The sequence below is a fragment of the Phragmites australis genome, chromosome 2 (assembly GCF_958298935.1).
Source record: "Phragmites australis chromosome 2, lpPhrAust1.1, whole genome shotgun sequence".
NCBI classification, from domain to species: domain Eukaryota; kingdom Viridiplantae; phylum Streptophyta; class Magnoliopsida; order Poales; family Poaceae; genus Phragmites; species Phragmites australis.
Genome location: NC_084922.1, coordinates 44,484,371 through 44,555,160, shown reverse-complemented (window position 1 = coordinate 44,555,160; position 70,790 = coordinate 44,484,371). Strand labels below are relative to the sequence as shown.

At 46.5% G+C, this 70,790-nt stretch overlaps 5 protein-coding genes and 1 pseudogene across 7 annotated transcripts in view; 4 read left to right on the top strand and 2 right to left on the bottom strand.

Annotated features, from left to right (window-relative positions):
• The window catches only part of LOC133910161 (uncharacterized), a 554-nt gene extending 338 nt beyond the window's left edge, over positions 1-216 (bottom strand). Inside the window, exon 1 of the mRNA XM_062352675.1 lies at positions 1-216. This exon is cut by the window's left edge and continues 338 nt beyond it. Coding sequence (XP_062208659.1) covers positions 1-76 — 76 coding nt within the window. The 5' untranslated portion in view covers positions 77-216.
• Positions 217-5,875: 5,659 nt separating this feature from the next.
• Positions 5,876-9,637, top strand: LOC133909154 (rop guanine nucleotide exchange factor 7-like). The gene is made up of 7 exons (XM_062351457.1): positions 5,876-6,352; positions 6,441-6,560; positions 6,675-6,829; positions 7,695-7,769; positions 7,851-8,141; positions 8,245-8,604; positions 8,686-9,637. The coding sequence occupies exons 1-7, from the start codon at positions 6,145-6,147 to the stop codon at positions 9,106-9,108; spliced, it is 1,632 nt and encodes a 543-aa protein (XP_062207441.1). The 5' UTR covers positions 5,876-6,144; the 3' UTR covers positions 9,109-9,637.
• A 479-nt stretch (positions 9,638-10,116) lies between these two features.
• Positions 10,117-10,817, top strand: LOC133909153 (uncharacterized). The gene is made up of 2 exons (XM_062351456.1): positions 10,117-10,529; positions 10,621-10,817. Exons 1-2 carry the CDS (start codon positions 10,190-10,192, stop codon positions 10,635-10,637), a joined length of 357 nt encoding a protein of 118 aa, XP_062207440.1. The 5' UTR covers positions 10,117-10,189; the 3' UTR covers positions 10,638-10,817.
• Positions 10,818-10,835: 18 nt separating this feature from the next.
• LOC133909152 (uncharacterized) lies at positions 10,836-14,228 on the bottom strand. Of its 3 annotated transcripts, none has more exons than XM_062351453.1 (6): positions 13,944-14,223; positions 13,475-13,553; positions 12,926-13,104; positions 12,751-12,805; positions 12,614-12,662; positions 10,836-11,252 (listed from the first exon to the last, which is right to left on the bottom strand). In XM_062351453.1, exons 1-5 carry the CDS (start codon positions 14,214-14,216, stop codon positions 12,646-12,648), a joined length of 603 nt encoding a protein of 200 aa, XP_062207437.1. In that variant the 5' UTR covers positions 14,217-14,223; the 3' UTR covers positions 10,836-11,252; positions 12,614-12,645. The 3 variants fall into 3 exon arrangements, with proteins under 3 accessions (XP_062207437.1, XP_062207438.1, XP_062207439.1); XM_062351454.1 differs by having other exon boundaries at positions 13,478-13,553; XM_062351455.1 differs by lacking the exon at positions 12,926-13,104 and having other exon boundaries at positions 13,478-13,553; positions 13,944-14,228.
• Positions 14,229-39,263: 25,035 nt separating this feature from the next.
• Positions 39,264-42,224, top strand: LOC133909151 (ras-related protein Rab11C-like; annotated as a pseudogene).
• A 20,827-nt stretch (positions 42,225-63,051) lies between these two features.
• Positions 63,052-68,857, top strand: LOC133909150 (BEL1-like homeodomain protein 9). Its single transcript, XM_062351452.1, has 4 exons — positions 63,052-64,325; positions 65,177-65,556; positions 67,709-67,769; positions 67,940-68,857. Exons 1-4 carry the CDS (start codon positions 63,606-63,608, stop codon positions 68,543-68,545), a joined length of 1,767 nt encoding a protein of 588 aa, XP_062207436.1. The 5' UTR covers positions 63,052-63,605; the 3' UTR covers positions 68,546-68,857.
• Positions 68,858-70,790: the final 1,933 nt, after the last annotated feature.

The window sequence follows — 70,790 nt, the reverse complement described above, 5'->3', positions numbered from 1 at the left end:
GCATCTGCAGGACGCCGCCCGGGCACAGGAGAGCGAACAGAGCCGACGCGATGATCGCCGGCGCCCAATCCTTCATCGCCACTACTGTGCTACTCTCTTCAACTGGCAGGAGAGCAAGAGAGGGGGAAGAGCCAATGGAAGGCAGTTCATGCAGTACACATGCTTACGATTCTTAAGATGGCACGGCGCAGAGGGTGACACGGGAAATATGCGCTGGGGATAAGAGGATGGGAGGGAAAGCAGGGCATCGGACACCGAACACACTACCGCTGCCGGCCGAGGGAATCAGTGGACTGATTGATTGAGGAGGCGTCGTCATAGCATAGCAGCGAATCAAATCTTTTGAGCATGGTAACGGGGCTTTTGCAGTGGGATTAGGTGTGGGCTGGCTTGGCTATCGTGTCGTGGCAAGCATAGCGCGGCGGAAAAGTGTTCTGTATACTTACATACTACTAGTGATAGTATTCAGGAAGAGATTGATTGGTGGCATCGATGTGACATGACTTCTGCTATTCAGGCAGGGCAGTTTGTGGACTGCAGAATCAGAATTGAGGTTACGAGTATGAAGTTACGTGCATCAAAGATCTCTATTAGAGCACACTAGCTAAATTTCATTCTTATGTTTTTATTTAGCTATCCACTTAAAAATTAACTTTTCATATTTCTACTCACTTCAATAGATTAATCAAATTTCATTCTATATATTCTATTTAACTATATTTTATTTTTAATGTCTAGTTTTTTGAACGGCTATTTTTTTACAATGGGTATTTCTTACGACGGCTATATTTTAGAAAGTAGTACATTAATTTGGATAAATATTTATGAATTTTTTCTGATTTTTGATAATTAAATTTGTGCCTAAAAATTCAAATGAAGTAAAAAATAATCAAATTGGAGAATTTTCATTTAAAATTTGTAAGAGATTTTTTAGTAGGAATCAATTAAAATGGGTTCTTTGTTATTTATTCTATGATTATAAAAATCGATGTGATTTTAGAAGCTCTGTAAAATTATTTTTTGAATTTATGAAAGAGGAGAGAAGAATTGGAGTTTTGAAACAAAAGCCAACTTGCTAGCTTCTCTACAGGAGTCACTACATAAATTTGGCCAACTTGGCCAACGCCAAGTTTAATTAGTGAGTGGAGCTGGATGACGATACAATATGAATGGCCAACCGTTTGGTTCTTCTGCTAAACCATGTTTCTCGGTCTTTTAACCAATTTTAGCAATGACGAGCAGGTTAGTTTTTCTACTGGCGATGCTCTTAGATACTATTGTCAACTGAAATTTCCTCACTGGTAGTTCAAGTTTTCTGCAGCAGTTCACATGTACGCACGAGAAAATTACAAGCTCAAACTCTGTCCTGTGAACTTTACAACATACAAGTATGCCAGTGCATTTACGAGTATCACACACAATGACGGAAACTGGTGTTTCAAAAAGAATATCACGCAGAAACCTCTAGTCTGATCATTTTGCTTTCAGCGAAGCTGTTCACTTCCGGGTTATGCGCAGCATGTGAGGTGTCGCCTCCTGATCGCCGTCCTTGCATGAGGGGCGTCTCGGTGAAGAGATTCAGGCATGCGTGTGCCGTGCCGTTCCGGAGCTTCACATCTGGCGTGTGACCTCGATACGGTGTTGTTATAGACCCGATTTGAACGAGAGCATGCTTCTCCTCATCCCCTCATGAACTCACATGCTTTCAATCAGACGTAAATTTGGAAATTCTGTTCTATAGGATTAAGAACGGCGATAAAAGAAGTGAATAGATGTTTTACCAAATTTTTAGATAATATTTTTCTATTTTCTTATTTAACATAAAAAAAAAATAGAAGCAAGGAACCTAATATAAACCAGAGAAAATCATAATGATCATGAAAAGATCATAGCTTCACTGGATGGATCTGAACACTAGATTTCATGAGAAGCCAATTCAAATATCATCCCTCGTAAACTCTTACAACTTAAATGAAAACACTTAGATCCAAAGAAATGTGAATTAGATGAAGAAATTCTCTAAATTAATGAATCTAAAGGACAGGATGATTCAAGATCAACTCATATGTAATTTTTATACCTCTTCTAATAAGAAGAACAACTTCAATAAGATGAAAAAAATTCAGCTTTTAAATAAAAATAAAAATTACAACGAAAAATTGAGAAACTTGCAACCAAGCAAGGGAGCCAATTAAGAAAAACTAGAAATAAATGAACCCAATCACAAGAGGAAACATAAACTTCATTTCTTGCAGAGGAATATCTTATTTTTAACAAATTACAAAGTATTTTTGCATACCAAAACTCTCACCTAATACACAGTCTAAGCACTGCTCTCTCCCTTTCCTAAAATCCTAGCACATAACCCTCAAATAAATAGCTCAAAGGGCTTAACCAGTCATCCCCTTTGTTTATAGCCTAGGTTCGTTGATATCTAAATTTTCTAGATTGTTCCTAAAATACCTCTCTCTTCTAATACACTGCTATATACTATTGAGTGTATTTTCGCCCATCATTTTTCTCGTCTATCAAACGGTCGTGGTGTCTTCATAACTTAGTTTTGTCTTGACGCAAGCTTCGCGATGATATCACATGCACTTCACACTTTTCCACGATTTTGAGACCAAACCGCGAAACTCTCTCGTACGCTTCTCAAAGCGTGACTCACCGCCACTTGCTTACATCTTAAGCAAGCCACCCGATATCGACGCGTGTACTACATCTTACGATCTCGACTGCCGGTAAGTTTCTCCCGCTCCTGATACCTCAGGCCGCTTTGTCACTTACACTAGCATCCCTTTCGCTTACTTTATCAACATATCGTCTTCATCCACCTTCTCACGCTTTGCTTGTATACCATGTGTACAATTAGGATCATCCTTGACTCCACCGTTGATCGTCTGATATGAAGCAACTCGCTTAGCCCTGACCATTCCACCGTTTACCATCAAGTTGCATTCATTACCTGTAAGACAAATACAAACATATCTCCAATTCCATTTCTAATTAGACAAAATCAAAATTCTATATTAAAGAACTTATCGTAGAAAAATGATGAACACCGGATGATCCGGCGTGTATTGCACTCTTATTATTGGACCATCCAGCGCTTGTAATTCTGACTCAACTAAAAATCTACTAGAAAATCCTACAACAAAACATCCTATGTACACTCCTACATCGTCAGACCATCCGGTGAATGCAACCCGCCAGACAAGTCATTTTACAATCTCTCTAGAACAAATGCTCTAATGAGGCATCCGACGTTCACACCCTCTATCGCTGGACCATCCGGTGCATAAAACTCTTGAACTCCGCTTCGTGGTATGCTCCGACGTGCATAGTGTCTCATCGATGGACCACCTGATATGTATACATTTTTCAGCTCTAGATCATCCGGCGAGTGTAAATTTTCTAGCTAAGAGACAAACACTTCAATTTCAATATTTTTGGTTAGTCTCAACCATAGACAATCACAAACATGCTTATGTAATACTAAAGATAATCAAATCAACATAATAAATTCGTCAATCACTCATTATAAATAAACTAAAACAGATATCAATTTGGTTTCTTATGTTATGTGTTCATGAATACTCCTAGTACGTAGTCCCTGGGTCTTGATTTTGCAATTTGGAGCTCCATCAAGTGGAGATCGGGTCGGTCACCGGCCATGGGGACACGTCGGGTACATGCTTCCACAGCCGGCTACCGAACTGGGCACGTCGCCAAATACTGACAAGGACCTGATGCTAAACTAAACACGCGCATCAGTAGCACTTCCCCAAGACTTCAAGTCAAGACTGCATTTTCTATAGCCCTGCTTATCTGGTCCTCAGTTCATGAGTGCCTAGCTATTGGGTTAATTTTTATAATAAATTTTGAGTTTTTCAGCATACTTAAAAAAACTCATCTTTATTTGATTCTCGACTTTTAATTCATTGTAATACAACCACTTTCTTAGTTAGCTAAAAGAAAAAAACGAGATAAAGACAGCTGCTTAAATAGTTTCTAGCTTTTTTAGAAAAAAATCGCTTTTAAAAATATGCAAACGGAGGGCAAGTTAACAAGAGAACTCACCATACCAACACGCTGGAAGAAGTCTGCTCGAACACACCGAGCAAGCCAAAATTTTGTCCAGAGCGTGCGTGCCCTTGCAAGAATTCAGAAATCTGCCCGTGCGCGTACGCCGAGCGAGAAGCGCCACGCGCGTCGCGCGGCGACCCAGGCCGAGGAAACCCCCTTTTCGTTTCTTGCGCCACGTCTTGCTGCGTTTGCAGACGAGTTGATGAGCCCGTACCTGTACCTGGGTACAGGTATGCCGCGACACGTAGCTCCCTTTGGAGTTTGGCCCTCCAGCTACCGGCGGAGCTTTTCTTTTTGCAGGCTGCTGCAGTCGCACGCGTCACGGTAACGGCTGCCTGTTGGGACTTGGGGACTGCCCGACTGGGACCTTGCCACCTTGGAACGTTCTCTGTTGCGCATGCCTGTATCGGAAAATACATTGCCCGGACCCTTTGACATTTTGGGGTCTTGAACGTTGGAGCTCTCACATGGAGTGACAGACTGACTGACTGACTGACACTCCTCACAGGCGCTGTCCCTGCCCAAGCTGCTTGTTTATGACCTTTATTCTGAGAAGCTCTTACATTTTGTCCCGTCGAGGGAAGCGTTTTGATGTTTTACGGAGCACAGCCTGTGACTGACAATGGACGATGGTGAGTGGGGCTGAGCGCCATGGCGGAAGAAAGGACAAATACCGTGCAAAACACCTATAAAATGGAATGATTTATGACTGACAGCTTTAGAAGCATTTGTTGCGACGAATGGAACAGAGCTAAGCATTTGTACCAATTGAACCATGACTGCTCTAGGGTACGATCCAGACTCCAGAATGCCCTCCATCAGATCTGGTCCTACTGACGTGTTTCTTCGCTTCCGGTGAAAGTGAAGTTAGCGATTAATATCCATAACTAAAAAATTAAGATGGTCAAGGACGGATTAATTGTAATGAGGGTACTCACTCTTTTCTCGATCCATCATTACCTTTGTTGCGTGCCTGCCCCACCTGTGATAGCAGCGACTCGAGTAGAACCCTTTTCATGTGTAGCAGTGGAAGAAGTAAAGCTTGCTACCCATGATTAGTGACTGCGTTTTTTTAGATAAAGGAAAATGCAGAGTTAAAACAGAACTGCAGGACCTCCAGACATTTTCCACTTCACTCATCCTATCTCTGCATCTTAACCGTAGATCACTAGGCCATCCATAACAAGCTTCACATGCAGAAGCAAGCAGGCCACTGATTCGTACTAGTAGCTTGCAACAGAGGAATTTCATTGGGTTTTTGGGGGGATTTCTTTGAGTAAAAGCCGGCGATCAGCAGTGGAAGCGTACAGCGTGCCCCTCACCTCACGCCTATCCAGCCGCTTCATTATTCCCACTCTCCAACCAACCGATATAACATCTTCAACTATATTTCCTTCATTTCATTTTTTTTCTGATTCTTTTCATCGTTCTCATTCTGCTGTTTTAAAGAGAATAACTTTAAAAATAACTCCGTGACAAAAACTGTGAAAAGAAACAGTTAAACGCTAAAAAAACGAAAATACCTTCGCAACGAGATTTTTTTCCCAGGAGAAGTCCTTGAAGATGGCCTTATTGGCTTACTGTTGCTATCTGCCGTTGTTGCTCAGAAAATTTCACTACCTATACGGATGCGAAACTTATTATGCTTTTTTATTTATATTAAAATTTATGTTAAAAATGTAGTTTAAAAAAACATAAGGCATGTGAACCCAGCCAACGGTCACTCTTCCCATCGACCAACAAACGCAGCCAAACTATTTTAAAATTTTAAGTCCCCGCCTCTCGTCCTGCCCTCCCCTCCCCTGCGCCGCGCCACGCCCGAGACCGAAACCACTCCACTCCCCGCTCGAATCACCGCGCGCCAACCCACGCTCTCGCCTCGTCGCACGCGAAGCTAGCTGCTGAGGCCGCGCGCGCTCGGGGCCGGCCGAGGAACGGAGCAGCGCTGCAGCAGCGGGTACGGTACACGACACCCCGCGCGCGCGCGCGTACGGGCACGTGTTGGTAGTTGGTACTTGCTGCCGCGACGACGCTTTTGAGTTTGATAGACCAGGCGGGATGGGGAGCGCGGAGGAGGAGAGGAAGGCCGGGAGCGAGGCGGCGTTCACGGACTCCGCCGACGGGAGCAGCTCCAGCTCCGACGCCGCCTCCACTGACGAGGGGCCGCCCGTGGCGCCGGCGCCGGCGACAAGGAAGGCGGGCTGCTGCGCCTCCGACACCGAGGTGGCCAAGCAGCAGCACAAGCACAAGCGCAGAGCAGCATCAGGTGATCGATTGCCGCCTCTTGTACCTGAGCATGCCAGCATCTCGGTGGCGAAGTAGTCTAATGCGTGCGCGCCTTGCGTTTCGCTTAGCAGATATGGAGATGATGAAGGAGAGGTTCGCGAAACTGCTGCTCGGCGAGGACATGTCCGGGAGCGGCAAGGGCGTCTGCACGGCGCTCGCCATCTCCAACGCCATTACCAACCTCTGCGGTGAGAACCGAGAACTTGTCGCCATCTCCAGCGCCAGCCAGATCATCAATTCTAGAGCTTGGAGAGGAGTTATTAATCGCTCCACTAACTAGTGCTCGCCTCTTCCGTTTGCAGCCACGATCTTCGGGCAGCTGTGGAGGTTGGAGCCGCTCCCGCCGGAGAAGAAGGACATGTGGCGGCGGGAGATGGACTGGCTGCTCTGCGTTAGCGACCGCATCGTCGAACTGGTCCCCACGTGGCAGTCATTCCCCGACGGAACCAAGCTCGAGGTACCTCCACATGGCGCATTGTCCATTCACACCCTCCATTTCCTCCCTTCACATTCCAGCCGTAGCGCGCTGACCTGCAATTTTCAGCGGCTATCACGCGCTTTCCCCCCTAAGCATACAGATCCCATACAGAGTGTGGCATGCTCAGTGTCGGAGCTGGAAATTCAAATGGCTGATGAAATGCCTTGTTTCCCCGGTGAATGCACATTTTCTCACGGAGTAGTTGATAATTGAGCACGGCCACACTGAAGACATGGCGGTTGGTTCTGAAACTGGAATTCATATTTTTCTGAAGAAAAAGAAGGGTATTAATGTCCCAGTTGTTCAAGAGCAAGTGCAACAGCTGGGTTTTGATAGAAGCGTGACGAACTGACACTGTACTGGAACTGTTTATAATGGGGGCTTTAGTTGCATATGAACCACTAGAAAACGATATTAAAAATAGGCGCTTAGCTACCCTGGATTTGGTACTAACTACTAACTTGATTCCATTTTCATGTCTAAAAGAAAACAAACGGGAGAAAGGTTGGGTGCAGGTGTACTAGTCATAGAAAATGCTGCACTAGTAAGGCGAGGTATGCACAGTAGTACAAAGGCAAAGCTATGTCTAAGTATGTGGATGGACAAATGAAATTTCAGACAGAAGACGACAATAATGATTATCTGTTTCTGCAGCGTGTAAATTCCAACTGAAGGCTATCAATGAGTGTCACTAAGGGACAGTAACGCCTGTACTTATTGCTTATGCATTACACACCGATCTGTGATGCATCATGTAAATCATGAAGTACCAACTATAGTAGATTGCATATACCTTTGCCACTCAATAACTGATCGCTACCAATTTATTGATGTCATATTTCAGATCATGACAAGCAGACCACGGTCTGATTTATATATCAATCTGCCAGCGCTTCGGAAGCTAGATCATATGCTCCTTGTGAGTTTTTCTGAACTGTCATTCGGTGCATGTGTTGACCGAGAAAATTCAGTCGTCCCTAACAACAGCATCTTCTGGCAGGAAATCCTGGACGGCTTCAGAGACCCAGAGTTCTGGTACGTCGAACAAGGTATTGCCGCACTGGATTGCGATGGCTCCGCCTCCTTCAGGGCGGCTTCCCACCGCCGTGATGAAAAATGGTGGCTGCCGTTGCCTCGCGTGCCTCCCGGGGGCCTTCGCGACAAAACAAGGAAGCAGCTGCAGCACAAACGTGATTGTGCAAATCAAATCCTGAAGGCTGCCATGGCCATCAATAGCAATGCTTTAGCTGAGATGGAGGTCCCTGAATCGTACCTCGACTCCATACCGAAGGTATATCATGCCTTCTTCCCTGATAAAAAATCATGTCATGTACCATGTCCACTACCTTTCTTGAGCTCTACTCTCAACATGTTGCTCTAATCTTGGATTTCAGAATGGAAGGGCAACATTGGGTGACATCATATACCGCTACATAACGTCTGATCAGTTCTCCCCTGAGTGCCTCCTCGACTGCCTGGACCTGTCCACGGAGTACCAGGCCCTGGAAATTGCAAACCGTGTCGAGGCATCCGTCTACGCGTGGCGCCGGAGGGTTGCTGCCAAACCAGTCAACGGCTTGGGCCGTACCGGCAGTGCTAGATCATCTTGGGGCATGGTGAGGGGCATGATGATAGACACAGAGAAACGGGTGCTGCTTGCTGAACGAGCTGAGGGCCTACTAATCTGCTTGAAGCAAAGGTTTCCTGGACTGACACAGACAAGCTTGGACATGAGCAAAATTCAGTACAATAAGGTTTCAGATCTCTATCTTTCTCTTCCTTTGTTTCATCCATCGTCAATTCAGCAACTGATGTGCGCTGTGAACACTTTTCAGGATGTGGGCAAATCAATTATGGAGAGCTATTCAAGAGTTCTTGAGAGTTTGGCTTCAAACGTCGTCACTCGCATTGATGATCTGCTGAATATCGATGAGCTAAACAGACATGCTGAACATTTCTCACCACCAGGTGACCCAGACTGCAAGATTGCTTGCAGCCAGTCCGTGGTTCCATCCTTCCCAGTGCCTGCCTCAGGCACACCGTTCGTGACTGCGTATGCCACGCCTAGCTTCTCGCCGGCGCAACTGTCAAGCCCGTCAAGGAAAGAGAGAACGTCGCTGACTCCAGGCAGACGGTCACTACACAGCAGGAGTGCTGGCGCAAAGAAAGCCTTGACGGATCATGTTGGTACAGAAGTCAAGGGGGTGATGATCAACAGCGGTACGATGATCGACGTCTCGACGACTACAGAGTTGTAAATCTAGGCTGATAGACTACTTACTAGTCATGAGATTACCAAGGACTGGTCTTTGTGTATACGTGTGCCATCTGTGTGTGCCTGTGTTCTTAACTGTCATACTGTATGATTTCTTGGTGATAAGGCGTGTGTAGTGTGTACTGCTACTTGCTGACCGCATGATCAAGTGGTATCATGATTAGACAGGTGTAGTTCGTGCCCTGTACAAGCAGCTTCAATCTGGTTTGGATTTGCTGCACTTCGACTGGTGAAATCAGCATAGATATAACTGAGGACATTTACAGTGACAACCAAATTTCTAGTCCCAAACTTTGAGTTACATTATTATTTATGATGGCCCAAAACATAGCACCTCCGTGTTAGTTACAACTCCGTGTTAACTTGGGCCAAGTTAAGGTCAAAGCCCAACGAAAATATACAATATGTGTGTAGGCTTATCCAATGTCAGGATTGGGATGGGCTGGACATAAAGCAAAATGAGCCATGTGTGCTATATTTGTGCGATTGAGTAAAGTTGTCATCGGTTCGTGTAGTAGACCAGTTAAAATCTGGAGCCTTTGCTGCGGTGTAGTCACAAGTTCTTACAGCTCTGTATTTCTGGTTTCTGAGCAGTGAGGACCCTGGAAAAGACAGTGTGACTCAGGTTTCGCGATTTCAAGAACTCCGGCTTGCTTTCCAATCGTAAGTCAGGGCCGCCGACATGGCCGCAATGATTATGAACCGACAAAGGAGCCGAATCTTCGTTTGCAGGCCGTTTACGTGGCAGATGTGTAGAGACTGCAAAGAGAAATCCATGGTTGTTACGCCTTCCCTCAGCTTAGTGGAGTGCAGTAGGTGATGCTCTGAAATGGAGAGCTCGGCGCATGCAGCGCAAAGACAACGTTAGTGCAGCGCCCACTTCGGCCGTTTCACACCATGAGCTGCGCAACATCTCAAGCAAACAACGATGACTTCCGTTCACGCTCTAGGCGCCGGAACTGTATATATACCCACCTCCGAGATGCCGAGAAGGTCATCAGAGCGAAGTGCAGTGCAGTGAAGGCAGCAGAGTGTGAACTGTGTAGTGCACTAGGCAGCAAGAAATGGAGCTTCAGGCGAGGTGCTTCTGCTTTGTTCTGATGCTCCTGATCGCCTGCCTTGCCGGGCTCGAAACGGCGCACGGCGCAGGGGAGTGCGGCCGCGTGCCCGTGGACCAGGTGGCGCTCAAGCTCGCCCCGTGCGCGGCGGCCACGCAGAACCCGCGCGCCGCTGTGCCGGCGAGCTGCTGCGCGCAGGTGCGTGCCATCGGCCGCAACCCCAAGTGCCTCTGCGCCGTCATGCTGTCCGACACCGCGCGGGAGGCCGGCGTCAAGCCCGCCGTGGCCATGACCATCCCCAAGCGCTGCGCCATCGCCAACCGCCCCGTCGGCTACAAATGCGGCCGTAAGCAGACCTGTGATTCTCAGGGTTTTCCTTAAAGATTACAACATGGCATCGACAACAGTTGCTTTATTCTGCTCTTTTCACTGCGCAGCATATACCCTGCCATGAGGAGGAGCGAAGTGATGGCACAGGAAGGGCTCCAAACTCTGACTATCCAACATAAAGACCTGCCGTAATATGCTGTAATCTCTGCCATGTAGAACTTTTCATGGATCCTCTTAATAATGTGGCTGTAACGCCTGACCTTTGGAATAAAGTACCTTTCCTGGATTCAATAATGCTGTAAAATGTAATCGACAAGAACACTTTCCAACCTTCTGTCAAATTCCAGCGGTGAAGGTATACAATGTGAAGCGATCGCCGCTTCTCCAGCATTTTTGCATTGGAGCGACGATCCAATTGTACATGCAACATAGACATGACTCTAAGGTGTCAGATGCCAAACCGCCCATATTACTGGCAGAATGGACAGGGACCCTTTTATGCAACCTAACTCTTACTGTGCTAGATATTCATTACATTGCACATCTAAACAAGAAACTATGAAAGGAAAAGTAAAGACACACACTGCATCTGCCCAGGTGTGATGGTGCTTCTAAATACTGGTACCACCATTGGACGAAAGCGGGTCCACTATGATGCAGGTAATTGATACTACTACCAACAGTCTAGTCTAGTTAACAAGGCTCACTCCCTCCCCTCTTAGCTCCTGCCATAAAGAACCTGATAAAATGGTGAGAAAAATATGAGAAAACGAGTAATAGCATGAAACTGTCACGGCGCTGTAGTTAAATAAATATTCAGCAAAAAGCCACATGACAGCAGGCATATAATTAGTTAATTAGAATAACTTGGCTCCGAGGCTGTTTGCAAAATCAGGCTCTTTGCAACAGTAATTTCAAATAAATAGAATTAACACGTTACTTCGCATACGAGGTTGTTCGCAAAATCAGCATTTCTACGTTTTTACAATACAACAATTACTAAATTAATTATCAAGATCTTGGACCTTACCAAACAATGGCAGAGTTTTACCCCATACTCGTTCCCTAAAAACTCAAGTTCTTATAGATAATATGTATTTCTCAAGAATAAATGATGTGGCACAGAACAGCTGTCAAGTAATACAGCTCAATAGAGTTCAAATTAAATAGTGCTTAGTTTCTTGACATGGCACTAAATTCTGGAAATATCATCTGATTTAAACTATTATCCAAGGTTTCCCAGAGGCTCCAATATTTATGAAACATCACATCAGTGTGGCCAACAGGTAGGCATACTTGATTGCCTTCGCACCCTAAGTGGATTCATATGACATAATGCTAGCTAATGAACCATATTGAAAACGATGTAACTAATTATTGGCACTAAACCATATTGAAAATGATGTAACTGGTAATTGGCCTAAACCATATTGAAAATGATATAAAGCTATACATTAACTGAGGTTTCCACTCCACGAAAGTTGACCAATTTTCCCACCCACTGACCTTAGCCTGTCTTCCAAAGTACACTATTGTACATCAATCTGGCAGCTAGTTCTGTGGAATAAAATAACTATCTACCAAATATGATAACAACAGAACATGCACAGCAAATAAATAAGCTTTCTTTTGATAGAATAATATTATAAACAGGAAAGGAAGGATGGAAGATAGACTAAGCGTAGAACTCAGAATCATTTGGAATAAGAAATCAACCTTTCCTCCCAGGAGTGGAGTTGTTTGGGCACCTTTTTAGGCAAAGATTGTTCGGACACTTATCACCTCAGATATCAATATTAACTCAGTTTCCTCTCAAAGAAAACTTTCAGGAAATTTGCATCGCGCTAGAACTATTCTGACTTTTGGAAAGAGGGAGAGCATTCTCTTCCATATAAAGAACTAAGAGAACACGTGATATGTTATAGGCCAAGTGAGCCAACATGGCTACCTACGAACTATCAGCTGCCTATGTTCATCTGGGATTTGAAAAGAATATTAACTGGTGCAGAAAAGTAATCTTGACAGCATATGTATTATACACAGGCAGATAATAACACCAAAGTTAATAACTTAAAGCAGTAACAGGACCCTCCCATTTACCTTGTTCTCAAGGGACAGGCCACCAAATCCACTTAGTAGTAAAATGAGCCTGAGATAAAAAAAAAATCAGATTCAACAATAAGAAGCCTGAACAGATGGTCATGATATCTATCTCAGTATTACAACAATGCTTATACCTTGCCACCAATCGCCATGAGAATCTGTGGCTGGATCCTTCTTGTCCACCTTGTACTAAAGAAAATAGAAAATTCAAGCCCTTGCTGGGGTACAGAGTAATTCATGCTGATCTAAAATTCGTGAAGTAACTAAAAATTATAATAAAGAGTTTTTTTGGGTTTGGTAAATTATTACATCATTGGAGGATTTTGTGGCTTGCTTGGTTGTAGAGCTGCCGTAGAAATAATCTCGGCCACCATAATGCACAGACGATCCAAAACAAGACGTATCAACTGGATCATATGGCTGTGAATGTTTACTATCCTTGGCGTATGCGGTATGACTTTTGGAAGGAGTCCACTGGGTTTTACCATCTGGAAGACAAATCAATCTTTCTTCAGTTAATTTGCAGTTGCATCATACCTCAGTGCTCAGTGCTTCCAAACTGAGTAAGATGATCCACCCGGATGATAAACAGTCCATAGTTATGGAGACCAGAGTATGGGATCAAAAGTATTCCGAGTTGGTTGACAAACCAATGTACGCACACTGTACCTAACACACTGAACTCCTACATCAATGCAAATGGTAACCATACAAGATTTTCAAGATTCAGCTGGGAATGGAATTCTTCCCGTGCTTAGGTTCGTTGATGCAAAGGCTGTTCGGTTTTATTAACATAACAGTGTCCTCCTAATAGCATATAGGATTATAAAAATAAGACGAGACAGGCAATTCCACAACTACCTGTCATGTCAGCTTGTGCACTCCCGCTCTGCTCTTTGTAGAGGATGCTGTACAGGTCCTTATCTTTCCCATTTGCCTTGAAAACGAAAGAAAAAATAATCAAGAAAGAATTTAATAAATGCTTTGAAATTACAAATCAATATTTTTTTGAGGAAAATTAAATGCCAATATCACCATCACGCTTTAACAAATCCTCTTAAAATTGTGTTTTAAAAATCACTAATCTACAATAATTGCATATCCTGCTAAAAAAGGGAGCGTATCCACATTCAAAACACACCAAACTTTCGTGTGCGTAACAAAAATGGAAAAAAGGAAAATTATGCTATATCTAGTAACGCGCCTGTACGCGAAGCAACCCATCTGCATCATCATAAACAATCAAGTTAAAGAAAAGATCCACGTCAAGCTCGAGCGCCGCACAGAGGCATAACATCGAACAGGCGAGGAGCATCAAGAAACTTACCCCGTGCGCCGGTGGGTAGAACAGGCTGGTCAACGGGGACTCGGCTTCGGTGGTCGCGGCGGCCGCGGCCCCGGCGCCGCGGGGAGAGGGTTTTTTAGGCTCCATGGCGCGGGGCTGGTGCTGAGCAGAGGACTTCTTGGTTTCCATTTGGGGTCGGAAAGGGGAGCTGCGAAGGATTAGGGAACGTGAAGCGGTTGCAGGCGGTGGCGGAGAGACGGGGACTCTAGGGAACACTCGACTGCTCGCCTCGTGGCGCTCTGCAGCGGCCTCCATGCGTGCCCGCATTTAAAGGCCCAAGCCGGGGACTTCGGCCTGTGGTTTCGTTTATCTCGGAGGGCCTGTGCGCAAAAATGTAGATATGCTCACCCATTACTTCGTCAATAGGACAATAGGAAAATCATTATTGGGTAAAATGCACATGAGGTTATTGAGCTTGTCAAGCTGTGTTATTAGGTCTACAGCCTCTCAAACTATAGATTTAGATAATTAATATTACTAAGTCCATAAACCTTCACGTCTCCCTCTAATACTGATGTGACGTGTCACCCGGACGGCTGTGCAACGTGACAATTTTTTTTAATAAAAATAATAGAAAAAATCAAAAATTGCAAAAAAGAAAAATCAGGAAAAATAAATATCGAAAAACTCAGCAAAATAGGAAAAAAATGATTTTTTAAAAAAACAGAAAAATAGAAAAAATTAGAAAACTCAGATTTTTTAAAACAAATAAAAATAATAGAAAACATCAGAAAAAATCAGGACGTATGAATAAGTCACATGCTAGAAAGAATAAAAATTTAAAGAGTATGTATGGCGGTGCATATGGTCAGTGACATATTACGGTATACTATTAGTTAGTAATAGACAGGCTAGAAATTCTTAATTTTTTAAAAAATCATTATGTACAACATTAAATAATGTAACATGTCATATTCTATAACATATTTTACTTTTAGGAAGGAACCAATGAGTAAGTTTATTATTAACTAGCAGTATAGCATAATATGTCGCTAGAATACATGCAACACGTCTTACATACTCTTTAATTTTTTATTCTTTCTACCATGTATATCTACATTATTTAATGTTGTGCATACTTATTTTTTAAAATCAGGAATTTCTAGCATGTCTATTACGAACCGGTAGTATAGTGTAATATATCACTAGACCACATACAACACGCTCTACATACTTTTTAATTTTTTATTCTTTCTAGCATGTGACATATTCATGCGTCCTGATATTTTCTATTTGTTTCCTTATTTTATTTTTTAAAATATGATTTTTTTTCTATGTTCTAATTTTTTAAATTGTTTTGTCTATTTTCCTGATTTTTATTTTCCCTAATTTTCCTGATTTTTGTCTATTTTTTCTATTATTTATGATTTTAAAATTTTTGGTACGCCACGTAGGCACCTAGGTGGCACAACACGTCTGCACCAGAGAAAGCGCAAAAGGCTATGAACCTGGGATGTACGACTTAACAATATTAATGGATCAAATCTGCAGTTTAAGAGTATATGAATCTAAATGATATAGCTTGACAAGTTTAAAGAGATCTGATACATTTTACTCATCTTTTTTTAATGAAGGCTTCCATATCTGTCGCATGCATGAGAGTATCCCATGTTCTAGCAACTAATGTGGTGTTTGGGATGGTATATCTAGTGTTGCTGCCCTAAATTCATATTTGGCAAAGATGCAAAACTTTTATTTCGAAGTGTTTAAACGGTAGGATGTGATGTAAGAAATTTGAAGGAAATAATGTACAATTACTTCAGTGACAATGGTGATAGCAATAGAGAGATACTTGTAAGTAATTCATTATTTTCCCTAACATTAGATCTTCTTGTTAAGCTAATGTGTGGTGCAAGGTGACCTAGAGGCAAAGGGCGGTGCGAGGAGGCGGTGTTGCTTTGGCGGCAAGAGGAGGTAGTTGGCTGGTGATATAGAAAAACATAGTAGAGGAGGCGGTGGCACGTCCGTGAGGTTGGTGGCCAGTGGCAAAAGTGAACATGGGAGGAAGTGGTGACATATCTTGAGGTGGATCGCTCGTAGAAGAAGGGAGCAAAAGGGATGAGTGGTGGTACGTCGAGCGGGAGTGGAAGAGCTCGATCGGTGGTAAACATGGACAAGAGGGAGAGGGTGGCATGTTGAATGCCAGTAAAGGTGGTTGGTGAGAGTTAGAGGTGGACAAGGGAGAATATGATGATAACTTGGCATATAGGTGAGGGTGGGACAACAAGATGGCAAGTTGTCTTTGACCAGTCGAACAATGGGATGGCAATACCAATGGTAGTGGTGTAGGAGGACACGTGTTGCATGAAAACATTTACATTGGGGTAGGAGTAGTGTATAGGAGGATAGAGACAGGCGAGGGAGATACATGTAGTGATATGTTATATAAGAAAGGAGTTGCATTCATATGATAAGTGTAAACATGCAGAGTGTTAGATTCGATATGATGGCTTATGTCTATCCCCTTTTGTGCTGCCCCTCGTGCAAGTTTCACAATGGCAATGGCTCAGAGATACCGCTCACCGTTTGCCTCGATGCACGCTAAGGAGAAGGGCTAGTGAGATCCGGTAGCACAACACCACAACACAGTTCACCAGATAGAAAAAAGATGAAATGATTTGAGATGTATTTCATGGTTTTCTCATCTATAATGACACCCTACTAATTGGAAGCCATTGGGCAACTGACCAATTAACTTAGGATAATGGCATTGACTACACATTCATTAGCCCTCTATCCATTTCAAATGGCAACAAAAAGAAAACAAGAGTGGCAAAAGGTTTACTCTGACTTGGCTATTGGCAATGTCACGGTCGCGTATTGTAGGTCACAAGTCACGCGATCATATATTTTACTCATAAACAAATATTTTAGTCACGATAAACACTAAAACATTAATTCAAACTACAAGCATTTCTATTACATCAAAGACCATTACATGTATAGTTCATATCTAAAATTTTAACTCCAAATATTACATCAAAATGGTTCAGTGTATAAATGAGTGCACTAGTTGTTGCTTCAAACAGAAATTCTATTGGACATCCTAGACAACGAAATCGTTACTATCACATCAAAACTCAAAGTGATTGGTACTTTCCTCCACAAACCTTCCTGCATTACGGGCAAAGCACTGCGTACCCCCACCGTTGGGCAAGAAGACGTAAGATTGGAGTTAAGCTATGATCCATCCACATCAAGGTATTCTAGTAAAAATCCTACAGGAAAAGAGGAGCAACACAGAGAAAAAACTTAATATTATTGAAATAATCCTAGCTATAAGCTACAGGTTCATGTCACCAACCATTTCAATTGTGTAACCACGAGGGGCTAAGAGTGTAAGAATTCATCAAGATAGTATTCTATTAATCATTAAGTCAATCATTTGCATAATCACGACTACAATGATTAACCAGAATGCCACCTTAGTAGTCCCGACACGTGTTTTGTGCCCAAGAGCAGAACACATGCCTCTCCAACATATAGCATCACACGCAGTTTAAGAAAGAGCAAGTAATTAAAGTTATATTACAAGCTCTTAAGTATTTACAAAGTTATTATAATTTACAGCAAAACAGAGCTAGGAGGAGATAAAAATCGACTCAACTCCTAACCAATAAAAGAAACTACGCAGCGAAAGACTAAAGACTATACAACAAAAGAAGAATGGAGCCATATGCCCTTAGACTCCATCACAAAAACATGACCTTTGAGTAGTTGCCTACTCATGTCCGCCATCACTTTCGGCGGATGTGAAGTAGCCAAAGACCAACTCCTCGTCACCGGTAGCACATAAAATAGCAACGTGAGTACGAAAATACTCGCAAGACTTAATCCATAATGTGCATTTATAAATAACCCGACTCCAAGGATTATGCATTGAGATATTAGCAAGAATACAACCATATGTGTGAGCATATATACTTGACAAAAGTAACAAACTAGCTCATAAACATTAGCTGAACATAATGTAAAAGAAACATATGAATAATATCTGTAAAGCACCATCTCAACTCATCAACCACCTCAATTCACATTCGTAATTCTACGACTACAGCAAATGGACAGAAGCATGCTCATGACCGAGAGCGCGGTATTTCAAAATATTTTTACACCCTACAGGGGGTACAACTTTACCCACAAGACTTGAGGATCATACGGCTTGCACGACTACACAGGTACATACAAGGGATACCCATATCAACCTTTCCTAATAAGTCCCAACTATTTGAATCATGCATCGCTCGGTGTGGAGCCCACTTTGGTTAACTCCCGAAGCAACCATAAGTGTCTTTACAAGTTCGTCCGCTCACACTGTCGGTGTTTAAGCCCAAATAATCACAACTATAGAGGTATTTGGCTTGTCTTACTATTAGATTGACATGTGATAAGTACGATAAGTGCTAGAGGCAACATGCAACAACGATCGATACTTAAACGATGCAAACGAGTCTACGGTGTTTGGGTTCCTCTTCCGACCTACCTAGGGAAACTCCACATCCGGGCAGGAGAAACACCCCTAACACTGCCCACATCTCGTCTCATCCTCACCACTCATCCAACCAACACCATCAACGATAAAACATTTCACCGCTCAACTTCTACCAAGAACCTGAGCACTTGCTAAGCATCAGGAATAACATTTTAAGTTAGACAATATTATATTAAATCTAGGCTACAAGTATACGAATGAATAATTATTCATGACAGGAGAATTAGTGCATCAATATAGGTTCTACTCATCATAAATCCGATATAGACTCGAACACATGCATAATGTACATAAAGCATATTTATCACATTAGACACATACGATCTAAATTAATGGAAGAAGTATGCTTAGATGCTTGCTTTGCTGCTCTGGGGTTTGTCTTATGCTACTCGCGCAACACTCGTAAAACTTGGGTAGATTGGCATCACCTTCAACCACGGTCGTGACACACTCCGGTTTTTCGTTCACTAAAGAAGAACATGTGCAATGCTGAGAATAAATGAAATGCACAATGTATGCTACAATATGCATAACAACAAGCTAAATGTGTAAGACATACGGAAGAATAATGAAACTTGCGATCTAAACAATGCCGGAAAAGTAACAGGAGGCCGGAGACTCCGAGTTGAACTCGGAGTATCTGGGTTCCAGAACCTCCATGAGAGGGCTCTCGGTTAGCCATTTTTTAAATAACTCGGAACCTCCGAGTCGAGTCCGAATACTCCGGATTGGGCCGGACACTCCGGACGAGGCTCCAAGTGGGGCTCTAGGCTAAATCTAAATTGAATTTACCTGGACCCTCCGGGTTCCGGCCGAGTTGAGTTCTAAAGTGTTTTCCTCGGCCGATTCAACTCGCATGCTAAATCTATGCTACATCAACACGTATATACTCTATCCAAAGGGTTCTAGACTTAAATTCCACCCTAAACCCTAACTATTTCTAAAGACAATTTAATAGGGTTTCTCTGGATTTACCTGGACTATCCAGGTCAATCCGGTTTATCTGGGTTGTCCATAGAGGCTACTTCAAGGGGGGAATCTTGACCGATTTGATCTGTGAGCCTCTCCAAACCAAAAGAGAACATGTTTAAGAGAGTTTATAGAGTCTAGAACTCACTCATTAACCTAGCAACTCGATTCCTAACTCAAATCTCACTCAAATCCTCATTTTAGCTCCAAAGCTCAAGAATTCCGCTCCAACTCGAAACCGACCAACCAAATCACGCATTCATGCCGGGGGAAGCCTAAGGGACTTACTCACGGTGCTTGTGGAGGTTGATGACCGTCGGGAGATGGAGGAAACTCTCGGAAAGAGAAAGAATGCCGGTGCTCCTCGTTTTTCAACTAAGAACACCAAAACGAGTCAAAACCGACTCGAATCTTCTGGAAAAACGAAAATGAATTGGATGAATGAGAAGCTTAGGAGTTAGTGAACATGTGAGTAGCACATGCATACCTCGATTCGTTCTCTTGAGGTGGAATTTTGGGGAAGAAGGAGAGAGGGAGCTTGAGAGGGAGGGAGAGCTCTTGATCTCCTTGGCTTGGTCGGTTGAGGAGAGAGGGAGCACGGGAGTGGAGTGAGTGAGAGAGACAGAGAGGGAGCAGGTGGGTGCTACCCAAGTGAAGGAAGAGGTGGTGGGGCCGGCTAGGTGGGCCCATGTGCTAGAGAGAAAAGCTCGTTTTACTGCGAAATCGATTTTTTCTCTCCCGAATTTCTTTCTCTCTCCCGATTGACTTCAAACGAAGTGCTCTAATGTGCCAAAATAAATTGTCTTAAATTTAATCATGACACTAATGATGCATAAATTGACTTAAACACATGATTACAGATTCAGGACGTGACAAGGAGTCATTGCAAGCACATCCTCATTCTGTTCAAGCATTTTCAATTTGAAATAATTGTAATTCAGAATCATTTATCCAAGTTGCAGGTCAACTGATTGTAGAAGCGCGTGGATAGTAGATCTTTCAGCCATAATGATTTCACATGTTTCGGACCTAGATGCTGTTAAAGTGATATATCCTTCTTTAGGTACTGCAACTTGAAAAGAGATAGTGATCTTCATTTTATTATTATTAGCCAATGTGATCGTCACCACAGGTGGTGTACCACCAATGTCCGCAATAATATCATGTAGCCATTGTAGTTGAGTAAGCATCTACATCAATTGGCATACTAGTTTCCGAATTTAATCATGTCAAAATTTGTTAACTGCAAACTACAATATTAACCGACCTTTTTATAATTTCTAGCAAAAGGATTTTCATCACTGAGCATGCAGATATCCTGGAACAAGTCTCATGTATATTTACATGCCCAGAGAAAAAAAACGTCAATGCCAAATCAATCGGCTCATTTAAAGTTTAAGTCAAAATTAGCCTCAGATAATGATTACCATAGAGGTTTAGGGTTTAGTAACTCAAATATGATAAAAATTGTGTAACAACATGTGGATAATAACTTAATTATGGTCTTCAGCACCTTTGAATCATCATTAGCCACATGCTGTTGCACCATCTTTAAGAACCCAAAACTCTAGGAAACATCACACAAACTATCATCATTGGCCTAAGAATAAGGTAGCACAACTTTAAATTACTATTAGCCACATGTTGTTGCACCATCTTTAGGAATCCAAAACCCTAGCTAACATATCTAAGAATAAGGCAACACAATTAAATTGCTAATATAAATTTTAGACGTAAATTGGTTAACTAAATTTGCTAACTATAATTGGAGAACTAGAATTTGAAAACGAACCCAGGTGTTTCGTGACCCTTCCGGGTAGGGCACGGATGCGTCGTCGAGGATCTAGAGGTCGGGAATGCAAGGGAGGTCACCCGGACCCGGACGGCCGGATAGGATGCAGCAACCGCCTCCATGCTACCTAGATCTACGCCCTCCACCTCCACTACCGATGCTAGTCGTCATGGGGACGTCGAGGAGGTGACAAGGAGGAGGAGGCAGTGGCCCAGCATGTGAAGGAGGAGGAGGAGGAGGCCCGGTGTGCGACGAGGAGGAGGCGGCGGGCCAACGTGGAAAGAGGATGAGGAAGCGGCGGGTCAACACGCGACGAGGAGGAGGCGACGAGCTAGCGCGCGACAAGGAAGAGGCGGCAGGCCAGGGCACGCGATGACGAGGAGGCAGCGGGTAGGGGCGCGACAGGGAGAGAAAGAGTGGATGCGTGGAGACAGCTAAGGGGTAGTGATATGTAGGAAATAATATCAGTGTCGGTTGGTACCTACAACCGACATTGATAAAAAGTATCAGTGTCGGTTCATGATTATCAGACAACATTGATGTATTAGTGTCGGTTCATGATTACCAGTCGACACTGAAATATCGGTGTCAATTCGACCCTAGCTCAATCATTAAACGAGTGTGAGAAGTTATGAATCGGCACTGATACTTCATCAGTGCTGATTCTGGTCTAGCCGGCACTAATGACCTAGCTCGGATGACCAGTTACATTGTAGTGATACATGTATCTGCATTAATTCCCAGCCAAAAGATTTGATGTGTGAGATAATTAATACTGCATGCACTCGTCGTGGTTTCAATATCTCCATTAATTCTCATCCAAAAGATATACTAGTATACAATATTGAAATCAATTTATACCCAAAATATTTTATTTGTAGTATAATTAATATTTCCATGTTCTCGATATTGGTTACAAAGATTCTCAACATTCTTTTGGTGTGAATTGATGTCAATATATTCTATACTACATCTTTTGGATGAGAATCAATGCATATAACCACAAGGAGTACATGGAATATTAATTCTCTCACGAATCAAATCTCTTGGCTTCAGACTTGGTTCACTATAATTGATATTAATTCCACCCGCCCCGCCCTTATCGTCACCTCTTCTTTCTCTCCCGACCACCTCACGCCGTGAACATCGCCGCCCTGAATATCCCACCTCCTCCAGTCTTCCACTCCTCCTGCTCACACCTTTCCTAGCTTCTTTTCTTTGCCTGATTCCACCTGCTTTCCTTGTGTTCCATCGATCGCGAGTCAGCAACAAGTGCCGCACGAGTTTGTTCGAGGTAGCCAAGGATCCTAGCATGCTCTGCTTGGATCGAGGTATCGTGAGGTGTCTCGTTGCTTCGTCTGAGAACAGTAGGAGTGTCTGCGACGAAACAAACTGAATGCAAGGCAAGCGTATATACGTCTCTCCCGGTAGATCTGCACAGTATCAGCACGGCACCTGTTGCCTTAACATAGGCTGCAACATGGCTGGAGTGCATGTGTGTCGACGATCAGTGTGTGCATGGAGCCTGGGGTGGAGATACCAACCTACGGGCCGATGCTCTGGCGAACTCGATCGGTTGGCTTGGCTTCAGACTTGAGTTGAACTGGTCCAAAAGGCACGCGCGAGATCGCAAAAATTCAATGCCGGGATCTTCGAATGGGAAAGGAACCTTGCACTAAACTGGATATATAGCCCGTTCCAAGAAGTTGGCCAAACCGATATGCATGCTTATAGTACTTGTTCATCGCGTCGGCGAGGCGGCTAGCACACGCAACGTGTTGCCGACGGGTAAGGAGTCTAGTAGCAAAGCTCAGTGTTAGAGCTGAGCTCACCGAGGTTCGATCCTCCGTGTCGTATTTCCTGTTGATCCCTAATGAAGACTCCGGTAAAAAAAGGTCCCGTGTTAAAAAAACACACGCAACGCGACGTGCATTTGTCCACACATCTGTCGTGCCACTATAGGCTTCAGATGCATGTCGTAATCAAGCGCTTAATCAAGATAAGATTTGGCACATCAACGCGACACACACCGTGTCATGATGCAAAGCATGCTCAGTCATCTTGACTGGATAATCCCAAGAGCATGGCAGACGCATTGACACTGCCTGAGTGCCTGATCGATCTCCCAGTGGGGACTGGAGACTAGTGGGGATATTATCTGAAGCGGATTTGCGTTCGTGGAAAAGATGCCGCTAGCTTTTGGGGCAAGCGAGAACATGAGAACACGCATGATGCACGTACGCGCGCACTTCACACATCGCGGTGAGATCATACTTATCTCGTTATCCTGCCAAGATTATGCCGCTGATCGTGCTAGATCTGTCCAGGTCGGTCTAGACCACGCACGGCACCGCGCCTCGCGGAGTCGCATTGGCAGCCGCGCGCGCGTAGAATCGACGTGAAACCGGCGGCCTCCGCCGTTCCATCCACACGACGCGATTCGCTCTCCCGATTTTCCCTAGCTTGGCGATCGCAAAGGCGAGACCCGCGAGAGCCTAGTCAGAGCGAGCAATGCGCTGATGCTGAAAGCACGTGCTTGCACAATAATAGCTGCATCTTTCGAAGCCTACACGTGCGCTCGCGCGGCAGCGTCGGTCAGTACCCGGTAGGTCGGACGTCCGCGCCAACCTGTAGTGATGCGGCGCGACTGGGCTAGCTGCCGCTGCCGCCCGCCTTTTTATTTTTATTTTTTTACAGGAGAACGAGCTATGCTTCTATTAAAAGCAAAATATCAGAGTAAATATATCAAATCGACAAGCCGAACCAAAAAACGTGACACAAGGCACAAAAGACAGGCTAAACAATCTAGATACATTGACACACAGCCTTCAAGCCACACAACTTAAAGTTCAACTACATCAGATTACGCAATCGAGATTGGCTGAAAATTGTTGCAGCGCGTCGTAAGATGATCAAGAGCCAGATCTAGTCTCTCCTTATCGCCCTTATTGAGCAAGATCTTCTAGCTCTGCAAGCAAGAAAGATCTTTGAGAAGAGAATCAATCAGCTTATTGGGGAAGACCCTTCCAATCACCATCTTGCTCGGGTACACCACATCACCTAGCTAATTCCTGAAAAAAAGAAGAGACATAATTTCGCAGGCATATTCAGATTTTGAATCAAGTTCAGCAATGGTCCTGAGTTGTTCTACCCAACCAAAGCTTTCTCAAACAACACTACATGTGAAGGTGGCCAGGACACACTGAAAAAATATGTGATCTACGGTTTCCTTTTTACCGCATAGACAAAAAAAATTCACCACCTGCCTTTTTATTCTGCTCGCCGTCGAGGGCGATGGCACGGTGACGAGAAGGAAAGCGAGCGGAGGCGCGGATGCCGACCGATGGGTGCTACCACCCGGTGGAAATCGGTCTTTGTCTGACGCACGGTTCAGCGAAAAGCGTAGATTTGTATCCGGTGGAAAGCACTGGTGGCCACGAGCGGGAATCCAGAATTTTAGATAAAGGTATTCTTATTTCATTAATCTAACTCACTCACCTTCTTTAGGAGTCATTTCTTCTCTTTCTTATTGGCACCCGTAATGTTTTTCGCCCAACCTTTCAAGAATTAGCGAAGACGTTGTATTTTATTTTGCCATCTTTGCAATGGTGTTTGGTCTTTGGATTCCTTTTTCCATATATATGCTACTGACGGTGTATTCAGAACCAGGGGTCCCTAAGTCCCGAGACCAGGCCGGCCATCCGCCACATGTCACCACCCTGCAAGGTAAGAAGAAGCTAAGTCCCGGGAGAAGGTGCTCGGGGCCGCCGCCTCTGGTTCCCGAGCACCCTAGTTCCCCGATGATCCGCAGAGCCCAAATACCAAGAAGGAAGTGCTCGGGAGAGAGTGCTCGGGGCTGCACGTGGCAGCCCCCGAGGACTCGGTGCCCCGAAGGTCCCACCGAAGTGCTCGGGAGAGAGTGGTCGGGGCTGCACGTGGCAGCCCCCGAGGACTCGGTGCCCCGAAGGTCCCACCGAAGTGCTCGGGAGAGAGTGCTCGGGGCTGCACGTGGCAGCCCCCGAGGACTCGGTGCCCCGAAGGTCCCACCGAAGTGCTCGGGAGAGAGTGCTCGGGGCTGCACGTGGCAGCCCCCGAGGACTCGGTTCCCCGAAGGTTCGCGCAAGATCATTCGACGACCCGAAGGGTCCCGTCGTCAGGGTGTCATCCAGTCAAAGGCCCAATGCCGCATTTAATAGGCACGCGCGGCCTGACATCCTGACATCCTGACATTCTCAGCTGCCCACGCCCCAGTGTTAGACCCTGCCATGCACTGGCAGGGGGGGCGTGGGTCCATTAAATGCACGGGTCCCGTCCCGTTTCATCCGGGTGCCTCGGGATAACGTTGACAAGATCGAAGCGCTCCGTCTGCCACCCTGCCATGGCGGAAGAACAAGACAGGGTGGGCGCACCGGACACCTCTGAGGCTGCCTGGCAGGCCCCCTTTATGGCGCCCGAGAGCTTCCATAGTGGCAGGTGGTCGAATGCGCGCCGCATTTCTCCACCGCCCCTGTCACTTCGCCAAGACGAAATGATTACGCCTTTCTCCGTGGCACCTTGGCATTCGCATCCCCTCTTTCCCATTCAGGATATGTTGAGGTCGGCGCGCCTATAAAAGGAAAGGATGGAGAACACGTAAAAGAGAGACCGGAAGTGTGTGAAGAAGAGGACGCAGACGCTCGAACCAGCTCAAGCCAAGCTAGAACACGAGAGCCTCAAGCTCTTTGTAAACGGCTCTCCCCTTGGAACCAGATACATCCTTGAAGAATTCCCTTCAAGGATAAATATAGCGCTCACACAGGAGTAGGGTGTTACGCCTCCGTACGGCCCGAACCTGTCTAAACCCCGGTGCACCCATTTTTCTCGCATTAGGGCGATCATCTCCCACCAGCCATCGCATTTGTTTCCGTTCCCGCTTATTTCCCAAACAAGCTTTTCCAGGATCATCCCCCTGGCCGAATCTCTAAAAAGGGGTCTCTCGGGATCCCTGCGACAGGAGTTCACCCTCCGACAGCTGGCGCGCCAGGTAGGGGGGAATATCCCTGGATTGTTTGTTTCACTTTTTTTTTTCCAGGAAAAGATGGCCGGCGGGCACCGTCTCCAGCGTTCCGGCTCCACTTCCAGTGACGGAGCGCTGCCCGACGCCCGAGAGAGCCCCGTCGCTGCTGCGTACCAGCGGCAGCCGCCATCCACGTGCGCGGTTTTTCCCGCTCAAGGGGATCAAGGCGCTGGGCCCATCAGGGCCACCGCCGCCGCTGCCGACGTACTTTCCGACCCCCAGCAGGTGGTCGGAACCCCGGCCGCTAGGTCCGCCTCTGGACCACGTCGGGTGCCGCCTCGGCGCAGGCTCGCTTTCAGCGAGGCCAGCCCAGGGAGCGCGCTGCTTGCAGCACATGCTCTCCTCAGGCACCCGCCCGTTCAGGCCACGCCAAACACTCCGCAAACCCAGTCATCGTCCCGAAGGCCAACGACAAGCTTCGCATGTGCGTGGACTACACCGACCTTAACAAGGCTTGTCCTAAAGATCCCTTCCTCTTACCTCGCATTGATCAAATTATAGATTCAACTGCGGGATGTGATCTTTTATGCTTCCTAGATGCAAACTCTGGGTATCACCAGATTCGCATGGCCGTGGGGGACGAGGAAAAAACTGCTTTTACTACCCCGGTGGGGACTTATTGCTACATGTCAATGCCTTTCGGCCTGCGCAACGCTGGATCCTCTTTCCAGCGCGCTATTCGTATCACTCTTAACTCGCAGGTTGGCCGCAACGTCGAGGCTTACATCGACGATCTCGTGGTCAAAACCCGAGACCGCGCCACCCTGCTCGAGGACCTTGCCGAGACTTTCAACAGTCTCCGCTCTACCCGCATCAAGCTCAACCCGGAGAAATGTGTCTTCGGGGTGCCGGCGGGCAAGCTCCTTGGTTTCTTGGTCTCTGGCCGAGGGATCGAGGTCAATCCAGAGAAGATCCGGGCCATCGAGCAGATGCGACCCCCGGTTCAACTCAAGGAAGTCCAGCGCCTCGCCGGCTGCATGGCAGCCCTCGGGCGCTTCATCTCCAAGCTCGGGGAGCGAGGGCTCCCCTTCTTCAAGCTTCTGAAGAAATCCGGTCATTTTGACTGGACGCCGGAGGCCGAGCAGGCCTTCCGCGACTTAAAGAAGTACCTTACTTCGCCACCCGTGTTGGTGGCTCCTTCTCAAGGTGAGCCCCTGCTGCTCTACGTTTCGGCCACTCCTCAGGTTGTGAGCGTAGTACTGGTGGTGGAGCGCTACGAGTGTTCGGGGTCGGGTGCTGGGTCCCAGCTCCCAGAGGCCCCCGACCACTCACTTGTCCTCGCGGCTCCCCCTGGGCAAGGGGTCGAGCCCGAACACACTGCTCTTCCCAGCCAAGGAATCGAGCCCGAGTGCCCGGCCAGCCCCGACCATACCGTCGACCCTGGGGGCTGTGGCAGCCCCCCGGGTGGGGCCACCATCCGGGCCCGCCGGGTACAGCGACCGGTGTACTTCGTCAGCGAGGTCCTCCGGGAGGCCAAGACAAGGTATCCCCAGGCGCAGAAGCTACTCTATGCCGTGCTCATCGCCTCCCGGAAGCTGCGCCACTACTTCCAGGCGCACAAGATCTCGGTGGTTACCACTTATCCACTGGGACCCATTCTCCGGAACCGGGAGGGCACCGGGCGCGTTGTCAAATGGGCGGTTGAGTTGGCGGAGTTCGACCTACACTTCGTCTGCCGCCAGGCAATCAAAAGCCAGACACTCTCCGACTTCTTGGCAGAGTGGACGCACGTCCCCTGCGTCATCCCAGAAGAGATCTCTACCTATCCCGGGCGCGACGCGCCCGGGTACTGGGTTATGCACTTCGATGGCTCCCTCTCGCTGAAAGGCGCAGGGGCCGGAGTGGTTCTCACCTCCCCAACGGGTGAAGAGCTCCGGTACGTCGTACAGTTGCAGTTCCGCGCATCCAGCAACATGGCGGAGTATGAAGGTCTCATCGCCGGCCTCCGGGCTGTGGTGGGGCTCGGGATTCGTCGCCTCCTGGTCAAAGGGGACTCCCAACTGGTCGTCAACCAGGTATCCAAGGAGTACTAGTGCACGGATCCTCAAATGGCGGCGTACGTAGCTGCAGTCAGGAAGCTTGAGAGACGCTTCGACGGCCTCGAATTGCGGTATATCCCTCGCCGCGACAATGCTCCGGCCGACGAGCTCTCTCGCCTGGCCTCCTCACGTGCGCGCGTCCCTGCCGGAGTCTTTGAAGAAAGACTCGCACGGCCTTCCGTCCTGCCTGCCGAACAGGATGAAGGGGAAACCTCGAACTCAATTCAGGGGACCCCGGCGGTGCCCTCAGTGGAAAGCCCCGTCAGGGCGCCACCGTCCGGCGAGTGCGCTGTGCTCGCCGAATGTTCTCAAGATGCCTCGTGGATGTCTGACATTCGAGGGTACTTGAAAGAAAAGTTCCTACCCGAGGATGAGGCGTCTGCCGAAAGAGTTGCTCGGCAGTCCAGGTGTTATGCCATAGTAGATGGGGATCTCTACCGGCGTAGCGCAGGAGGTGTCCTCCTGAAATGCATCTCTCGGGCAGAAGGCGGCGATCTTCTCGCTGAGGTCCACGAGGGCGAGTGCGGTGGCCATTCATCGTTCCGCACGCTGGTCGGGAAAGCCTTCCGGCAAGGTTTCTACTGGCCTACAGCTCTCCAGGATGCTTCCGAGCTGGTTCGGCGCTGCAGGGCGTGCCAGTTCCATGCAAAGCAGATTCACCAGCCAGCTCAGGCTCTCCATACCATTCCCCTGTCATGGCCTTTCGCGGTCTGGGGTTTGGACATTCTGGGTCCATTCCCCCGAGCAGTCGGGGGCTATACATACCTATATGTCGCTATCGACAAATTCACCAAGTGGCCGGAGGCGATCCCAGTCATCAAGGTGACCAAAAATACGGCGCTCCAGTTTATCCGCCGCATCACTAGCCGCTTTGGCGTCCCCAATCGGATCATCACCGACAACGGCACCCAGTTCACGAGTGCCTTGTTCGGAGATTATTGCGAAGATCTCGGCATCAAGCTTTGCTTCGCTTCCGTCGCTCATCCTCGGAGTAACGGGCAGGTCGAGCGCGCCAATGCGGAGATTCTGAAGGGCCTCAAAACCCGGACCTATAACGTGCTCGCTAAGCACGGGAAGGGATGGGTGGACGAGCTGCCAGCCGTGCTGTGGGCCAATCGGACTACGCCAAGCCGCGCCATCGGGGAGACTCCGTTCTTCCTCGTCTATGGCGCCGAAGCAGTCCTCCCCTCCGAGCTCACTCTGGGCTCCCCTCGAGTGCATGCATACTCCGAGGGTGAGCAGGAGCATCAAAGGCGCGACGACGTGGACTACCTGGAAGAGCGCCGGCGGCGTGCTGCTGTCCGGGGGGCTCGGTACCAGCAGAGTCTGCGGCGTTATCATCTGCGCCATGTCCGGGCCCGGTCTCTCGAGGTGGGGGACCTAGTTCTCCGACGCATCCAGTCGCGCGAAGGAATGAATAAGTTGTCCCCTGTGTGGGAAGGTCCCTTCACCGTGATCGCGGTCCCCCGGGCAGGTTCTTTCAGGTTGGCGACGGAGGAAGGACAGCCACTCCCGAATCCGTGGAACATCGAGCATCTCCGACGCTTCTACCCGTAGATGGTCGTGCTTGCGGCTCAGGTCAGCAAGGCCGGGGGCTTCTCCCCGCCCGAGCAGTCTGAAGGCTTCGCCCCGTGGGGTAAGTCGCTGTCGCCCAACCTTGTAAATATTGCACATTAAGTATTTCAATAAGCAATCGCTATGTCAAAATACTTTTTCTGGATTCCGTATGTTTAATCTGTCTGGTGAGGAGCTCGGTTGTGCGAGAAAAAGTTCGCTCTCTCTTTTTCCCCGCTGACAAAAGAATCCCGATCGGTATGCATGCGAGCAGTCGCCGCTGACTTACGTCCGCCATGGTAGGCTGTGGTGTTCGGTGTCGTGACAGGCTCCCGGGCACTACCGAGTTTCGGGGTGCTCTGGGTAATCCCATCGCTCGAGCTGCTCGAGTAGTCCAGAGCTCGGGCCCCCGGAGCGGGCTGTCGGTGCTCGGTCTGGTCTGTCATACCCGGGCGCCACCAAACCATAGGACCTCTGGGTTATGCCTCTGCCCGCTCTTGTCCGCCGGTTTGGGTGTTCGAGAGGTCTCGGGTCGAAAACAAGAGTAGTCTATAACAAGTACCGCACTGGCAGAGCGCGCCAGACAAAGAAATCATATTTTCTCTTTTAAAGTCACAGACTGGCGATCACAAGCAGCTCGGCCGCGAGGGCTTCAATGCCCCGGTCTTTGGTCGGCCCCAAGGGTCCTCGGGTGGTCCTACCACTTAGGCGTGGGTGGTCGAGATCACCCGACCCTAGGAGCCTCGTGCACCTCCAGGCGCTCGGGCGCCCCGTTAAAAGAATTAAGTTCCCGACACCTGAACTCGGAAGCACATCCCTCCTGGATCGATGGGCCGGAAGGCCGACAGCTGTCCGGTGAGTGGTTATATTCAGACAAATCTACCTTCAGTAAATTTATGTTCCCGAGTCATTCTCGGGGGCTCTCGCGCCTTAATCTGTTCGGTGAGGTGGTTTCCTCGCACGCAAAAACCCTACCGCGTGTCTACTTTTTCCCAGAACGACAGAGCGGTTTGCAGAAAAGAGTAGCGTGCTTGCGATAATGTCTGACCGAAGCCCTTCGTGGTGGTCGTGGTGTTCGGTCCGCTTTTAAGGACCCCGAGCACTACCGAGTCCTCGGGTGCCCTGGGTAATCCTATCGCTCGAGCTACTCGGGTAGTCCGGAGCTCAGGTCTCGGGGGCGGGCTGTCAGTGCTCGGTCTGGCCCGTTTTAAGCCCGGGCACCACCGGACCGCGAGGACTCTTGGTCACATTCTCGCCCGCACGCGTCTCCCTTCTACTAACTGAGTGGTCGGAAGGTGAAAAAGTGTTCATTAGGCACGGCGTGTTCCGAGCGGGATCGATCTATCTCCCGGACAAGGGAGTTTGTGTCTTCATTTCTTAACCTAGGCAACGCGGACTCGCGAGAGCTCGAGGGCTGGCTGCGCCAACGTCAGCGATCGGAACAACTTCGTTTCTCGGGGATGGGAAGGTCGGGAACGGCCCGACTGAGTACTCCCCGGGACTTCCAGGCAGAACACCAGAAGAAACATCAAACACACAGAGAAATTAGAGTTGCGAGCCCAAGGAGCAGCTGCCATTATATTCACAAGACATATACAAGGCATTTTCTAAGGGTTCACTCCTAATATTTACATCCATTAAGACGGCAAAAGAAAGACAAAGGCTACAAAAGATCTAGTCGGCGGCGGAGGCGGCGGCTGAATCCTCTGAGTCGTCCCCGGGGGCTGGCGGCGGCGGCACCTCTCGCCTGAAGCCGGCCGCCACCACGGAGGCGGTACTCCGGACCGCTGCCCGGGCGGCCTCCCCCTCAGCCTCGACCACTCCCTCCCGCGCCGGCTCCAGTGGGAAGTTCGGGTCCCTGCTTCGGTAGCAGGCCAGGACGTGCTCGGCCACGGCACGTGCCAAGCCACGTCCCTCCTGGGCGGCAAGTTCCTGGACTGCCCAAGGCAGGGTCTCGAGGCGCTCGCAGACCTGCTGCAGCCCCAACACTTGTCGTGCGGGGCCGTCGCCCTTCTTGTCGTCGACAAGCCGTCCGAGACCACCCTTCTCCACGGCCCGTCGCATCCGCCGGAGTATGTCCTCCAGCATATGCTCGAGGTTGACCCGCGAGACAAAGGCGGTCTCGAGCTTCTCCTTGGCGGCCCGCAGCTGTGCCTCGAGTCCCTGGTCCCCGGCCGGACCGGAAGAACCGCCAGCCGCGGCGGGGGCGGCAGCCTGCTTCGTCTTGGCCACCATCTCGGACAAGGCGCGTTCGCGGGCGGCCAGTTCCGCCTCGTGCTTCGCATTCTCCTCCGCCCTGGTAGCCGCGGCGGCCGCCGCAGCGGCAGCTTCGCCCTCTCGGCGACTCAGTTCGCCCTCTCGGCGACTCAGTTCGCCTTCTCGGCGACTCAGCTCATTCTCCCGCCGGGCCAACACATCCTCCTGCTGGGCCACCGAATCCTCCCGAGCACCGAGATCCGACGCCGATAGCTCATTGTCCACTTCCCGGATGGAGACGTCCTCCTCCCAGCGCTTGAATTCTTCTCTGATCTTCCGGAGGTCGTCTTCCCAGCACTGGAGGTCGGCGCGCGTCTTCTCAGCCGCGCCCTCCCGGCGGGCCAGCTCGGCTTGCCGCTCCTCCGCAGCCTGCTCCCGGGCTGCGACTGCCACCTCCCTCTCCTGCGCCTGCCCCATCCTGGCAAGGGCCTCGGCAGCTTGCTGCCTCGACGCCTCAGCCAAGCGGGCGGCGTCTTCTCGTTCCCGCGCGGCCAGCCCCCGGGGACGACAAGCTTGCCACATGGCGTCCGCGCCAGCCTTGGCCTCGGTCGCGAAGAAGGGCCCATTCGCAGTCTCCGTCCCGTCGGCTACCAATGGGCCCGGGGGCTACTGACGGTGTATTCAGAACCAGGGATCCCTAAGTCCCGAGACCAGGCCGGCCATCCGCCACATGTCACCACCCTGCAAGGTAAGAAGAAGCTAAGTCCCGGGAGAAGGTGCTCGGGGCCGCCGCCTCTGGTTCCCGAGCACCCTAGTTCCCCGATGATCCGCAGAGCCCAAATACCAAGAAGGAAGTGCTCGGGAGAGAGTGCTCGGGGCTGCACGTGGCAGCCCCCGAGGACTCGGTGCCCCGAAGGTCCCACCGAAGTGCTCGGGAGAGAGTGCTCGGGGCTGCACGTGGCAGCCCCCGAGGACTCGGTGCCCCGAAGGTCCCACCGAAGTGCTCGGGAGAGAGTGCTCGGGGCTGCACGTGGCAGCCCCCGAGGACTCGGTTCCCCGAAGGTTCGCGCAAGATCATTCGACGACCCGAAGGGTCCCGTCGTCAGGGTGTCATCCAGTCAAAGGCCCAATGCCGCATTTAATAGGCACGCGCGGCCTGACATCCTGACATCCTGACATTCTCAGCTGCCCACGCCCCAGTGTCAGACCCTGCCATGCACTGGCAGGGGGGCGTGGGTCCATTAAATGCACGGGTCCCGTCTCGTTTCATCCGGGTGCCTCGGGATAACGTTGCCAAGATCGAAACGCTCTGTCTGCCACCCTGCCATGGCGGAAGAACAAAACAGGGTGGGCGCACCGGACACCTCTGAGGCTGCCCGGCGGGCCCCCTTTATGGCGCCCGAGGGCTTCCACAGTGGCGGGTGGTCGAATGCGCGCCGCATTTCTCCACCGCCCCTGTCACTTCGCCAAGACGAAATGATTACGCCTTTCTCCGTGGCACTTTGGCATTCGCATCCCCTCTTTCCCATTCAGGATATGTTGAGGTCGGCGCGCCTATAAAAGGAAAGGATGGAGAACACGTAAAAGAGAGACCGGAAGTGTGTGAAGAAGAGGACGTAGACGCTCGAACCAGCTCAAACCAAGCTAGAACACGAGAGCCTCAAGCTCTTTGTAAACGGCTCTCCCCTTGGAACCAGATACATCCTTGAAGAATTCCCTTCAAGGATAAATATAGCGCTCACACAGGAGTAGGGTGTTACGCCTCCGTGCGGCCCGAACCTGTCTAAACCCCGGTGCACCCATTTTTCTCGCATTAGGGCGATCATCTCCCACCAGCCATCGCATTTGTTTCCGTTCCCGCTTATTTCCCAAACAAGCTTTTCCAGGATCATCCCCCGGCCGAATCTTTAAAAATGGGTCTCTCGGGATCCCTGCGACAGGAGTTCACCCTCCGACAGCTACTAACTCAAAGAAACCATCTTGGGTTAACCAACCAAGCTCAAATTTGAACATATGTTGATTTCCATCGTGAGAAAAAATTTCAAAGTCTTAAAGTAGTGGTGTAGGATCTAAGATATCCCTTATTAAGACCTCTATAGTTGCTTTCGGATATTTCAACTCCCACTCAGTACATACCAAAATTCTATATAGCTTCTCATACATAGAAACTTGCATAGAGCTGTCAACCTGACATCTCAAGCTCTCTCAAGTTCAAACCATTAATTACAGCATTGAACAGGAGAGACCATCAATCGTCGTATCTATCATTACTTTTTCCGTTAGGGTTCCTAGTAATATTAAAGTCACCACCAACTAAAAAAGGTAAAGAATCAACATGACACACATTAACAAGCCCAGATAAGAAATGATCTTTAAAATATGGTTGTGCCGTCCCATAGACCGCAATAAGATTTCATTCGAAACTATCCTCCTTATTCTTAAGTTTAAACTTCAAAGTTGAGTCACCATGAGTTATGATCCTAATATAAAAAAACATCCATATTCACTCCCAACAAGGTACCCCTAGATCTATCATGAGACAAAGTCCAACTCTACACAAAACTCTTCCTGGCACCAAGATTTCTAAGTTCCATTTCAAATAAATCATCCCTACTAGTCTCTAAGAGAGCTATAAAGTTTAGCTTTTTTTAGTTGTAGTATCCGCTAAGAAGTAAAATTTAGCCAAGTCATGAATACTATTCCAATAAACTCATTTCATTTATGATACTTTTGTTTCTTAGGTGTTACTCTTTTTATATGTTTTTTCTTCTTTTGAGTACTAGATTTCTTTTTTTTAGGAATGACTGGAAATCACAACTTACTTGGTTGTCATCATTATCCATAACCTCCTTCATCATTTCACTACATATGTGATTGAGGGAGAGATTATAGAAAGCATCCTCACTGTCTAAGTCATTATTATCCTTTTAAAAAGACACTGACCTCCTGTAGTACACTGTTCTTATCATTGACTATTCTCTTTTTAGAAATAACAACAAATCTATCCATCTCTATATTCTTAATCTGATTTACCCCTAGCTGGACATCATCTATATTCCTACCCATAAAAATTCCTAAGTTTCGAATATTGGATGAAATACGGGTATCAGAGAAAGACAAAAATATATTACTTTTCATACCATTTGATGGAGAGTCTAGATTTCGCTTTGCTTTTAAATTTGCAGCTCGCTCGAGTGAATGCTCATCTGTTAAAAATTTCCTTCTTTTACTCCTGCGCTCAGGTAACGGATTTGAGGCTTCCCATTGATCAGAACAGCTCATGGGACCCTTCAATCTTTTCTGAGTTGTTTTTTTCCTAGACATCCAAAGCATCACCTTGGAGTGTGACCAAACCCAGTACATGCCCAGCCATCTCAGCGCCCTGTATTGCTTACCAGGTGCAGCCCAACAGCAACGTGAGCATCATCTACTCCCCCTGGCCTCAGCACTTCAGGTTGCACATCATCAATTTTCAATCCCAGCAGCGCTTCACACTGTGCCTTGTCTGAACCCGAATACAGTTGCTGATCATTTACCTCTTCCACCAGTCCAACCGGCGATGTAGGCCTAGAACCGACCCCAAAAGTCTGGGCTTCTCCAATTGCATCGACTAGTTCAGCATGTGAAACGCCTACCTGTATCTCATCTTCCTGCATGTGATGAAACATCTCTCTGTCTTGATCATTCAAGCCTACAATGGGCCACCCATGGCTAATGGCCGCCTGTTGAATACCACCAGATAGTTGGGTAGAATTTGATGAACTCTCACCCTTATCTGTATTTTTTGGCATCTTTGGGTCTCTGTCTTGCATATACTCGTCCTTTTTTGCTGCCTTTCATTTATCATCTCCCTATGAGTTATTCACCTCCATCTATGACGCGCGAATCCAGATAGGGAGAATCGTATTTTGAGGACTTGAAGCGAGGTCGCGTCCATGGTCGATCGGCACGCCAAGTTGTCAAGCAGGTGGGTGCGGCATGGGAGCTTGGACACGGGATAAGAAGGGAATTCGGCGTGAAGCGTGTTGAGCGAATGAGGCGCGAAGCTTTTGAGAGCCGTCTAATCCGGGTTGGGATTGGGACAAAGGGTTGATAACGAACTCGCTCAACAAGAAAGGCGGCAAAGCTCCGTAGATTTGTCTGAGCAGGCGTTGCAGTCAGCTCGGGCAGTATCGGGAGAGGTGTGATTTGCTCGAATCGACCTGAGAGCTTGTTCTTGGCCACTAGGGCAACATACAATGTTCCTTGTAATCTATAGTCATAAACATAAAGAACTTTGTGGATTGGATTTTAAGGCACTTTTCTTTCGCTTGAAGCTCAAATAACTAGATACTCCAACATTAATCCATGAAAAGGAAATATCCTAAAACTCTATATTGCAATTGTACAAAATAAATACAACTTTTTAGTGATATTAATTAGAGTCAGGGTAATCAATACAATTGTGTTATCTTTGTCAGGATGTCCAGCCGCATAATTGTGTGTAGTTTCAGCTAGTTATTCTCAACCAAATCGCATGGCTCGGGAAATATAACTGAACAGAAAAAAAAATCCACCGATTCAAAACAAACAATCCCGATACTTTTCTCCTGAAAATTATATACTTTTTCTCCTAAAAATCTAGGGTTGTTTTCTTAGAATATAAATCTAGGTTTGTTTGACACTTTACCACATAATAGACCGTGTACGATGCGATGCTACCAGAATTACACTGTTCGTGGACTTGCTGTAATTTTTCACTCAACACTTTTTTTCCTCAAAAAATTACTGTATTTCCTCCTTTATATTCGCTGGGCCCAGCCCATCGCGGCGCCTCCGGCACGCCGCGCCGCGCCGTCCTCCGCCCTCCGCCGGATTCAGTTTCTACAGCAACCCCTCGTCGTCCGTAATCAAGGTTGATCGCCGTCCCCGCCCTGACGTCCAGGTACAAGAAATTCTGCGTTTCGCGTGCCAAATATTTGACCGCCTGTGACGGCCAGGCTTAAAATCAGGCCGGGTTGCTCGCGTGCGAGATGGAGACGGCGGGGCATCAGCAGGATCAGGCGAGAGAGAGGACAGGACGATGCATACGGCCAAGTTGGTTGCTCCAATTTTGCAGAAGCGCTGGGCTTTTCGCAAGAAATTGATTCCATTGCGGGCGATCGGCATTGGCAGTGCCACAACCCAAACTTTTCCGATCAAAAGAAACTTTCAGACTGCCGACTGCCGAGCAATGTTCTAGATGCTAAAACGACGGTCATGTACTGCCGATGCACACACATGGCGATGCTTGCAGGATCCGTTTTTGCTGTTAACAGGACCATCTCATGCAGTTGTGTTAATCGATCCGTTTACATTCGAAGTTCACCCGTAAGCAAAGGGCAACACTGAGCCTGAAGATAAACTGCTCGACTTCGATGTCTTGATTTCTCAGCATGCTTGTGGTTATCTGGGTCATCCTCCTCGCATATTGACAAGTTGTTTAACCTGCAAGGCTGCAACCGAAGCGAACTCGAATTTGCATTTACACTACTTGCTGGATCAGTTGAGGCCACATATCCCCATTCTCCATCACCACTATTTAGACTGAAAGCTCCGTCTGAATTAATCTTCAGACGATCTGGAGCGGGTCTACGTCACTGCTGAATATTCACACGTTATATTTTTCAGGTGTATTCCTGTGAATTAATTAGTATAATTATTTATTTACTATATAAAACATGAGTTAGTTCCTACATCAGATATTCCTTCTACTCTCCTTCGATCTAATAAAAACTCTAAAATTCAAATAATTTGTCCATTTTTACCATCCATCATCATCCTTTAACCTCCCATCTCGTCACCGACTATAGATATAGACTCATTTTACTAATAAAAATAAATAAAAAATTAGAAAGAAAAATAATAGATAATACCTTTATCTTTTTTTCGAATCTCATCTGAAATCAACGTACTGTATCGCTCTTGACGTATTCATTCGGCGGCGCTCCCATATCATTTTTACATCTTCATACCTTGAGTTTATACTTAATTTTATCATATTTGATATTTATATTTTCGTTGCAAGTATAGAAACTTAGTCAGTAATTTTCTATTGATAAGTAGTAGGTATTGTTATGTATTTAGGTGGTTTGTGGTCTGGGCCATCTCAAAAGAAAAATAGCCTGTCCGGGCCGAACAGACCGAGCCCCCGAAGGAAAACAGACCGAGCAAGTCCAAACATTTTGCTTCAACCTGTCTCGGAAAAGAACCCAAGCCCATCAACCACGCACGTTCCACACTTAGAAAGTTCGAACATTTTTATTTTTATATTTTTAAATCAAAAAATTATAAATATATGTGTCCATTTAAAAGATTGCAAACCTAAATTTATGTCACCATTTGGGAGGGCGATAGATACTTTTTTTTTGTTTTTTATAGTACAAGTTATATTTTTGTATGAATTTTTTTAAGAATCAGATCATAGCATCATCTACACCATATAATATTTTTTATATTTTTTATGATTATTTTGATAGTATTTTGAATTTTATAAGTAATAGAATATAATATTATTTTATTTTTTTCAACGATCAGTAAACCGTCGATTTTACATGATGAAAGTAGGAAATACTTCCTTTTACCGAATCAAGCGTAAGTAGATAGAGATTTATACAAGTTTAAATCTTCTGAGAGATAATAATTTTATGTCTGGTGTTTTTTATAATCTTTGAGATAATGTAAAGAGAGTCGTGACTAATCTAGATAAGATATAAAATTACTCAAAGTCTTATTATGTGTGTTCTAAATGAGTTATCGATATGGATCGCAATTGCAGATAATTTATATGGTTTCTGAATCGCTTGTGTGTTCCTTGTCCTACGCAATGTCCTCTAACTATATATATATTGCTGCTCGTAGTTACATAGTTAGTACTACTTATCGTCGATTTTTAAACCTGTGGCCCGGCGACAAGTCTAGATTTGTAATTGTTTGATTTAAAAATATAAAATATAAAAAAGATCTAAAAAGTTCAGCCACTGACCACGGTACGGCACATTCCCAGATCTGATCTGACAGCCACGCCACACACCGAGCCGAGCCGAGCCGAGCCGAGGCGAGGCCGAGGGAAGGGAACAACAGCCAGCTACGCGCCAGCCGTCGATTGGCTGGCCATTGTTGGATACCGCCAAATCAACCGCCAACTCATCAAGCGCGTCCAGCTCAGCGCAAGGTCCCTCCACCTCCACGGTCGCCGCCTATCGCGTTTCCTCCTCCCCCACGACATCCCTCCCTCCCCTCGGATCTGCCCCCACCGTTTCAAATCCCGACGCGAGCGGAAACCGAGAGCCGGCCGGTGGCGGCGGGTGAACCAGCTAATCCCTTCCCCGTTCGGCGAACGAGCCGTGCCGCGTCCGGTAGGATTCACCCCGCAGTAGTTGGTTCGCTGGGTTTGAAACTTTGGACTGATTAGGGTCGGCGAGGGAGGGCGACTGGGAGAGGCGAGATCAAATGGCGCACCGGGTGGACAACGAGTACGACTACTTGTTCAAGATCGTGCTCATCGGCGACTCCGGCGTCGGCAAGTCCAACATCCTCTCCCGGTTCACCCGCAACGAGTTCTGCCTCGAGTCCGAGTCCACCATCGGCGTCGAGTTCGCCACCCGCACCCTGCAGGTACGTCGTACATGCGCCCCGATCTGATCGCGCCTCATTGTGTTGTGGAATCGCGCGCGACGCCGCCCATTTGGTACCATCCGTCATTGTGAGATCTTCTGCTGATTTGTGCCGTTTAGGCTGCTAAGGCAGGGCGTCGTGCTTTGACGTCGTGTGCAAGCCTGTACGCTCAAATTTTGCAGTCTCGTGCCCCATTCTTCTGTTCTAGGACTCTAGATCATAGATGAATGGTCCCCTGTACGATACCCATGATTCCCATGGGAATGTCTTTATATGTCTATCAATAGCATGGAAAGACGCTGCAATGCGTGTTGTTATTGAAAAGGTGACATGGTAATGCAGTAAAAATTGGAAAATATGATAAGAAAGACAGTGTACTCTCTTAGTTCCCTTAACCATGTGTAAATTGTACTAGATTAATATACGATGCACATGCCAAATCCAATTTCATGATGATTTATACGATGCACATGCCAAATCCAATTTCATGATGATTTAGGATGTTGAGAGTTGTAGACAAGCTTTTTTTCTCAAGTAAATAATGTTAGGAAATATAGAAGGTATCTTAAGCAGATCCAGACTAAGGATCTCTTTGGTCCTGCTATTATTGAAAGCAAAGGTGTTCATGCTGCGGCTACCTGCTTACAATCCAAAACAAATTAAACATACTGTTATTACCATGTTGGTACTGCATTGGAAGAAAAAAGAGCTTGCTAGACAAAGGAAAAAAGAAATGACACCCTACAATATATGAGCAAAGCAGAGCTGGTGCCCAGCACCTGCTGGAGTCGTATGGCTTGCGCCATCTAGTAGTGTAGTTCAGCTGCAACATAGATTGATTGGTAGTAACCTTTCTCCATATGGTTGGCATATACTGTCATGTACTGCCTAAGCCTCGATGAATTGTCTTTGTCATGATTTTCGATCACATGACTTTAGTACCAATTCTGTACAGTAACCATTAGGTTAGAAATGACCTTATTGTTTTTTTTTCCTCGTTCATTGCTAATCTTAGTTTATTTAATAGTGAATGGTACATTGGAATAACAAGAAATTTATTTTTTCTAATTTACATGTGCATCGTCTGGATTTATACACAATTCAGTAGAAAGGGGAAAAAAACAGTGATAGCTAGAGCTTTCTGTTGCTTTAAGCCTTTAACTCATCTTGGCAATTGAAATTTGTAAGCGTGATTGTAGAGCGGTCTGTAACTATTATTATTCTTATAGCATGCATATGTCGTGGTGAAGATATCCTTTGAAAAATTGGAATTACCTTTCAAATGAATTTTGTATGAGTATATGTATGGTAACGTGGAAAAGCTCTAGCTCTTCTGGCACTTGAATTCGCGAGGGCAAAATGCTATGCCACGGACCATGCTGTGCTGTGCTGAAAACATCCAATGTATCATGAGATATGTATGTATGTGGATTCTTTTTCATCATATACATCTCTTTCTTGCGGATTGTATGGCTAGATACACTAAGCTCAGGTAGGAGCAGAGTTTGCTTTCCCTGTTTTCCTGCAGAATGTGCCATGCACTTCAGTTATCATTTAACGGTGGATCTCCTACTGTCTAGAACACAAAAAATTACATTCTAACAAACCTTTATGCGTACAGACATCATCAACTTGTCCAAGCATGGAAAATGCTTATTATGGATTATAGAGTCAGAATTACTTTTCTTACCGATGTTCTGCCATTGTGAAGTCATTATGTTCTGCAGTTCACCTCAACAGAAGTTTATCTTTGTTCTGATACAGATAGATGAGAAGACTGTCAAGGCTCAGATATGGGACGGCTGGTCAGGAGAGATACCGTGCCATCACTAGTGCTTATTACAGGGGCCCGGTTGGAGCGCTCTTAGTTTACGACATAACAAAGAAGCAAACTTTCGACAATGTTTAAAGGTGGCTGCGAGAGCTCCAGGATCATGCAGATGCAAATATTGTTGTCATGATGGTTGGTAACAAGTCCGACTTAAACCATTTGAGATCGGTCCCTGAGGAAGACGGCCAAGCATTTTCCGAGAAGGAAGTCCTATCCTCCTTGAGACATCTGCAGGAGGCAGTCAACGTCGAGAAGGCGTTCCACACCATATTGAGTGAGATTCATCAGACGGTAAGCAAGAGTCTCTTGCCGCCCAAGAATCCGCATCTACAAACGGGCGTTCAATGCAAGGAACCTCCATCAACGTTTCTGAAGCACCCAGCAACACAAAAGCCTCATGCTGTTCTAGCTGAAGAACAGCTTGCAATGGAATTGGAAGGAGCGTTTGTTGCTGCCGAAATGCAGCGTCATGCTCGCGCATAGCTTGTAGATTGCTTCATATTATTTGCCTTCCAGGGCCTTTGACTGGTAATTCTTTTATCACAGGGAATTTTCCAGTACTATACCTGTAACTTGTGAGGATCGAAGCATATTCCTTACCCATTTGTTATTTAACTTATCATGGCATTCACTTGTAAACTTGGAGGGACTAAAGAACATTTTGTACCCTGTAACACATTCTTCTCCTGTTGGCGATAATTACTGGGTTTTCCAGTACCATTTCGACTTGCTGTTCCAACAGCGTGGCAAGTGAGTCCTGGTGTGATGTTTGACGGGTGTTCTACAAGTCTATTGTTCCGGCCTGCAGTTGCCTGTCGGCATCCCTGTGTTTCTGATACCTGATCCGTCGTTCCGGTATTTGATCTCTGTAGTCTACTAGTCCTGTCACTAACAACGACACCTGCAGTGCTCGTCTGCCTATCGAAGAAGGATTTGATTGGAGTCGTGTTCTCTCAGATTTTGTTCTCAGCTGAAACTGCCAATACGCGCCACTGTTTCCTCAAGGTAAGCTTTCATCATTGTTTATGATTCATCGAGCTAAACTTTCATCGCCGATTGGTTTTCGTCCTCTTATTCACTGGTGGATTCGTTGACGTCTATGCCATCTCCACTGCGTTATCACAGCCTCTGTTCCTTGACGTGTGCCGTGTCTGGGTCCGAACCGTGATGGCCTCCCCGCAACCACCTGCATCCACTTCACCCTTCCTCTAGGTGCTCTACTCCTGCCTCGATTCGATGGCTTGCGCGGTTGTTCACGCTTCGTTTCTTGGATGGGATATGCAGACGTGACCATGAGTAACTGCTCCGTGGCCTACCACCTTGCCGACTGCCGACCTCCATGGATCAATCCTCCCTGCACCCCGCCCATGGCTGAGTAACAAAAGTAACACACCAAGAGAGGAAATCTTCAAAATGGCACCCAGAAGTGGATAAGAGCAGCAGATGCTTTTATTTGTTGGATGATCTTGAGCCATTGGTAGAGAAGAAGATGCGATTATTTTATTGCACTTTCCTCCCAATCTTTTTCCCGTGCTGGTACTGAGTGCATGTGGATCGCTGATCCTGAAGTTGCCATCAATGGCCCACCAGGGTTTAACACCTATGACCCAAAAGGATGGACTGGACCATGCTACATTTTGCAACTTGGATCATTTGAACTATACGTTTCACCATTCTTAATGCTTACTAGTACTAATATACCACGAATGTGTTCTTGGGGCCTAGCTCACAGTGAACATGTACTGATCCCAATCCTCGATCAGAAATTCAGGACCCAATTCTGTACATATCCCCCCCCCCCCCCCTGTTGCTGAACACTTATTTCATTTTTAAAGCGCCAAGCGAGTTGGTTGTATAGGGACAAATTTTGTATCTTGGCATAGCATATACTCAAGTCACATTAAGCCACAATTCAATCGAGTGGGGGCCCGTACGTTCTCCTAGCTGTGGACGGTTTTTTATCCAGATACCGCGTCAACCACTCGTAGATCCTGCACCAAGTACTAGCTTGAGTAGCATGGTGAGTATCATCACTGATCCCTTCCCCGACCATAGCGGTACCCTTGCCTCGTCACATTATAGCCGTAGGGGCGCGTGCGCATGCACGATCTGATCGGTGATCACAGCCAATTTTAAACTCGAAGGAAAGGCGTGTGCGTCCCATGCCGGCCGGCGGCCAAACCGGGGGCCACCGGCCGGTGGGAACCGGGACATGCTATACACCAAGACGAACCAAAAGTTTTTTGGCCCATGCAATGCAAAGCAGCTACGTGCCACTAACGCCTCACGACCCCACGGCACAGTAGTAGCATGTGTGCATGAGACCATGACGCTGCATTGCACGACCGAAAATGTCGAGAGTCAACTCCTTAACTGGCTCTGTCTGCTGCCTTTGGCGCAGGCAGCCAAGGAGCCAATGCAAGCAGATGGGCGTTCTGGAGCGCATTGAATAGACTTGAGTTCTCGAACGGTCGCAGCAGCGTGCATGCATAGCTTGGCTGACCGACGACTCCATGCATCTGCATGGGCCGAGGAATCGGCAGAAGCTCACCGGCCAAAACGTAAATGCATTACTCAAGTACTCTTTCAGATCCCAAATACTCCGTATAAGTCAACTTAAATTTATCTTAAGTCAATTTTTTACCTTTGATTATTCATAGCTAAAAAATCATATCGATTGGTGACATAAGTTTGATGCTACTAGATTCATTATAAACATACATTCATAATATATAACTCTTTTTATTTAAAATAATGTAGTTTTCTAAATTAAAAAGTTTAGGTTTATGCCACTGGTTCAATTGTCGTTTCAATTTTTGTCACTGTTTTTTAATTATAAAGTTCATGCCATTTGTTCGTAAAAAAAAATCGGTTCATGCCGGTAGCTGCCACGTTTGGACTGAAAAGCTTGCTCGGTTTATGCCACTGATTCGGTCCAACAAGTGACATAAGCCTAACAAGTTTTGAAACCAATAGCATGAACAGAATGATTAAAAAAACTAAAACTACAATTGACGCAATAGCATACACCTAAAATTCTCCTAAATACTATTAGTGAAAGTGTCATGTCGAAGACTATGTGTACTTATATATAGGATCGATGAGAGAGAGTACCATAATTAGGTTCTGCATGTGATCGTAGACGTCACATAACTGTAGAAACATGAGACTCTGAGATAATTAAGCAAGCACCACACACGACATGCAGGGCAGGGGCGCACGACTTTATAGAAGCTCAAGCTAACAATCGTTGGTTGAGGATATATTGATAGCTATGCAAATTCTATCTTTAACACCCACCCGCGGTCGTAGCGGGAGGATCCGGACACAAAGACTGGAACGGAAATATGTGAATAAATGTGTCAAGAACCCCTTGGTCATCACATCGACGAACTAGTGAGAGGAAGGCACATGCAGAATGTGCACTTGACCAAGTGAGACCTTCTCGGATATGAAGTGGATGTTGATCTCAATATGCTTGGTTCGTCAATACTGAATGAGGTTGGACGACATGTATATAGCATTCACATTATCACAATAGACAACTGTGGTGAACGTGAGCGATTGATGCAAGTCCTTGGCTAACTTTCGAAGCCAACGACACTCGGCCACTACATGTGTGACGGCTCAGTATTCAGCCAGAGCGGTTGAGTAGGAGACTATCATCTGCCGTTTGGAAGACCAGGAGGCCAAATTATCCCCGAGGTACACACAGTAGCCAGAAGTGTAGTATCTCGAGTAGGGGCAGCCGACCCAGATGATGTCAGAGTAGGCTATCAAGGGCGGAGGGGAAGAAGTGATGAGGTGAAGACCATAGTCGATGGTGCCTTTGACATGCCGCAGAATCCGCTTGATGAGCACATGGTGCGGCTCATGCGGATCGTGCATGTAGAGGCACACTTGTTGGACTGCATATGTCAAATCTGGAAAAGTGTGGGTAAGATGTTGTAGGGCCCCAGCGAGGCTCCTGTACTATGTCGGATCAGTAACGGGTGTGTCATCCAACGTGGAGGGTTTGTCCGGAGAGACAATTGGTGTGCTAATGGAGTGACAATCGATCATGCCGGCCCATTGGAGAAGATCGGTGGCATACTGTCACTGTGAAAGAAAGATACTACTCAAGGAGCGAATGATATAAATGCAACGAAAAAAAATGGAGAACCCCCAGGTCGGTCATAGAAATTTCGAAGTGTAGAAGAGCGGTGATTTTTTGTAGGAAAGGAGCAAAAAAGGCTGTGAGAATAATATCATCAACATACAATAGGAGGTAAGCAAGATGAGTACCATCCTGTAGGATGAAGAGAGAAGCATCATAACCTAAGGAAGTGAAGCCTAGGGTGCGGATATGAGACGTAAAACACTGGTACCATGCAGGAGGGGCTCGCTTATGTCCAGAGAGGGATTTTCGAAGAAGATATGCATGCTCCGAAAAAGGAGGATCGACAAAACCATACAGTTCTTAGTAATATACTGTTTCATCAAGATTGTCATGAAGGAAGGAATTTTTTTTACGTCCAGTTGGTGAATAGGCCAAGAGTGAGAGGTGGTGATGCTTAGAACAACATGGATGGTGGAAGGCTTAACAACCGAATTGAATGTCTCATTAAAGTAAATGTTGGGTTGTTGAGAATAGCCACAAACCACCCAACGTGTTTTCTGATGAGCAAGAGAGCTATCAGAATTGAATTTATGTTTGAAGATCCATTTACTGAGAACAAGGTTGGTGCCCGGAGGATGAGAAATGAGAGTCCATGTGTTATTAGCCATGAGAGAATGGTACTTGTTGGACATCGCACAACACCAATTGGCATCAGCAAGGGAACTCATGTAGTTGGTAGGAAGTGGAGAAATAGAGGAGTGCATAACTGAAAGGTTGAGACGATCAACAAGTTTGATAATACCGACGGTGGCACGAGTCACCATGTGGTGAGGGCCAGGTCAAGGACGAGGAACTGTATTAGCCGAAGGTACAACAGTACCATTGGATAGTGGATGGAGGCAGGATGGCATCCCATGGTGGTGTTGTGTCGGCTAGAGGTACATGGACTTCTGCGATAGCCGACAAATGGTGATGAGGAGAGCCGACCAAAGGTGTGATCAGCTCTGTGATAGCTAGTAGATGGAGAGAGGGAGAGCCAGCCGGAGGGGTGATGACCTCTACGATAGCCGACGCCGTGGTCCGTGGCGTAGAAGCCATGGATGATGGAAGAAGTTGCATGTCACCCATGTCCAATTCTTCTAGGTGTGCTGAAGAAGCGATGATGGTCGTTGTGGCTGCGAGGAAAGGAGCAATGTTGTGACACCCTGACCGTGTGTCACGGGGCACGGTGACGAGAATGTATCGAGAAAATCCATAGAGTCACCAGCTGATGTATTGTGAGCAGTAAGAGGAAACACATACCCATCCAAAATGACATGCCATGATATGATGACTCGGTTGGTTTGAAGGTCAAGGCAATGGTAACCCTTGTGAGAGGTCAGATAACCGAGCAGACACAAGCGGCTGAGTAAGGTGAGAGTTTGTGAGTGGAGGTTGTGGACATGTTTGGGTAGCATAGGAAACCAAACATGCGAAGGAGAGAATAAGTTGGCGGCTTTTGATGCAGGTGCTGGAAGGGAGTGGAATCACGGATGGTGGACGACGGATGATGATTCAACAAATGCGTTGCCGTGATGTGGGCCTCGGCCTAATACTCTGGTGGCATGTGTGCATGAATGAGAAGCATGCGAGAAATATTGTTGATGGTGCAAAGCATACGTTCGGCCTTGCCATTTTGTTGCGATGTGAAGGGCAAGAGAGATGCAATAAGATACCATGGCGGAATAAGAAATCAGTGGTGGCGTTGTTGATGAATCCAGTGCCATTGTCCACTTGAATGATTTCTAGTGGGATGCTGAATTGAGTTTGAACATAGGAGTGAAAATGGACGATGGTGGCATGTACATCAGACTTTTGTTTGAATGAAAAGGTTCAACAATAATGAGTAAAATCATCAATGACTACTAGATAGCATTGAAAGCCGGAGATACTTAAAACAGGGGACATCCAAACATCACAATGAGTAATCTCAAAAGATGACGATGATGAAGAAGTAGAACTACTGAACGTGAGACACGCGTGTTTGCCTAGCTGACATGCGTGACAAAGATGGCAATCTGATTTATTGCAAGCTATGAGTGATGATTTTTGTAGGATATGGAGGGTGGTGGTGCCAGCGTGTCCCAAACGCTGGTGCCAAATAAAGGACGGTGTTGTGATGAATAGAAACATGTGCGTCGAGGTGGATAAAGAAGGAGACACAAACATGTAGAGGTCGCTATTACTATTGCACCAAATAATCACGTGTCGCGTCCAAAGATCCTTAACAGAAAAACCACGATAGTAAAACTCAATGGAACATGAATTGTCTCAAGTGAATTGTTGGATGGATATTAAAATTTTCAGTAATGAGGAAACGAGTAAAACATTTTTTAGGACAAAGTTGGAGGAAGGAGTGGAAGAAGGGCAGTGCCACATGTTGAAACTGGAATGGTGGCGCCGTTACCAATGGTGATAGAGTAGGGAAGAGGGAGGGACCGCGACAAAAATAGATTACCTTCGGTCATTGTCATGTGCGCCATGGCATCGGAGTCCACAACCCACGTGCCTGGGGACTAGGTGAAGAGTGCATTCATGTCCATGATTTGACCGACCTAATCCAATGTGGTGTGGAATGCTTGGGGAAGTGGCGAGGGGCGTGGGCTAAGAATACCAAGATGGTCGACGACGTGACGCCACTGCTGGGTGATGTTCTGCATGGCCCCTAGATTGAAGCATATCCATGGGTCGTGCGGCTAAGGGGACAATGCGTCGGAGTTCGTCACGAACTGGCGCTTGCTGTTGTTAATCCCTTTCCTAGCCTTCTGCTTGTCGGAGGGTATAGAGACCATCTGGAAACACCAGCTCGCGCTGCAAGCGAGGGGCAGCGTGGTAGCAACGAGAGCAGTGATGGCCATTGTGCCGCGACACCGACAATGTGGTTCGCACGCATCTCAGCGAGAAGGAGCGAGGTACGCCCAGAGGCGAAGGTCGAGAAGGGTTCCTTCCTGGCGATGACGTTTGCCTAGTAACTGAAGCACGGTGCGAGCCTACACAACAAGTTGAGGACAAGCTGTGGATCAGAGATAATGTGGCTGAGGTCATGGAGAGAATCGATGAGGTGCTGCATACGTTGGTAGTAGTCCGAGATGGACATGTCACCCTAGATCAACGAGTGTAACTGAGAGCTTATATAGATCACATGCGATTCTTTATTGTTGCCGAAGTTGGATTCGATGGCAACCCAAAGATCATGAGCGTGTTGCCCCACACACACAGTGATGTCAACGATATTTTCAGAGATCGAGCTGAAAAAACCAGGAGAGGACATTGTAGTCCGCCTCAACCCATTCGGTATCGTCAGTGTTCACAGGGACGAAATCGTTGATGTGGTGAAGAAGGTTGAACTAGTTGTATAGCATCGTGAAAAAGGCTCCACTTGGTGTAGTTGGTGGCAGCAAGATCAAGGGTGATCAGTACGTGGGTCTTCATGTTGACGACATTATCAGAGCTTGTGGAGGAGACGACCATTGTGGAGACGACATGCGTGGTGGAGTGGGTAGCCTCATTGGACATGGTGCACACCAAATCGGGATGGATGCAGTGTAACAGGTGGATGACGACGATGAAGTGCCGACGATCAGGTAGGGTTTGATGAGAGACCTAGGATTGAGATGTTGATACTATGTAGAAACATAAGAGTACAAGAAAATTATGCAAAGCAGCACACACACATCTGGTAAGACATGGGCGCACAATTTTATATAAGCTCAAGCCAACAACCGTTGTTTGATGAGATTACAAGAATGCAAACCGAGACAAATATACTATTACCAAAACAGGATATTGACAGCTATACAAATTGTATCTTTAACAGTAACTCGGAGCTCGAGTAGATGGTCAACTTGTCAGTGCTACTACGTGTGTTAACGTCATCAGCAGCAGCCAGCTGCAGCTACGCACAACACATTGAACACAACACAACACGGATAAACCGCAGTACTATTACGTGCATGCGTTTTCGTGTGCAGCATGCAAGTGCTTGCGAGAGCGAGCGAGCACCTGACAGCAGGTGTCAAATCGGTGGTCTAATGACATGTGCCGGGATGATGATGGCCAGATGAGGTAGCAACAGCAAGGCAGCAAGCAACAAAGATACCTCGGGCATGCAGTCGGCCTTGTACCGCACGTCACCTACGTCGGCACAGCCCTAGTGGCTTGCCTTGCCACCTGCTGCATGCTTGCCAGCTGTCAATCAAATACTCCTTGTTTAAAAATAATAACTGTATTTTTTTACTCGATCTTCAAAATTAAATTTTAATCAAAGTTTTTTCACAAAATATATTATTTATAGCTATAAAATATATAGAGTGTGAAATTATTTTAAATTATGAATCTAGTTATATAATTTATATATACTAGATATCTTTATAATTTAATTAAAATATATAATGTTTAACTTTTGGAGGAGTAAGTAACAGCAGCTCCACTAAATATTGCTCTAGGCAAGGGGAAGCGTACACCAGTAGCATTGGCCTTTTAGAGTTCAGAGGCGCTTTGTGCTTTGAATGATAGTAGATTTTTTACAGTTTGAACCTTGCTAAAAACACATTATATAAATAAACCCATGTGAATATAATTTTTGAAAATGAACCTGTTTGTACAATGCAATGCTATTTGACGTCGTGACTAAATAGCATAGTGTCGTGATAATTGTCGTCTTATTAGTTGTCACGTATATTCTCCTCTATTAGACTTATAAGGTCATAAGTGGTAAATGACACAACATCGTGCAATTTAACAACGGTGCCATTAGTTGTGATGTCGTAAATAGATTTATTTTTGGATATTTTTCTCTATAGATCCATAATTAGAATTTTTTTTAACAGGGCCAAGACCTATAAATTCCACTTGAATGATACTTCTGCGCCGTAGCCCCGGTTAGAGCCACGGGACTACGGGTACTCGCTAGCATGCGGGTACGTACGTACATGGACGAGACCGTGATTAGCCAAGCTCCTCAATGGGAGAAAGAACCAAACAGATATGTACGCTATCATGCATCCGTCCGTCAGGGTTAGAAAAGAGAGAAGGGTTGGTGCAGGCTTCTCTGAATTGACACTAGCTGGTGTCGTGTCGCAGTGTCGCTAATTTGGAGTATGATTCCATGGTCTACGTACATCTGATGGGAGTCCTGATTTTGTGCAGGGAAGCGCAATCGATCGATCTACTAGGGACGTGTTTGTTAGTGACTAAGTACGCGTCATGTCATTCACGTCAATACGAAAAACTAGAGTTTGTAACCATCGCTTACAGTAGCTCCGTGGCACTATAGTTATCCTACGAACCTAAGACACATCAATACATGTCCCACTTCCAATCTTACCGCTTACAGGGTAGAACGCTCGACGGCAGAGACCAGACAATACTAATTTTGTACCCTAGCTCTAGTATAAGACCTCGTTTGGAACGCTATGATTCCTGCAGAAATTGTGTTGCCTGTTACTCTGCTAAGATTGATGATCACGAGTACATGAATATGAATAAACTTATCCTACAAGATAAGGATAGCTAATATTAGGTAATCATTTATTAGTATCCTAACGTTCCATGTAAAACGGATCACAAGTGATCCTTGACATATTTGATGAACCAAGATGATTATATAGACAGAGGATGCGCCTCCTAATTAAGTGAAGAACCCAAAAACAAAACTGATCTTCAAGCTCTTTTATGGTACCAGAGTCATGACCGGTCCTGCGTTGACCTTTTCCATCCTCGGTCGCACCACCAGTTCCCTCGAGTTTAGCACCGATGTTGCTCTCACCTCTACCACCGTCGGCATCCTCCCACAACCCGTCACTCCACCATTCTTCCAACTCATCACCATTAAACTCAAGAGAGAGAATTACCTCCTCTGGAAATCACAAATGATTCCCTGTCTCATGAGTAACCTCATGGGTTATGCCGACGGATCTAAGGTTGCCCCGCCGAAAGTCATCTATGTATCGGCCACCGAAAGAGCTGAGGTGTAGCTTCTTTCCAATTCGGCTTTCACAGCCTGGCTGCAGCAAGATCAGGTGGTCATCGGCGGTATCAGATCATCGTTGTCCGAGGGCGTTCTCGAACATGTCCTTTTCTGCCACACTTCAACGGATATTTGGGGTGAGCTTGAATGCAAGTTCGCATCCCGATCGCGTGCCAAACAAGTTCAGGTACGCATTGAGCTGGCAAAGCTCAAACACAATGACATGCTGGTTGTCGACTACTTCCATAAGATCAAGAATATGGCGGATATGCTCTCCGCAACAGGAAGTCCTCTCGCTGAGGAGGACATTGTCTCCTATATTCTCGTAGGACTTGGACCGTGCTATGAATCTCTAGTGGTGTTAATGGCGGTCCATTCAGATCTGATCTGACTGGGTGACCTTTATAGTTACACGGTGAGTCATGAGGCACTGATCGAGCAGAATGCCTCTAAAGGTGCACAATAGCACTTCATGTCGTCAGCAAACCAGCCGTCTTGTGGCTACCAGGGAGGTGGTGGCTATCACGATGAGTGCAGAGACGATAACAGTGGCGGCGGTCATGGCCATGGTCGCTTAGGACGTGGACGCGAACAAGCTATAGGATGTGGAGGTGGCAACTTCAACGTTGGACAACAGTCATACCGCAACAGCAACACTCAAGGACACGCACGTCTATCGCTCCCGACCTGTCAAATCTACAACAACCGAGGGAACGACGCTCTTAACTGTTGGAACATGTACTCAGAAGATTATCCACCAGAAGATCACAATGCGCATGCTTACCAAGTTGACACCAACTGGTACATGGATTCGGGGGCAACAAATCATATCACCTCCGACATGCAGCGACTGAATATGAGGAGCATCTACAATGGTGTTGAACAAGTGCAAGTTGCTAACGAAGCAGGTTTACCTATTTTGCACACTAGTCATACATCTATTTTTGGTTAATCTAGTCCTTTGAAACTCAACAATATTCTTTGTGTTCCAAACATTAGCAAGCATCTTGTTTCTGTTGATAAGTTAGCAGTTGATAACAATGCTTATATTGAGTTTCATCCCACTTCTTTCTTTGTTACGGATCGAGCCACACAGAGAGTTTTGCATCACGGACCATGTAAGGGCGGTCTCTACCCTCTTACAAGCTCAACCTCCACACCACTACCTTAAAGCATTATCTCCACATCCAAAGTAGATCAAGCCTTGTGGCATCGCAGACTTGGTCGCACATCGTCATCCATTATGTCATCCATCTTAGAGTCTCTTAAATTGTTCCCCTTGAATAAAGAATCACATGTTTGTGATGTGTGTCAACTGACAAAATCTCATAGATTGAAATATAGTGCATCATCTCGTGTGTCAACTTCTCCTTTAGAGTTAGTGCACTCTGATGTTTGGGGTCCTACCATATTCTCAGTAAACGGAATAAGTACTATGTCCTTTTCATTGACAATTTCAGTCGCTTTACTTGGCTTACCTCCTTAAACACAAGTCTGATGTTGAATTTTCCTTTATTCAGTTTCAACATCTTGCTGAAAATCAGCTTAATGCAAAGATTAAGGCAGTTCAATCTGATTGTGGTGGGGAATATGTTAAATTTCACTCTATCTTTGCCTCCGCAGGAATTACTCATCGTGTGTCATGCCCACACACATGTCAGCAAAATGGTGTTGTAGAGCGAAAAAACCATCATCTAGTAGAGACATGACTTGCATTACTTGCTTAGTCTTCGATCCCCCTTCGCTTCTGGGCCGAAGCCTTTCTATCGGTTTGTTATCTTATAAATCATATGCCAAGTAAAGATACACATAACCAATCTCCTATTGAACATCTTTTGAAACAACCAGTGGATTACTCCCTCCTTGGGGTTTTTAGTTGTGCTTGTTGGCCTTATCTGCGCCTATACCTGTCGGAGGGTGAACTCCTCAAGCGGGGATCCGGAGGGACCCCCTTTGAGATTCGGCCGGGGGATGATTCTGAACCCGCTTCGTAGGTGAAATAAATGAGAGTAAATGAGATGCAGGTGGGGTGGAATGATCGGATGCAGGAGGAAGTAAATGCTCGGGGGATTTTTAGACAAGTTCGGGCTGCACTGAGCGTAACACCCTACTCCTGTGTGTATGCTATAAATGCTCTGAGAATGTCTCTTTGAGGATCTGCTCTGTTACAAGAATATTTGTCTAAGTCTAGAGCTTCGTGCTCCCGTCATCGTTGCAACCGGAGTTCGTCCGATGTGCTCTGCTCGATCTCCGTCTTCTTTGTCTTGTGTGTCTTCTCTAGGGTTTGAGAGTTCTTAGCATCCTTAATATATATGCAAATTGGATAAAGCCCTGTATGGACTCAAACAGGCTCCAAGAGCCTAGAATATCAAACTCAGCGTCAAGCTTTCCTCTCTTGGGTTTACAACATCTAAGTCAGATTCATCACTTTTTATATTGCATCAGCCCATTGTGTCAATTTATATGGTGGTATATGCTGATGGTATCATCATTCCAAGCTCCAATGCAAACATTTTAGATAAGCTACTCCAACAATTATCTAGTGAATTTGCTTGGTCGGCTTCATTATTTCGTGTGAATTGAAGCTTCTTATCATAATAATGGAGTAGTACTTACCCAAGGGAAATATGTTCAGGACTTGTTGCGGCGTACAAGTTGTCTAGGGAGCTTGGCAAGGCATTGAAAGATCATGAGGTGTTCTTATATAGAAGTATTGTTGGGGCACTATAATATCTTACACTTACACGACCAAATATTTCATTTGTGGTCAACAAAGTCTATCAGTTTCTACATTGTCCTACAGATGCTCATTGGGTAGTAGTTAAGAGGATACTCCACTACTTGAAGGGCACGTGCTATCTTGGGCTTAAGATTAGGGTATCATTGTAACAAGATCTATCCACATTCTCTGATGCTGATTGGACAGGGTATCCAGATGACAGGTGGTTGACTAGAGGATTCGTAGTGTTTTGTGGACCAAATCTGGTGTCATGGAGTTCGAGGAAGCAACCAACTATTTCCCGCTTAAGCACGGAGGTAGATTATAAAGCATTAGCCAATGCAACTGCAGAACTCATATGGATGGAGTCATTGTTTCAGGAACTCAAGGCCCCCCTTCAATGCAAGCCAAAATTGTGGTGCGACAATCTCGATGCGACATATCTTAATGCAAATCTAGTTTTTCATGCTCTCACCAAACACATCACTTTGTACGGGAAAGAGCAACACAAGGACAACTGGAGGTACAGTTCATCTCATCGGCTATTCAAGTTGCTGATATATTCAACAAACCTCTTCCTCGACCTTTATTCAGAAGATACTATGGTGATCTCAATCTAGTTGAAGGAGGTTAAGATTGATCACGGGTGCATGGATATGAATCAACTTATCGTACAAGACAAGGATAGCTAATATTATGTAACCATCTATTTGTATCCTAACGTTCCATGTAAAACGGATCACATGTGATCCTTGACATATTTGATGTACCTAGATGATTATATACAGAGAGGATGAGCCTCCTGATTAGAGATGGTCAAATGGGCCACTCAGGTCGGCCCTACACGGGTCCAACTCGGCACGGCCTGGCTATGGCACGGCCCGAACTGTCCAGCTACTGTAACGGGCCGTGCGGTGCCGGTCCACGTGCCTCCTCCTCGATCCACTACACGACCCGTTGGTCACCGTGCCGTACCGGGCCTGATGGTATCATCATTCCACGCCTAATTGTGGCCCGATGACATGGCCAGCCTGATGAGCACGACAGACAATGCGGGCATGACAGGCACGGGCGGCTCAACGGCACACGGGCGGCTCGTCGGCATAGCTGGTCCGATAAAATAAAAAATAGCTACAAAATTAAACAATATATAGAAAATAGATAAAAATATGATAAAAATATAGAAAATAGATAAAAAAAATAGCTACATATTTTTAAAAATATAGAAAATAGAAAATAGCCGGACCCATGCGTACCGGGCCAGATTGTGCCTAGTTGGGTCGTGCCTGTGCCAGCCCGACTCGACCGGACTGTGCCGTGTCAGCACGTCGTGCCACGCGCTTGGCCTAGGCACAATCTCTGGCCTCGTGCCGTGCCATGCCGTGCCTCGGTCCGGCACAGTAAGCACGACGTATTTAAACATCTTTACTCCTGGTTAAGTCCAAAACTGATCTTGAAGCTCTTTTATACTCTAGTATGAAATTTGCAAGGTATAAATGGAATTGATATACTCTAGTATACGGCTGCATCCACAGCTTTCTCTCGAGCTTTAGGGTCTACTTGGTAGAGTTCTCAGAGCAGCTTCATGGTTGGAATTAGGGCAGAGCTCTGTCAAACGGCAGCTTTCAGCTTTTAAAACCCTGAGTGGAATCCGTGTGAGTGATTCTCTGAAATGAATTAGAAGTTGAGGAACTGAAAAAAGCAGCTTCTTCTGATTCACTTCCTCCATATATTTTATTTTAGATAATCATTAGAGAATTATTTTCAGCCACAGAATTATTTTCTTAAAAAATCAAAAAAAAATTAAATCAGTGAAAACTCTACAAATATGCGCTTACATTTTCATGCAATGGGAGTCGTCTGATACTCCTATCACGCACTCTCAAAAATGGCAACGAATCATTGGAGCGTGCGGTCATGTGGGGGGTGCCCAGTGGAAAACACGGAGCAGCTAGCGCGCCCATACCGTGCAATGAAGCTACCTTTACGGTCTCGCACTCTCGCTCCCCGGCCCACTCATGCATGTAGACATATAGTCATCTCTGTACATGCACGCTCCATATATGCAGGAGAGGGCCCTTCACGTAGTTCTGTAGCATGGATGTTCCCGGTTCCTAGACCGCAACCCCGTCGCACGCATGGTAACCCTGTTGCGCCGGGCGTACGTACTCGCGCGGCAGCCAAGCGATATGTGGTGGACAGGCACGTGCGCCCGGCGCAACAGGAAAGCGCGGCATAGGGGGGTGCTCGCACAGTGTCACGCACACACGCACGGACGCTGGCAGGGCAGGGCCTGGGTTCCGGCCGTCCGGTGAGACACACGCGAACACAGCGTCTCGCACAAAACCATATCGCCACACCCGATCGATCGCGTCCGGATAAGCTGCCGCACGCTTTCCTCGAGGCCCGCGACGGCTTTGGCTCGATGGAACGCCCGGGCGATGTATCCAAGCATATCTGTCGAGTGTCCACCGATCAAATGATCGATGCATGCATGCTGCTTTTCTGCTTCTCTCCCTCCGTGATCTCGGCCTCGCCAAGCAAAAGATCACGTCGCAGGCTGCCTGCGCAGCGCAGCTCGCTAGCGTCGATGGACGTGCATGCTGCGCCAAGCATAAGACACGCATGTGTCCGTGCGAGACCTTGTCCAGTGTGTCAGGCGCGACAGCGAGGCCGAGCCTGACGCAGGCCCCTGGCCGACTGGCCTCCGTCCTTCACCTGTGGCGCGGAAAAAGAAAACAAAGCAACGCCCTGGCTCAGCTGGCTGTGAATGACCACTGCGATATCGATGCGCGCAACAGCGGTGTGCTGCAGAAGAGCAGCCGTGCTGTGCCGGTGCATGCCTTGCTTTCCTTGACGTCTCTCGCCCGTGAGCGGTTTCCTATGCACTGCCGTGACGGGAAGATGATACGATGGTTGGTTCGGATATTTCTACCGCAGCAGCACCTGAGGACAACCCGTGGTATACATAACATGCGTGTCGCCTTCCTGCCTGCGCGAGCAAGCTGTTCAATATAGCTGTACTGCTCGAATTAGAAGCTGAATGGTTCTCCAATCCTACGGCTACCCAGCTGTGGAGTTAAGATACGCGGCCCTGATTATCTGGTTCTAGCTCTAGTGCTTAAGCTTTGCTTCACATATTTATGGCGGAGCATATCTAGCAGTTGATCTGGAGCCGTCAATGGGAAGGTTTAGTTAGCACGTTGGCTTCAACAACTCTAAGAATGAGGAGGTTTGTGTGACATGGTAGCTCTATGATTGATTTGGGATGTCTGCAGGAGAGCCGGTGGTGTCAGCACTCAGCAGGGTGTTTGGTCTGCTGGTTAGCTCCATCTCTTATAATGAGGAGTTTTTGTGTGAAATGTTAGTTCTATAATTGATTTGCTGGCCGGGCGAACAGTTGAGGTTTCACCCTAGTAATTTCAAGTTTCACCTTTGCGTCCCCCGCGACGGTGCAACAAGTGAAAACGTGCACTCTAGTCGTACTGTTGAACTAGTACAACATCGCTTTTCCAGTGCATGTGCTCACACGAAAGATTGCACAGTGCAGTGAAGTGAGACTGCCGAGCGGGCCCCGCCCGGTGGCTACTGTGCTTCGACTGTGCACTCAGTGTTCCGCTTTCACCTGTTTACGCAGTTGCTATTAGCTCGCCAGGCTAGACTGGCTCTACAAGGATCCTACAGTAACAACAAAAGCGTAAACCCGGAGGTGTGGTTCTTTCAACCAGTACCGTGCTTTCGTACTCCCAGCGATTATCGTTGCTCGCCAGTCGCCACTTCCTTTCTGGCTTCCTCTCTCTCCATACGGATGGATGTATCGTGAATGGATGGGTGGATGTGAAGTTAATGGGCACAGCACCCACGTCACTTCCCCTGGCCTAGCCCTGCACGCATCACGGCGTCGTAACGCTGCACCTCGTAGCTATACTAATCACGCCAAATTCCTATCGCGGATTAACGCGTGCCCATGTGACGTCTAACAGGCGTAGCGAGCGGGAAATAATCCTACCGGACCAGGTATCCTGCATTTAAGAGCTGAACAAAATTTATGGTGTGATGTGGGGCTTAAATTGCTGTAAAATGTTTAAATGAGTGGGAGAAAACTATGGATAGAAAAATAAAGAAGAATATAAAATACCATATATGCTTAAATGTATGAGATCGAGTCTTATAGGCATTATTTTCCATAGCGAGCCCTCTATCCTGGAAAGAATTGCAGTGCGGTGAGAGGAGCTGCTGCCACGACAGTTAACAGTCCAGAGCCGGAGGCACTGAACAAAAATTCCCCACCTGTAGGATCGAGCGAGCCAGGTCGTGGACGATTTATTTATTTTTATATTTATAAATATATACCTTTATTTTGCAAAATTATAAATATAGACTCGCATCGCTCGTTACGCGGTGACATGTTACCCTATAAAATCATGTAACCGGCCTCCCATTAGGTACTGTGCTTATTTGTTCGTTCTACTATGGTGTATTGCGCTTTTGACAGAAGTACTTCTCGAACTACATTGCTTATATCATATATTACACACATCTTATTCTACTGTATTACTATCTTATATCCAATTTATTTTTGAGCTCTAGTCCGCTGTTAGCATCACAACGTATTACTCCAAGCAATCGATTTGTCAGCATTGCTGACGATGAATAATAGATAATTACCATATTGAGGTATCCAGTGTATCTCGTAATTCTCAGAGCATATCTCCATCTCTGAGAAAGGGATCCCTAGAAGAAAAAAAAACTACCGATAAATATCCAAGACAACCCGTAATTAGGAAGATTTATCTCCAAAGAACATGAATGATGAGATTAGAGGACATGCGACACCCTCTTGAGATTAAATAGATCACTACAGAAGTACGAAGAATCTCAAATTTAAATTTAAAACCAAATAAGGATCGATTAATGGATATTTGCGAGATTGAGTTTTATAAAAGCTTGACATACCATATAGACGTTAGATAAATAATTATATCAGTTCTAAACGGTATTGCTCAAATATTCACACTTTATGAGTCTTTATGAAATACAAAGCATAATACTCCCTCGTAATATAATAATCCATTAATTTTTCTGAAAGGACAATAATAGAATTCAATGAAACAAATGAGATCAAATAAGGCTCAAAAATCACATAATGAACAAACAATGTGCAATGCATCCTACACATACTAGTTATATGACTTACACATACTAGTCGATAACAAAAATTAGATGTGCTAGAAACAAACTCATAGCGCACTTCGCAAGCAATCAAGACATGCTAGGATATGAAATATAGGCACGACAAGATAGCAATAAAGTATATACACGTTATGATAAGCATAAACTCTAAAAAAAGTGTGTGTGTGCTTGTGTGTATATGTGTGTATAAACCTACACATGCAAAGAGCTAAGAACTTTCAGAATTGATAGAATCTGGAACTTTCAGATACAACTCGGAACTTCTGGGTTCTTTCAACCTGAGAGAGCTAGAAGAACTTTCAAAGTTTCTGGAACATTCAGATATTCCGACCTTACCCAGAACTTCGAGTAGAACTCAGATATTCTGATGTACTAAAATTTTTAGAAATTATGTAGACAGAAAACAATCGTTAATAGAGGAATGGATATTGAAGGGGGTCTCCCTTTGCCTTTATGCAGAGCGAGGGCTCTCGGGGACAACGGTTCGACTAACGACGTGACACGACTTAAGGCCACGATCTCTCTCTCTTTATCGTCACGTCACATTTAATGCCTGACACATGCAGTCGGCTCCGTACCTCGAGGGGTTCAACTCCTCACGCTGCTATCATAATCATGACGATATGGCAGTGAAAGATTCTCACCGGTAATCAAGATCTCCATTGCGATGTTTTAATATTCAAAATTTACCAGTGACAAACCTTTTTTTCCTTACAAAGGATAAAGCTAATAGAAAACCTAGTGAATATAATACTTTCTCGAGAATTCCCTTGGGAACTCGTAGGGTTCAAAATCCCAAATAGGTGATCATGAACCCAAGAAACCCGGTTAGATGTTTCACCATAATCGAAAATCTGAGTGTACTCGATGACCCGATTAGACAAAAAGATTATCTTTGCTGGTCATGTATTTAAATCATTGAAGCCTCATTTTACATACTGATGGAGGACTTGACGATGAATAATAGATAATTACCATATCTGGGTATCCTATGGAGTCCCGTAATTTTCGTAGCATATCTTTATCTCTGTGGAAAGGGATCCCTAGAAAAATAAGAACTACCCATAGATGACCTATGCAACCTATAATCGAGAAGGTTTATCTAAAAAAACAGGAGTGAGGAGTCCAAAGGATATACAACATCCTATATGTATATATAAAGCCAGGGGGCCATTCACAGGACAAGCGAGACACGCCCAAACAGATGGACAGCTCAAACCAGAGTACCACAAACCAACAGACACCAAAGAAGAGGTCGTCGACTAGGTTTCGATTTATCTAGGCTAGCTGCAGTACCCGTTGTAACATACTCAGATCTATACAAAGCAACATGTGACGTAGGTTTATTATCCTCGAATAGGACACGGACCTATCTAAAACCCCTACGTTGTCTCCTTGTGATTCGTTAGTCAAAGCAATCTCATATTCTCCAACAAGTTCGTTAGATCGTCGGTTTAGCAATCATCAACAATTGCGATGTCAAATATTTAAAATACAATTAATTCTCAAACATAGTTCTAATGTTATTTTAAAAATTACAGTACCTATCTCCCATTAGAAAAGTAACATATACTTATCACCCGTTTAATAGGTGAGAGTTAACTAAGTCTGTCCACTGTAACATCTAACGTCTATATGTCGTTGAAACGGGTGACATATTTAAATTTGTAAATTTTCAAGACAGACCCATATATATTGCAATTTTTATTTAAAAAACAAAATATTCGTGCGCGGGCTAGGACAGTGCTATGTTTGGTCTTGTCACGAGCGGGGCCCAGAAGGTTGATTGCTTATTTGCGGGCCCGATTATGAGTGACTCGTGGGCCCAGCACCCTCCTGGCTCAATGGGAGTGTTTGGTTTTGTTGGGAAGGCAGCGGTATCGAAGGGCGCTTATGATTCGCTGCTTCCCCTCCTACTACTGCTACAGTAGTTGTCCTAAAGTGATAGTCTGGGCGAAGCGTTCCCAGCTAGTGCAACGCAAGCAGCCAAGCGAGCGGTTTTATTATGGTGCTTTTAAGCATTTTAGCCGAATAGCTAAATTCTATCTTCTATATTTCTATTTATCTATTCACTTTAAAAGATCTTTTATAATTTAGTAGGTTAGTTTAGATAAATATTCATGAATTTTACCTGATTTTTGAAAATTAAATTTATACTAAAAATTCAAATGTTAAAAAGCAATCAAATCTAGGGAATTTTTATTTTTAATATATGTAAGAGATTTTGAGTTGAATCTAGTTAAAATAAGTTCTTTTTATTTATTTTATTAGCATAAAAATCGATGTAATTTTAGGAGCTTCATAAAATCACCTTTTAATTTTAATTTATAGAAGAAGAGAGTTTTGAAGCAAAACTGCTCAGATTGCTGGAACGGTGGGTGGGTGGACGGAACAGAGGCGGATGCGTTGGAGGTTGGGATAGCGAGGCGCTGCGACCTATTTGCTGATCTAGGGGGCCGCGACGACGAGTCTATAGTGTTAACTAAACTGCTAGCGAGACAGTTAGAGGCTTGTTTTTTTAAAATGACGAGATGGATAGTAATAGCAAGCGTGATAGCTTCTGCGCTGGAGATGCTCTTATCCGAACTTGCTTTAGGTAAAAAGCGAAAAGCTTGTTTCGTCACCTGGATAACCCAGGGAGCAGTTCATGGGGTTAGTGCAAGGCATTCCGTTTTTGAAGATCACTGTTACGCCTACTGCACGGCACTGTGGCGCACGGGCGCATTGGTTTGTACATTTAGGAATACGCAAAACTGGCCGCGTTTGTAGCAGCTATATATGAGGGATACTGTGCCGGCCAGTTAGTGTCTATGGTATAAAACACGAATGGTTCCTGTACCTTGTCATACTATTCTTAATATAATAAAAATCTCAAATATTTAAATAATTTATTTATTTTTATTTTTCACTCTCGTCCTTATGCTCTTTGGCTTGTTATCGACTGTAAATATAAGACAAGTTTTATTAATAAAAATAAATAAATAAATTATGAGAGAAATTAATAGATAATAATATTTATTTTTTTTATCTCATTTGAAATTAAACTCCAGTATCATTTTAAAATATTCATTCCTTGATGCTCTTCTATTGCATCTACGTTTCAAATTTTAAGATTGTGATTGATATTATAGGTCAAATATTTGTGTTTTGTTTGTAATACACGCGCACAGTACATTTAACAGGGGACTTAATCACATGGAATGTCGTCTACTCCTGCTCCTGGAATGGTCAAACCGACGCGAGTGTACCCGGCGACCCGCAGCGAAATAGGGCGGCCGGGAAGTGGCACGGGCACCGTCCGTCCACGCTGCGGTAAGTACCTGACCACACCTACCACCGCGCACGGGCACGGCGCCATCTCTCGCCGCAAGCCGCGGCGAGGGGCCAAGTTTACCAAGTACGCGCGCTTGCAGTCGGGCACCCACTTCCCACTTCCACCTTTGAACGCGACGCGAGCGAGCTCAGCTTGGCCGTCTATTTTACCCGTTCCCCCCGCCCCTGTCTCACCTGGTCTGGCATTCCCGCTTTCGCTTTCACGGATCACCATCCACCCTGCCCCTCCAGCCGAGTTCCTGCCACTTCCACCTTTGAACGCGACGCGAGCGAGCGAGCTCGGCTCTTTTTCACCCCCTGCCTCTCCCTCGGTCGAGTTCTCGGCTTTTGCCGAACGAAAGGCACCCGGAACCCAACGACAGCAGCAGCAGCAGTCCATTCCAGCACTGGGCCGGGGCAAAGCAGGGATGAAAATGAAAAAGGAGGCGAGATAAAAAGGCGGAGGAGAAGCAAAAGAGGCGAGGCTACAGCGGCGGCAGCAGAGGGCAGGGCAGGGCAGGGCTGGACCGGTGCTCGGAAAGTGCGGAGCCGTTTCCCCTCTAGTCGCCTGCCTGCTTGCCTCCACTCGCCCACGCCCGCGCCCGCGCCCGCCCGACCTTACTCTCTCCAGGGCCAGGTGCTCTCGCTGCTAGCGCGCGAGCGCATCACCTGTGCGTGCGCGAGCCCCGAGGAGGGCGCCGACGCGCGCGCGGGAGAGAGACGGCTCTTGATCGCACTCGTTCCCTCGCCATGTCGTCCGCCGCGGGCGCGTACGGGGGCGGTGCCGGGAGCGGCGCCGAGCCCCACTGCCACGGGCACGGGCATGGCGACTTCCTGCTGCACCACCATGCACAGCACGTGGCGGGGCACCTGTACCACGTGCCGCAGCACAGCCGGCGCGAGAAGCTCCGGTTCCCGTCGGACGCCGCGGCGGACTCGACCACGCACGCTTCCGCCCCGTACCAGCAGCAGCCCGGGGCGTGGCCGCCGCCTCCCCCGGCGTTCTACTCCTACGCATCCTCCACGTCGTCCTACTCCCCGCACAGCCCCACGCTGGCGCAGGCGCAGCTCGTGGCGCACGGCCTCGCCGTGGCGCCGCTCCCGCAGATCCCGACGCAGAACTTCGCGCTGTCGCTCTCCTCCTCGTCATCGAATCCGCCTCCGCCACCGAGGAGGCAGCTCGGCGTCCCCTCGGGGTCCTACGGGCCCTTCACCGGCTACACGGCGGTGCTCGCGCGGTCGCGGTTCCTCGCCCCCGCGGAGAAGCTGCTCGAGGAGATCTGCAACGTGGGTGGCGCGGCCGCGCACGTCGACCGGAGCGTCCCCGACGATTGCTTGCTCGACGCGGATCCGATGGAGGCCATCGATCACGATATGGACGGCGGCGACCGCGCGGCCTCTGACGCTGGCCCCATCTCCGGCGCCGAGCAGCAGTGGAGGAAAACAAGGCTCATCTCCATGATGGAAGAGGTGAGCTAGCTACCTTTCTTGCTTGCGGCGTTGTCTCAATTCCGCCTTCCAGGTTTCTTCACTTTGTTTCGTAGTTGCAATTATCGCTCACCTCTGGGTGGAGAAGAATCTTGCTCATAGAGGTCACACCACCACTGCAGCTGCTGCCTGCTTTTATTCACTGTAGTTGCATGCGCTTTTCATTTGATGGTGATTTCCTCTGCAGTTGATACTCGTAGTACATTTTTCAGATTTTTTTTCTTCCTTACGTGCTTGTGAGCTTTTACTGTTCGTGATGTTCATTGAACAGTTATGTTCGTTCTATTTTCTCATCAAAGGTTGGATTTTGATCGGCTGTTTAGCACTAGGAGTTGCTTGAAAGGTAGTAATCTACATGAAATTAGGAGCAAATAGTAGCTTCGAAGTGACGATGGTGGATGCTATGAACCTTTTCCATGTCACCTGACGGAGAAGAATGGTGTCGCCGCTTCATGTCTTCTGACGATTCGACCTTGATAGGCTCGTCATAGCGTCCCCTGCGAACATGGAGGCAACACACACGAGCGTCTACGTACAAGTCTCTCTAGCTTCTATTTTTGGAACACTTAATAGGCAATCTTGTTTGGTAGAGTTCTTTAATGGCATCTTACTTCTATAATTGGGAAGCAGGCTTGCTTTGTTAATGTCGTGACTTCATGCAAACAAAAGCGTGCTGCTCCCTTTTCCTAACTTGGAATCCTTATTTGTTTAGGTGGTTATTAGCTGTCTAAATGTGCAGCTTCTCTTATTATTGAGTTGTGATCTTAGCTGTCTAAATGTGCAACTTCTCTTATTATTGAGTTGTGATCCAATAATTGCGTTGCCTTTTGTAGGTTTGCAAGAGGTACCGGCAGTACTACCAGCAGGTCCAGGTCGTGATCGCCTCCTTCGACACCGTCGCCGGGTTCAGCAATGCCGCCCCGTTCGCGGCGATGGCTTTGAAGGTAATGACGAAGCATTTCAAATGCCTGAAAGGCATGATACAGAGCCAGCTGCGCAACACGACCAAGTATACTGCCGCTAAGGAGGGGCTCAGCAAGGACATTGCCATGTTCGGGCTCGCCGCCGGTGGCAGTGCCGCCGCGGGCTTCCAGAGAGGGAGCAGCGTGACGGCGTTCGGCCAGCCGCAAAACATCTGGCGGCCGCAGAGAGGGCTCCCGGAGCGCGCGGTGTCCGTGCTCCGCGCATGGCTGTTCGAACACTTCCTGCACCCGTAAGTCGGCTTGCACTTTGCATTGTTCTCTTGTTCTTTCCATCAAACCCCATCCATGATAATCCAATGCCATTAGAGCAAGTACAGTAAGGCCAGCTCACCTGGCTATTAGCCTGCCTACATCAGCAAAATGTGATGTGGAAGAGAGAGAGAGAGAGAGAGAGAGAGTAGAATGGTCGTCTGTTTCGTCGACCGTCTGGACACACGCTCCGAGGCACCAAGCGCCCGGCATGCGCTGCATGCAGCCATGTTCGTCTCGTCCGCACGAGGTCTGTGGGGCCCGCACACCATGGATGAGTCCGGCGGCATGATGGGGTCGACACGCCATGGATGGGGTCGACACCATGGACGCCGCCCGTGTTCATATTTGGACGGCGGCGAGGGAGTGGGGAGCGATCAGCACGAGGTGGCGCGATCAGCACGAGGCGGCGCGCTCGCCCGTGCTCGAGCTCTACTGCGAACGGAGGGGCGCTCGCCCGTGCTCGGTGGTGGCTAGGGGAATAGCAAGAAAAAATCGATGCACTACAGAAGAATGGATGCAATCTGTGGGGGAAAAGCAAGAAGTCGATCTAACAAGCTATGGGGAGAAGGTACCCAAATATAGGAAAGAAGTACTGAAGAAGAAGACGATGCAAGCAGCCCGCGGGCGTCTTCTTCACCAACGCTAGCTCTAATAAATACAAGTGCCCAGCCGCCGAGCTTGTCGTGAGAGAGGAGAGGATAGGCAGCGCCGGAGGAGCAGGAAGCCGGCGGCGAGGGGCATGGACGAGCTTGGCGAAGCAACGAGGGAGCTTGGTGTGTTGCTAGCTGAGGGGTGGGTCCGGCTTAATAAAATATGAAGGTTCGGATTGTGTGATGAGACCAGTTACTGCGTGGCTTGTCTATAGGATGTCTCCAAATAACATGGCCTGGCTATAAGCCAAGCTTATTGAACTTGCTCTTAGGACTTAGACTAGGTACGCAGTACGCTGCACTCCACTTCTTTCAAGATGATGATGATGTCCAAAAGGTGATTAACGTTGTTATTACTCAGATTACTTGTTTCGATGATGGTTGGGATTGGAAGCTCAATATGTATGCCAGATTGCTAGTGGGGTATTGGTACTTGACCATTCATGATGACTTGCTGTCTGTTGGACATGGTGCCATGATGTGTTTTAAAACGGTGATTTGATACGTGCATGGGATAAATTGTTTTGGTGACAGCAAGCATTCCTGGGTGTCCGAATCATTACGTTAAACTTGCGTGATAGAATGCCATGGCTTCCAAATAATTACGTGGGGGTTTTTAGCATCATGGATGGTTAGCCTTTATGCCCGTACGTGGACTGCGTTTTTAGCTGTACACATCATAATCGATCTAAGGACACCAGATAGTACATTCATATAACTTCAAAGAATCGTTAGGTGCTTGGTTGCATTAGTTGGTAAGGGACCCAATGTCTCTATGTAGGTCAGCTTTTAGTAAGTGCTGATTGTGCCACAACTTGGGACTGGGCTTTACTTCCAACCAAATTTAAGGGGCACCAACCTGTATTGAACACCATGATTATTTAGTTTGTTTTTCAGATAACAATTTGTTTTGATAGTATGATAACTTTGTATGATCTGAAAGCTGAAATTATGGCCCATTGGTTACATTGAGTTGATTCGTACAGGCTCAAGATGTTGAGTTGCTGATATGTTATCACTTTAAAGCTGGTATCTGGGCTAAAGTCAGTTTCTTAACTATTGGTACCTGTCATTCGTGGCCTTAAGTCAGAAAAAGGCGCCATATTGACAATTTGTTAATTTTTTCCGTTTGGTTACATCCCATATCATTGAGTTTAGATGTCTATCATTCTTTTTATAGGCCTCAATTTTCAAATTACCTTATGTTAGCTTGAATAAATTGTGCATTGTGCAATATTGGTAGGAATAAAACCCTGAAAAGCACTTCACCACAATTATTATCCTTGATGTACTGATCTAATCCTCACCTTCCCTCTTCTGAATTTACTTTTCTCACTGGGGCTATGTGATGAAATGGAAGCAGTCAAACTGTGTATTGTATATGTGTGAATTATTGACTATTGGCGGATTCATTGGCCTTTGAATGAGTTCACATACTATACTACTATGTTAGTCTCATTCTTGGGATTTAATTGTCTAGGTATCCTACTGATGGAGACAAGCAAATGCTGGCTAAACAAACAGGTTTAACACGGAACCAGGTAAATGTCGAATTCTGCTTGCTGTAATTTGGAAAAGGTAGGATAGAAGCTCATGTTTGATTGTTGTCAGTTGTCACTCGTTTCATCCGGTAGTTTAAGCTAGCTCTAAACCTCTACTCTGTATTATTTGTTTCTGAAACTTTCTGATGCCTTAAGTAACACTCACGCAGGTATCCAACTGGTTTATTAATGCACGGGTTCGGCTGTGGAAGCCGATGGTGGAGGAAATCCACAACCTCGAGATGAGGCAGATGCCCAAGCATCCAGCGCTGGACAAGAGTCAGCATGGCATGTATCACCAGACCCAGCATTCGTCTGAGTGCAGCGGGAAGCCCTCTGATCCGTCAGATTCTCAGTTCGGACAAAGCAGCAGCATCACGAGGAACCACAACATCCCTGCCTCTCAGGGTCAGGGCTTCCCGGACGAGCTCTCCCAGATGTCCCACTCCATCCAGGGACAGGTGACCTTCGCGTACAACGGGCTGTCGACGCCGCACAGCATGACATCGTCGCAGCACCAGCAGCAGGTTGGAGCAGTCGGCAGCATCGGCGGGACAGGGAACGGCGGCGTCTCCCTCACCCTCGGCCTTCACCAGAACAACAACAGGGTCTGCATCGCCGAGCCGCTCCCGGCGTCTCTCCCGCCCAACCTCGCCCACCGTTTCGGGCTGGAGGACGTGAGCGACGCAGCCTACGTGATGGGCTCGTTCGGAGGCCAGGACCGGCATTTCGCCAAGGAGAGTGGTGGCCATTTCGTGCACGATTTTGTTGGGTGATGCCATGGTGGCTGCTGGTGGTGGTGGTGGCTTGATCATCAGCTAGCTTATGATGCACATGCATGTAATGTACTAGTAGTATGCTAGAATGGTATATAAGTCGATCACTCGGTGGCTTGGGTTGATCGGGTTTGAATCTACTTATTTTGGAGGGTGGAAAGAACATTGCTGACAGACCTTCATGTCGATCCAGGTATGCTGTCAAATATTTGATTTCCTGGGCTATTACAGAGCTTGAGAATACCTTCCCAAGACACGTTGTTTGCTCTAAGCTGAGATTAACCTATGATGAATTGATGACTGCATTGGCTACTTCGGCTTGGTACTGTGAGGTCGTGTTTCCAAATACTCACCCGTTAAAATGAAGTGTTCCCTGATTGCTGGAAAAGAGCAAGTGGCGACGCGGTTACTGTATACTATAGCTGAACCTTTCACTTGCCTTTGTACAATATGACCAACTAGCTTTAGATTTCAGTTTGATTTGCAAGCCTTTCTATGTGTATTAAACTACTAAAGCAAGCAGACGTTTGTACATCTTGAATCCTAGTATGGGGAAGCCTCCTAAAGCTTGGACAAACTATGATTTGACCATTTATTAACATTTAGTAGCCTGATTTGTCACACTAATAGACTATGTCTGAGTTAGCTGCAGATCGATTGGATTACCTTTTGGTCTATGCATGCATTAAACTATTGTAACAGCACCTAAAATGGCAAAGATACGATGGATCCTGCTCTGTCCTGGGCACAGTAAACTGTGCTCTCTTGGTTTTACAGGCAAAAATCCAAAATTAGACAACATACGCGACCGTATTTATCGAAATAGATAACATGTCAGCGTATTTACAATTTTAACATCTGTATTCGGTATACCGTGTGCCGAATATGGCACTGTAGCTCATATTCAACACACGATGTGCCAAAAATGACACTGTAACACCACATTTAGCATACAGTGTGCTGAAAATAACATTGTAGCACCGTATTCGACACACGGTGTGCCGAAAATAGACCACAGTGCCATTTTCTACCCACCGTATGCGGAAAATGAACAATACCGCGTATGAATAGTAACATCAGTGTGTTTGAATTTCGTTTTCGCTCTTTTTCAAAACGGTGGTCTTCTGTTACTCAAAAATGTTAAAACGTTTTTTACATACTCTATAATCCATGTGCAACCCATTTTAATTGGATTCACCAAAAAATACTTTGTATATTTAAAACTAAAATTCTCAAAAAAAAAAAGACTACTTTTATAACTTATAATAATTGTTAGTGTCTCAAATAAATTCCAAAAAATCTAGGAAAATTCACTAATATTCTTATTATGTGACGGACTAATTTTTAAAATTATTTTCAGTTCTAGTTTATATGATGAAAAAGTGAATTCCTTTGTAATACTTCATTTATATGCATTTATCATTTCATGTAAATGAAGTATTACAAAGGAACTCACTTTTTCATCATATAAAATAGGGATGAAAATAATTTTAGAAATTAGTCCATCACATAAGAAGAATATTAGCGATTTTTTCTTGATTTTTGGGAATTTATTTGAGACACTAAAAATTATTACAACTTATAAAGTAGTCTTTTTTGGAGAATTTTAGTTTTAAATATACAAAGGATTTTTTGGTGAATCTAATTAAAATAGGTTTCACATGAATTATGGAACACGTAAATTTGTTTTTAACATTTTTGGAGTAATAGAATATCACCGTTTTGAAAAAGAGGGAAACGAAATTCAAACGCACTGCTGTTACTTTCATGCGCGGTGCTGTTCATTTTCGGAGGATGGTCTCATTTTCGGCACACCGTGTATCAAATACGGTGCTACAGTACCATTTTCGGCATACTGTGTGCTGAATACAGTGCTATAGTGCTATTCTCGGCACACCGTGTGCCGAATACGGTGCTACAGTGCCATTTTCGGTACACGGTGTGCCGAATACAGATACTAAAATTATAAATACGTTGATATGTTATCTATTTCGATAAATACGGTCGCATATATTATCTAATTTTGGATTTTTGCCTTTGATCCATGCAAGTCAGTGACTACTGCTACTACACTTAGCAACTACTGTGAACACTGTTCATATTCTAAAAGAGCACTGTTGCCCTCGTGGGGCGTCGAGAGGTGGATGGGCATGTAAATGTTCCTCTATCCATTGTGCAATGACCACTGAAACTGCATGTTGGTGGTGGTGTAGGAGTTACCAGTACAAAGTTACCATCACCCACT

Excerpts from the sequence above, each read along its gene's own strand:
- LOC133909150 (XM_062351452.1), top strand. The coding sequence starts at position 63,606 with ATGTCGTCCGCCGCGGGCGCGTACGGGGGCGGTGCCGGGAGCGGCGCC. Across the intron at positions 64,326-65,176 it reads TCATCTCCATGATGGAAGAG|GTTTGCAAGAGGTACCGGCA; the intron begins GTGAGCTAGCTA and ends TGCCTTTTGTAG. Across the intron at positions 67,770-67,939 it reads CAGGTTTAACACGGAACCAG|GTATCCAACTGGTTTATTAA; the intron begins GTAAATGTCGAA and ends ACACTCACGCAG.
- LOC133909153 (XM_062351456.1), top strand. The coding sequence starts at position 10,190 with ATGGAGCTTCAGGCGAGGTGCTTCTGCTTTGTTCTGATGCTCCTGATC.
- LOC133909152 (XM_062351453.1), bottom strand. The coding sequence starts at position 14,216 with ATGGAGGCCGCTGCAGAGCGCCACGAGGCGAGCAGTCGAGTGTTCCCT. Across the intron at positions 13,554-13,943 it reads TCTACCCACCGGCGCACGGG|GCAAATGGGAAAGATAAGGA; the intron begins GTAAGTTTCTTG and ends TTCGTTTTCAAG. Across the intron at positions 12,806-12,925 it reads CCACAAAATCCTCCAATGAT|TACAAGGTGGACAAGAAGGA; the intron begins GTAATAATTTAC and ends TATTTTCTTTAG.
- LOC133909154 (XM_062351457.1), top strand. The coding sequence starts at position 6,145 with ATGGGGAGCGCGGAGGAGGAGAGGAAGGCCGGGAGCGAGGCGGCGTTC. Across the intron at positions 8,142-8,244 it reads ACCTCGACTCCATACCGAAG|AATGGAAGGGCAACATTGGG; the intron begins GTATATCATGCC and ends CTTGGATTTCAG. Across the intron at positions 8,605-8,685 it reads GCAAAATTCAGTACAATAAG|GATGTGGGCAAATCAATTAT; the intron begins GTTTCAGATCTC and ends AACACTTTTCAG.